Source organism: Vipera berus, assembly GCF_964194415.1.
Source record: "Vipera berus genome assembly, chromosome: Z".
NCBI classification, from domain to species: Eukaryota; Metazoa; Chordata; class Lepidosauria; order Squamata; family Viperidae; genus Vipera; species Vipera berus.
Window position 1 is genome coordinate 132,181,458 of NC_138205.1, and position 70,510 is coordinate 132,251,967.

Sequence of the window (70,510 nt, forward strand, 5' to 3'; positions counted from 1 at the left end):
ACTGCTATTTACATTCTGTTTTCTACCCTTTCTACAGAATTTGGCTATATGCCCTCTAGCCCCACAAGAATAACATTTCTTGACGTTGTAAGCAGTGGTGAATTGCTGCTTCTCTCGTGGCTGTGTTTCTCTCAGCTGGTCTCTGTCACGCCTCCTTCTGGACTCTTCCAGCAGTCTCCCAGTAATGTTAGTCAATGTCAGTTCCTCTCTGGTCAGGACTTCCAAAGAAGAAACATATCCATCATAACTCTCATCCAAAGATGACAGAATAATGTAGACCTGATGCAACTCTGAAAAAATCAGCTCCTTTTCATGAAGCTCTTGAAAAATTGCTTTCATGTAATTTAAATGGGTCAGCATATCTCCATTCTTCTGCAGACGAGCCCTAAACAGCTTACGTGTAAGGTGTATATGTGCACCCACACTGTCACGAACATAAAGCCTTCGCAAAACGCCCCAACACCTAGCAGCAGACTCCTCACCACGAATATGGACAAGCTGCTGGTCATTCAGTGTTAGTCCAATAATGCAAAGAGCTTTCTCATTGCTACGTTTAAAGTCGTCTAACTTCTTTACATCCTCTTCGTCATCTGGATCCCAAGCAGTAGTATCTGGTGGGTTATTTACAACAGCCCATAGTCCTTCCTTGCGCAAAAGCAAGCAGCATTTTGTGGACCAGGAAACATAGTTTGTCCCATCCAACCGGGTTATCCAGGAGATGCCTGACAACTGTTCTTGTGCCATTTTACACCAAATAGCTAACACAAACTCAGCTAGGAATACTGTGTGTACTAACTCTCAGTACAGGCCTGGGCCCATAACCAGTGTTAAGGAATTTAGTGTGCAGAGGTCTCCTTGTGCTACCAAAGAGTTGCACAGACAAGGAAGGGCACTGAGAGCAGTAAAAGTCACACACAGAAATACACTGAGTTCTAAAAGCAAAAAGTATTTTACTTTGAGGTGGTGTAAAAACAAAAATGCACAGTCAAAAATAAACAGTCCAGGTCATACACAATAGCAACAGTCCAAGGAGTAATCCAAACTACAAAGTCTTCTTACCAGTCCAGAGGTCAATACACAGTTCAGGTTTACAACAGTAGTAAACCAACAGCAGAGCAAAAACAGTAATAGTAGAGATCAGTGAATTCAGAGAGAGAGAGAAGCTACGTTCCTAGCTTCCTCTTATGGCCATGAGAACACTTACACACCCATTGGCCAATTAACAACTTAAAGCCATAGCATTATGGTTAATATATTTTCAACCCAACATTGTAGGCTAGCACCATATGCCTAACATTCCTTTAATTAACAGTCCTAAATCACATTCTCCAATTAGTTTGAAATGCAAGCTTTCCCTCCAGTTCTCCAGCCCACCAATTCTTATCATCTCTTATTTCAATAACCTTAGTTCTCACACTAGGTACAGTATTGTTATGTCTAGCTAAACTCTCATGCATGTTCCTCCTCCCCCCCACCAGCATCATCTAATTCTAGCTCTAATTCTAAGAGTAAAACATAAGAAGGAAAATGGCTGCATCTCCATCTGTTGTCAAAGCAAAAACATCTGACGTTAGCAGCATTTCCGGGCATTGTAACACATTTAAAGGGAGAGCTACGGGTTCACGGCGAGGTCATTTCCTCTGCAATTTTCCACCCAGAACTGGCCACACTGGGGTGGCATCCTTTTCCTCACCTATTCTGACCTTCCCCTGAAGTCTCTATCTCCCACACAGGTAGAGATCAAAGCAGCCACCACCTCTGCGCCCTCATGAAGCTGGTTAATGAAATTCCAGAGTTTCTTTGTGGACACGCGCATGCAAGTCTGGAACGATCCACGCCGGCTGGAGGCAGTGAAGGCAGAGGCCACGGTGAGTGCCTCGGCTGCGCGGCTGAGCAGATTTCGTTACGACCCAGGTCACCTAAGCCAGAGGTCCCCAATGCCCTGGGCCGTGGCCGGTTTGGAACTGGGCCACACAAGCGGTGGGTGAGCGTGCACATGCAGCTCCATTTGGGCGAGTGGCGGGCACTCAGAAGTGGGCGTGAAGCTCCGTTTGTGCAAGCGGCGGGCACAAACGGAGCTTCACGTGCGAGTGTTCGCTGCTTGTGCAGTGGAGCTTTGCACGCAAGCGCACGTACCTGCCACTCACACTGGACCATTCCCTCTCCCCACCCCCACTGATTTGCAAAGGCAGAAAGGTTGGGGAACTCTGGCCTAGGCTTTGATAAGAGTCCTTCGTTGTTCCACCATCCCACAACAAATGGACTTACAAAGGCTGGTGAAGCTGTGCCCCAAATTTTCCCGAAGGCAGACGCCCACTGTCAGTACAACCCAGGCCCACACACTAAAGGGAATAGTCCCAAAGGTGTTTTTTCAGGAGGCAACTGGACTTTCTTGCTTTTCCTTTGAAGACGTTTCGCTTCTTATACGAGAAGCTTCTTCGGCTCTGACTGGATGGTGGGGAATGGAAGGATTTATACTCCTTGCAGAGAGCTGGTCAATTGCCTTCCTTAAGAGAGTCATTGGGGCCATTTGGAGGTTTACCTGTGTCCTAAGGTCACCTGAGTAGTCCAGTTGCCTCCTGAAAAAGCACCTTTGGGACAACCATGACCTGGATGACTGAAAAACTCCCATCGACACGAAGCGAATAGTCACTAGAGCCGATTCAGAAGGCAAGGAGGAAGTCCAGAGTCCCAAAACGAGAGGCAAAGGGTCCGTAGTCCACAAAGCAAGGGTCAGGGTCCACAGGGCAGAAACACGGTCCAAAGCAGACTCACGGTCCAAAGCAGACTTTACAAAGGCTGAAGAAGTGGGTGCCAAAGCGAGACAATTGTCTCCCGATGGAGACACCCGATGAAATCAGCTCAAACCAGGTGTTTCTTAGGAGGAGGGACAAAGCGGCCTCCTCGCCAGCAACTGTGCAGATCTCCTTTGAGCTTGCCTCCGCTCCACTCTCTGTGCCTTCGGATCGGGCGGAGGAGGCAGCTGCTCTTCTGCAGCCGATCCTCTCCTGCTTTTGTGAGGGCAGGCAGCTCCCCATCCCGTCGACCACCTCCCTCAATGCTGGAGGCACCCAGGACAGCTTTTTTATATTTTATATATTTATATTTTTTATATTTTAATTCCATTTATATCCCGCCCTTCTCCGAAGACTCAGGGCGGCTTACAAGCTTAGCAGTCCTCAGGCCATCCCTGTCAGATGGCCCCTGCTTGAACTTCTTCTCCGATGGGACCGTGGCTGACTTCCTTTTAATTCTGCTTGGTTGTCCTTGGCTCCCAAATGTTGGGAGCCCCTCCCCTGCCAAACACACGCAGACCCCAATCTAGGAACCTCCTGCCTGGACTTCTCTGAATCGCGGACATGCCTTGCGGGTTGAGAGTTGCGGGAATTTGTGAGCGTCTGTCCTTTTTTTTTTCCCCAAGCGGGTCCCACCATCCAGTCGAAGAGTTTCCCACACTTTAGACGACTTGAACCCTTAGCTGACTTTGTTTCCCTGAGTGTCTCCAGCCCAGCAAAGACCCCCAGCAACAGCCTGGAGGGAAAATGGTCGGAGCCCACCGGCCAAGGCCCGTTTGCCCCCTGCGACGCTCAGGGACTGAAGGGAGCAGGTTGGTCCTTCACTGGGATGGTACAGTTAGTCCTCAAATTACGACCATTCATTTTGTGACCGTTCTAAGTCACAGCAACAGTGGGGGGGAAAAAGCGACTTACAGCCGTCGCAGCATTTCCCCGTAGTCACATGATCAAAATTGGGTTGCTTTGCAACTGACTCCTATTTATGACGGTCACAGTGTTCCAGAATCATGTAATCCCCTTTGGGAAAGGGTTAGTGTTAGTGTTAGGGTGAGGGTTACTTCACAACTTCACAACTGTGGTTACTCTCTTAACAACAGCAGTGATTCACTTAACAACTGCAGCACAAAATTCCTAAAACGGGGCAAAACTCACTCCATAACTGTCTTGCTGAATTACAGAAATTTGGGGCTCAGTTGTGGTCATAAGTCAAAGGACAACCCATGTTGGGAAGGTACTCCTCTGAAGGGAAAACAGCAACTTGTGCAATACACAGAAGCCAGGCCGGGGAATCACACAGGTCTCCTCATCCACTGGCAGGCCGTCCCTTTGTACTCTCTGGTGAGCTGCTGAGAAACCCTCTCTGCTGGATAAGGCGTTCTGTGTCAATGAGAGGCTTTGCGGTACCACTAGTCCTCGGCTTACGGCCACAATCGAGCCCAACATTTCAGTTCTTAAGCGAGACATTTGTTAACTGACTTTTGCCCCATTTGGCAACCTCTCTTGCCGTCGGGGTTAAGCGCATCGTTGCAGTTGATAAGTTAGTCACCCGATTTGGTAAGTCAATCTGGGTTCTTCACCGGCTTTGCTGGCCAGCAGGTCGCACAAGGGGATCGACAAGGATTGTAAGTGTGATAAAAGGTCCTCAAGTCTCTTTTTTTCAGTGCTGTTGTCATTGCCACCATCAGGTGTCTGAATTTGGATCCTGGGACTGTGGGGATGCTGCAACAGTTGTGTGAAAAACGGCCCTCAATCCCTCTTTTCACTGCCGTTGTTATTAAACGCTGTCATAACTATGAATCAAGGGATGCGCTGGCTCAGTGGGTTAGGACGCTGAGCTTGTTGATCAGAAGGTCGGCAGTTTGGCGGGTCGAATCCCGAGTGCCGTGTAGCAGAGTGAGCGCCTGTTACTCGTCCCAGCTTCTGCCAACCTAGCAGTTCGAAAGCACGTAAAAAATGCAAGTAGAAAAATAGGGACCGCTCCGGTGGGAAGGTAACAGCGTTCCGTGTGCCTCTGGCGTCTAGTCTTGCCGGCCACATGACCACGGAGACGTCCTGGGACAAACGCTGGCTCTTCGGCTTTGAAACGGAGATGAGCACCGGCCCCTAGAGTTGGAAACGACTAGCACGCATGTGTGTAGGGGAACCTTTACCTTTACTTCACTATGAATCAGTTGCCAAACATCTGAATTTTGATCACATAACCGTGGGGATGCTGCAAAGGTCGTAAGTGTGGAAAATGGTCCTTGGGCCCTTTTTATCAGTGCTGTCGTAACTTTGAGCAGTCAGTAAACAAGCTGTGGTAGGTCGAGGGCCACCCGCGCTAACACTTCACGTGATGTTGACTCTAGTCTTGCCTTCCTTCCTGTTGATGCAGAAGTAGCAGCCTACGCAGAGTCGTTGACCAAGCAGAACCTGACCGAAAGGCAGCTGAAATCCGAGGAAGGACTTTTGCTTTGGCGTCCTCGTCTCTCAGTGGAGCAGAAGCACAGCCCACAAATGGATCCGAGGCTGGACACTGATGGTAAGTTTAAGGAAGGGTCTTCGAGCCCCCATCTTCTTCTCCCGGCCCTCCCCACAGATTTGATATCCCTTCCCATTGCAAGAGTTGGATCCAAGCTGGTTACCGTCAGCTCAGTCTCCTCACAGAGATGCTTTTTGCAACCACAAAGGCGCCCCCAGACCTTGAAAGGCTGGAGAAATGCGGAATCGAACGCAGGATCGAAAAAACCAAAAAAAAAAAAAAAACCCAAGCCTTAGGGCAGTGTTTACTTATTGAACAGTTCACTCTAGAGGAATTCCCTCCAGACAATAATGGACAAAAAGAATGCACTCATCTTTACAGGTTGTCCTCAACTTACAACAGTACGTTTAGTGACCCTTCAAACTGAAAACATCTATTCTATTCTGTTCTATTTCACTCCATTCCATTCTGTTCCATTTTAGTCCATTCCATTCCATATTTTCTACCCTATTCTGTTCCGTTCCATTCAGTTCCATATTTTCTATTCCATTCCATATTTTCTATTCTATTCTATGTTGTTCCATTCCATATTTTCTATTCCATTCTATTCCATTCCATATTTTCTATTCTATTCTATTCTATTCTATTCTATTCTATTCTATTCTATTCTATTCTATTCTATTCTATTCTATTCTATTCTATTCTATTCTATTCTATTCCATATTTTCTATTCTATTCTATTCCATTCCATTCCATTCCATTCCATTCCATTCCATTCCATTCCATTCCATTCCATTCCATATTTTCTATTCTATTCTATTCTATTCTATTCTATTCTATTCTATTCTATTCTATTCTATTCTATTCTATTCTATTCTATTCTATTCTATTCTATTCTATTCTATTCTATTCTATTCTATTCCATTCCATTCCATATTTTCTATTCTATTCTATTCTATTCCATTCCATTCCATTCCATATTTTCTATTCTATTCTATTCTATTCTATTCTATTCTATTCTATTCCATTCCATTCCATTCCATTCCATTCCATTCCATATTTTCTATTCTATTCTATTCTATTCTATTCTATTCTATTCTATTCTATTCTATTCTATTCTATTCTATTCTATTCTATTCTATTCTATTCTATTCTATTCTATTCTATTCTATTCCATATTTTCTATTCCATTCCATTCCATTCCATTCCATTCCATTCCATTCCATTCCATTCCATTCCATTCTATTCTATTCTATTCTATTCTATTCTATTCTATTCTATTCTATTCTATTCTATTCTATTCTATTCATTGTATCCTACCATTATCCTATCCTATCCTTCACCTTCTTTATTGTAAAGACTCTTCTGCAGATTCTGGCTGTCTGGACCAGCCCTGTTCCTGGGGGGACGGAGGGGCAGAGGAACCCATATCTCTGGGAACTTTGCAAAACATCTCTCAGGCTGGCCGCCGATCTGAGGATGGAAAGACGGTGCCCGTGGCTGCAACTGGAAAGGAACTTCTGAAAAGTTCCCGCAAGGCATCTCCAAAGTCGGTGCCAGGTTGGTAATTTGGGAACTTGAGTAGGGACAAAGCAGTTAACAGAATAACTGAGCCAGAAGGGACCTCGGAGGTCTTCTAGTCCAACCCCTCTGGGATACGTCCAGGACTGACTGTATATCATACAGATGTGCTTCCCACTCTGCGATGCGTCTCTGCTCCTGGGACATTTAGGCAGGGCAGGAAAACAGGGTGAGCAAGTGGCCCCAGTTGACATGGGTAGCAACAAGGATTGTGGGAGTCCTCGAATCATGACTGTTCATTTCAGGACAGTTTAAAGTTACGACGGTCTTATCCCCTCCTCTCCTCTCCTCTCCATTCTACTCCACTCCACTCATCTCATCCCATCCCATCCTATCATCTTGTCTTGTCTTATCCCATCTCGTCCCATCCCGTCCCGACCCGTCTTGTCTTATCACCTCACCTCACTTTATCTTATACATCTGATATCTCATCTCATATCTTATATCTCACCTCACCTTATCATCTTATCTTATCCATCTTACATCTCATCTCATCTTATATCTTATCTTATATCTCACCTCACCTCACCTCACCTAATCTTATACATCTTATATCTCATCTTGTATCTTATATCTCACCTCACCTCATCTTTCTTATCCATTTTATATCTCATATCATCTTATATCTTATATCTCACCTCACCACATCTTATCTTATCATCTTATCTTATCCATCTTATATCTCATCTCATCTGATATCTTATCTTATATCTCACCTCACCTCACCTCACCTTATCTTATCCATCTTATATCTCATCTTATATCTTATATCTCACCTCACCTCACCTCACCTTATCTTATCTTTCTTATACATCTTATATCTTATCTCATCTTATCTTATATCTCACCTCACCTCACCTCACATCATCTTATCTTATCCATCTTATATCTCATCTCATCTTATATCTCATCTTATATCTCACCTCACCTCACATCATCTTATCTTATCCATCTTATTTCTTATCTTATCTCACCTGACCTCACCTGGCCTTACTTACCTTATCTTATCATCCTTTCCTATCCCATCCCATCCCATCTCATCCCATCCCATCCCATCCCATCCCATCCCATCCCATCCCATCCCATCCCATCCCATCCCATCCCATCCCATCCCATCTACTCTACTCTACTCTACTCTACTCTACTCTACTCTACTCTACTCTACTCTTATCTTACACCTTATCTTCTTCCTCTTCTGTAGAAGCAAGGCCGGAAGAGAAACCACTTCAAGGGTTGCTGAGGTGTCTGAAGGAGCTGGTTACCCTGCAGCCTGGCCGTAGCCCCCAAGCCCCCTTCAAGGCTTCAATTGGCAGGCAATCCGAGGCCCTCGGAGTCAGGCAATGGGGAGGCAGGAATGACTCCTTACCCAGGCAAGGTGAGTCTTGATCCACCTTTGTCTTCTTTCACCTGACTGTCGATTCTCCTCGGACGCTTCTGTGGTGGGAGCCAACATAGCCCCCCCGAATGAATACTGGCAGTCCTCGATTTACGACCACAATGGTGCCCAAATTTCTGTTCCACTGAGTGAAATGTTTTGCTACGCGAGTTTTGCTCCGCATTACCACCTTTCTCGCCACGGTCGTTAAGTGAATCCCTGCCAGTTTTTAAGTTAGTAATCCGGTTGTTAAGTAAATCCAACTTCCCCGTTGACTACGCTGGTCAAGAGGATCATGATCCCGGGATACTGCAACCGTCGTAAATATGAACCAATTTTGATCACTTGACCATGGGGATACTGCAACGGCTGTTAAGTGGGAATAACGGTCAGAAGTCCCTTTTTTCAGGGCCATTGTAACTTTGAATGGTCACTAAATGAATTGCTATAAGTCCAGGATTACTTGTAATTAAGGCTCACTGCAGTAATTTTCCCCCCCAGTGGGCACTGTAGGAATTACACTCCAGGAAATAGTAAGATGGAATCCTACAGACAAAAGGATGTGCTTGTATGGATACATTTCAGGAGAGAAAATGACACATACCTAGAATAATAAAATAACAGAATAGCCGAATAACAGAAGAATCACAAAATAACAGAATTACAGAATTTCAGAATAATAACAGAATTGTAGAATGACAGAAGAACGGAAGAATGCTGAACAGAATTACGGAATAACCGAATTATGGAATAGCAGAAGAGCTGGACAAAATTGTGGAATAACAGAATTACAAAATAACAGAAGAGTGGAATGGAATTACAGAATAACAGAATTGCAGAATAATAACAGAATTGTAGAATGACAGAAGAACGGAAGAACGCTGAACAGAATTACGGAATAACCGAATTATGGAATAGCAGAAGAGCTGGACAAAATTGTGGAATAACAGAATTACAAAATAACAGAAGAGTGGAATGGAATTACAGAATAACAGAATTGCAGAATAATAACAGAATTGTAGAATGACAGAAGAACGGAAGAATGCTGAACAGAATTACGGAATAACCGAATTATGGAATAGCAGAAGAGCTGGACAAAATTGTGGAATAACAGAATTACAAAATAACAGAAGAGTGGAATGGAATTACAGAATAACAGAATTGCAGAATAATAACAGGATTGGAGGATGGCAGAATAACGGAAGAACGCTGAACAGAATTACAGAATAGCCGAATTACAGAATAGCAGAAGAGCTGGACAAAATTGTGGAATAACAGAATTACAAAATAACAGAAGAGCGGAATGGAATTACAGAATAGCAGAATTGCAGAATTACAGAATAACAAAATTGCAGAGTTGGAAGGGACCTTGGAGGTCTTCTAGTCCAACTCCCTGCTCAGGCATGAGACCCTTTCCTCTTCCTCTTCCTCCTCCTCCTCCTCCTCTCTCTATATAAACAATTGTAAAAGGATCTGATGCCCACCTAAACGAACTATTTTCAACTTTTCCACATGGTCCCTGTTAGATTTACAGCATTGTGTTTCTCAGCTGGTTATTTTTAAATCTCCAAATGTCTCCATTTTGCTTCCTCCTTACCGTTCTTGTCTGCAGTTAAGAGGGAAGCTTCCGAAGAGGAACTGGGGGTCCCCAACCCCAGAGAAGGAACAGGGTCTTCGGTGGCAACCAAGGGGAACCCCTCCACCCTCAAGCCCGAGGGGGGCAAGAGACCGAATTTTCCAGGTGGTAGAGAGATGGATGGATGGATACATGGAAGGGAGGGAGGGAGGAGGAGGGGGAAGGGTCTCCTACTTTATCAGGGGGGTTGGACTAGAAGACCTCCAAGGTCCCTTCCGACTCTGTTATTCTGAGAAGGAGGAGGAGGTGGTGGAGGAGGAGGAGGAGGGAAGGGTTTTCTGCTTAATTGGGGGGGTTGGACTAGAAGACCTCCAAGGTCCCTTCCGACTCTGTCGTTTCCGGGAGGTGCGTGGCTTGCTTCTGCTCCTGTGGCTGCCGATCACATATCCCATCTTGCTGGGGGCAGTTTCCTGGCGGGGTGGGGTTTGGTAGAGAAGGGGCTCTCTTCCTGTTCTTGTCTCCGGCAAAGCCAGGACTAAGGGCAGCGTTTCTGGGTGTCTGCAGTTAAAATAAAGCAAGAGAGCAGCAGCTCCTCCTCGTGGCAGGATCCGCAGGGAGAGCCTGCATTGGTGGCTTTCCGTGCAAGTGGAAGCAGGGAGAAAACCCCAGAGCGATCCGGCACCTCAGCTGTTTGCGGTAAGCTTCTTCCCTCCAGGTCTGCTTTCTGGGGTTGAGTTTCACAGCTCCCCTCAAGCACTGGGAAAAGGGGAGATGGGAAGGGAGGGAGAGAGGGAGGAAGGAAGGAAGGAAGGAAGGAAGGAAGGAAGGAAGGAAGGAAGGAAGGGAGGGAGGGAGGGAGGGAGGGAGGGAGGAAGGAAGGAGGACCTGGAACACCAGTCCAAACTGGCAGGGAGAGAGGGAAAGAAGGAAAGAAAAGAAGAGGGAGGGAGAGAGGGGGGGAAGAAGGAAGGAAGGAAGAAAGGAAGGAAAGAAGGAAGGAAGAAGAGAGAAAAGGAAGAAGGAAAGAAAAAGAAAAGAAAGAAAGAGGAGGGCGGGAGGAGAAGGAAGGAAGGAAAGAAGGAAAGAAAGAAAAAGAAAAAGGGAGCGAGGGAAAGAGAAAAGGAGGGAGGAAAGAGAAGGATGAAGGAAGGAGAGAGGGAAGGAAAGAAAGAGAAAGAAAAGGGAAAGAGACTGGGAAGGAAAAGGAAGGAAGGAAGGAAAGAGAGATGCGGAAGGAAGGAAAGAGAAGGGAAAGGGGAAGGAGAAGGAAGGAGAGAGAGAGGGGAAGGCAGGAAGGACTAAGGGAAGGAAAAGAAAGGAAAGGGAGGAGGAAGGGAATGGCAAAAAGGAAGGAAGGGGAAGGAAGGAAGGAGAAAGAAGGAAGGAGAGATAGGAGAAGGAAAGAAAGAAGGGAAAGGGAAAGGGAGGAAGGAAGGAAGGAAGAAAATATGGTAGGAAGGAGAGAGAACGATGAAAGGAGTAATGAAGGGAAGGGAAGGGAAAGGGGAAGGGGGAGGGAAAGGAGATATGGGAGAAGGAAGGAAGGAAGAAGAAAGAAGGGAGGGAGGGAGGAGAGATAGCAGAAGCAAGTGCCTGCAGGAGAGATGCCTCCGTTTTACTCCCCCCAGTTAAATCTGAGGAAGAACTCCCTCTGCAAGGCCATGAGGACATCTTGGAAGAGAAGGGCTACCATCACTTTGGCCTTCCAAGGAGCAGCTTCTCTCTTGGTGCCAGAGAATCCGGGTCCAAGCTGGAACTTTCGATCCCATGTTCGGATGGTGAGGAAGAAACCACGTAGGGAGGGTGTGGGGAGCGCATCTTGAGGGTGGGAAGGCCGTCGTCTCTTTCCCCCCCCCTGAGTTTCGCATTCCTTAGTTCAGTGATTATGGCCAAGGTTGACCTGAGGAGATGAAGAAGTCTCTATGTTGGGGAGATGAAGTCAGAGTTGACCTGGGGAGATGAAGAAGTCAGGGCAGACCTAGGGAGGTAAAGAAGTCAAGACTTGGGAAGGTGACGTCAAGGTTGAGCTGGGGAGATGAAAAAGTCAAGGTTGAGCTGGGGAGATGAAGAAGAAGTCAAGGTTGAGCTGGGCAGATGAAGAAGAAGTCAAGGTTGACCTGGGCAGATGAAGAAAGATTATGCTGGGGAGATGAAGTCAAGGTTGAGCTGGGCAGATGAAGAAGAAGTCAAGGTTGAGCTGGGCAGATGAAGAAGTCAAGGTTGAGCTGGGCAGATGAAGAAAGATTATGCTGGGGAGATGAAGTCAAGGTTGAGCTGGGGAGATGAAAAAGTCAAGGTTGACTTGGGAAGATGAAGAAGTCAAGGTTGAGCTGGGCAGATGAAGAAGAGGTCAAGGTTGAGCTGGGCAGATGAAGAAAGATGCTGGGGAGATGAAGTCAAGGCTGACCTGGGGAGATGAAGAAGTCAAGGTTGAGCTGGGGAGATGAAGAAGAAGTCAAGATAGACCTGGGCAGATGAAGAAAGATTATGCTGGGGAGATGAAGAAGGTAAGGTTGACCTGGGGAGATGAAGAAGCTGGTTATGTTGGGGAGATGAAGTCAAGGATGACCTGGGAGATGTAGGAGTCAGGGTTGAGCTGGGGAGATGAAGTCAAGGTTGAGCTGGGGAGACGTAGAAGAAGTCAGGGTAGACCTTGGGAGGTGAAGTCAAGGTTGACTTGGGAAGATGAAGTAGTAGTCAAGGCTGACCTGGGGAGATGAAGTAGAAGTCAAGGTTGATTTGGGGGAGATGATGAAGAAGTCAAAATTATCCTCATGCCCCCCCTCCCAATACAAGAAAGCAAGGCCAGGGTGGGATGTGGGCAACTGAACTGAAACCTACATATCTGGCTTTGAGAAGATGTAGAAAGTGACGGGAATTTCAATCCTAGGAAGTCAAGAAGGGAAACCAAACCCAGGTCAGATGGTGGAGAAAGGGAGAAGGAAGGAAGGAAGGAAGGAAGGAAGGAAGGAAGGAAGGAAGGAAGGAAGGAGCCGGTTCAGCGGTCCCTGCCCAGCCTGGGAGCTGCGTCTGGGTTTACCTAGGTGCCCATAGTGAGGGGCATCCCCAATTCCCATCCTTGAAGAACAGGTTCTGATGGAAGCCACCATGATCTCAATGTCTTTGGAGATCCCTGTAGCCTTCCACCTTGAGCTTCCTCTTCTCTTCTTCTTCCTGACCCAGAGTGGAGCCCAGCCACCAGTCCTCTCCATGGCTTGCTCAACTGCCTGAAGGACATCCCCGTGGCCAGACCGCTGACCCCCAAAGTCATGACGGGCAAACGAGGAGCGACTGGGGAGAAGGAGAGACGAAGAGGGGGAAGAAGAGGACAGTTCGGTAGGTCTGGAGTTTGGAGAAGACGGTCAAACGCGTCACGAGGGACAGAGCGCCCCAACCTTGGCCGTGTCCAGTAATGTGGACTTCAGCTCCCAGAATTCCACAATAGCCATTGCTGAGAATTCTGGGAGTTGAAGCCCACTCATCTTCAATTCACCAAGGATGGCCAACTCTGAGCTAGGTAGGACATATATACAGTAGTGGCCGAAATGGTGGAAACCTTTTGGGGAAAGTGTGCAGCAGAAATGCCCCCTTTGGTTAAGTTTCCACCAATTTGTCTTCCAATTTCTTTATAACCGTAGCCTCGTTCACTGAAGAATACTATTTGACATCACTTTCTGGGCAACCAGTCAACTCTTGGCACTGTTACTTTAATTTTTATTATGTTTTAGGTAAAGGTAAAAGTTCCCCCGCACATGCGTGCTAGTTGTTTCCAACTCTAGGGGCTGGTGCTCATCTCCGTTTCAAAGCCGAAGAGCCAGCGCTTGTCTGAGGACATCTCCGTGGTCGTGGCCGGCGTGACTAGCCGGCAAAGGCGCACGGAATGCTGTTACCTTCCCACCGTAGTGGTCCCTATTTTTCTACTTGCATTTTTACGCGCTTTCAAACTGCTAGGTTGGCAGAAGCTGGGACGAGTAACAGGCGCTCACTCTGTTACGCGGCACTCGGGATTCGACCCGCCAAGCTGCCGACCATCTGATCGACAAGCTCAGTGGCCTAACCCACTGAGCCACCGCGTCCCTTTATTATGTTTTACAAGCTCACTAAATGAAAGAACACAAAAAAGCCCCAACCAACTTGATAGCGATCCCAGAACTCACTGACCAATGTCCTTCCTCTCGGTTCAAGACACCACATCAATCACTGAATCCTACTGTGATCCGATTGGCTCATTGCCAAAACAAGATGACACCCGATTGGCTCTCTAAACACTCCCGCTCATTGGCTACAATCGGATGAAGGAAAGCTACCCGATATCAACTTAAGCAAGTTGTGCTTCCTTTTTCTGGTGATTTGGCTATAACTTTTCATAGAATACAGGACAGATCATTGAACAAACTTGGTTGCATTATGTTCTCGATTAAATTATCTTTCCATCGATATGTAATTTGATGGTGCTACTCCAAAAAAAAAAACCAAACACTTTTCCCAAAGGGTTTCCACAATTTTGGCCACTACTGTATATGGAGGCCCCGTCTGTCTCACATCTCCAATTCTCAGCGCTAGCCATGCATCTCACTCTTCCCTAGATTTTGTGGCCGAACTCCCATCATCCCCAGCCAGGAGGACAGATTAGTTGTGACTGATGGGAGCTGGGGCATAAGCCATCCATAGGAAGAAGCGAGGCACAGGTGGCCTTTTACTTAAAAATCGTTCATTTAGGGCACGGGTGTTGAAACGCGCCGTGTCACATGATGTGTCACGACGTACTGTGACTTTTCTTGCGTTGCCGGAGCTGGGGTGAATGCAACCTCCGCACGAGGCAACTGGCCGGCGGCCCGGCGGTTTGACACCCCTGGTTTAAGGGTTGCTCACCATTAACAACCGCACTGGAAAAGGTGGCCTACAGCTGGTCCGCACACGTACGACCGTCACAGCATCCTCACGGTTACGTGATCAAAAGTGGGATGCTTGGCAAGCAGTGTGTATTTCTGATGATTGCAGCATTTCGGCTCACGTGATTGCCATTTGCAACCTTCCTCCTCCTCCTCCTCCTCCTCACAACCCCCCCTCCCTTCTAGCACTGATGATGTTCCCTAGTTGGGTAATGAAACGTCTGCGAGGAAACCACCAAGCTCGGAGTCAGTCAGTCCTTCCTTCCTTCCTTCCTTCCTTCCTTCCTTCCTTCCTTCCTCCTCCTTCTAGCACTGATGACTTTCCCTAGTTGGGTCACGAGACGTCTGGAAGGAAACCACCCAGCTCAGAGTCCTTCCTCCCTTCCTTCCTTCCTTCCTTCCTCCTTCTAACCCTGATGATGTACCCTAGTTGGGTCACAAGACGTCTGCAAGGAAACCACCCAGCTCAGAGTCTTTCCTTCCTTCTTCCCTCCCTTCCTTCCTTCCTTCCTTCCTTCTAGCCCTGATGATCTTCCCTAGTTGGGTCATGAAACGTCTTCAAGGAAACCACCCAGCTCAGAGTCCTTCCTTCCTTCCTTCCTTCCTTCCTTCCTTCCTTCCTTCCTTCCTTCCTTCCTTCCTTCCTTCCTGCACTGATGATGTTCCCTAGTTGGGTCATGAAATGTTTGCAAGAAAAACCACCAGTCAGAGAGCACCATGGACACCAGTCCTCCTCCTCGTTCACCTCCTCCTCCCCCTCCTCCTCCTCTTTCTCCCTACCTCTTCCTCCTCTTTTTCCTCCACCTCCTCCTCCTCCTCCCTCCTTCCCCTCCTGCTCCTTCCTCTTCTTGCTCCTCCTCCTCCTCCTCCCTTCCAGCACTGATGATGTTCCCTAGTTGGGTCATGAAACGTCTGCAAGAAAACCATCACGGTCAGAGAACACCAAGGACCCCACAGTCCACCCTTCCTCCTCCTCCTCCTCCTCCTCCCATCTAGCCCTGATGATAGTTGGGTCATGAGATGTCTAGTTGGGTCATGAGACGTCTGCAAGGAAACCACCCAGCTCAGAGTAGACCAGGGACCTCATAGTCGTCTTCTTCTTCTTCTTCTTCTTCTTCTTCTTCTTCTTCTTCTTCTTCTTCTTCTTCTTCTTCTTCTTCTTCTTCTTCTTCTTCTTCTTCTTCTTCTTCTTCTTCTTCTTCTTCTCCTCCTCCTCCTCCTCCTCCTCCTCCTCCTCCTCCTCCTCCTCCTCCCCCCTTCTAGCACTGATGATGTTCCCTAGTTGGGTCATGAAATGTCTGCAACGAAACCACCACGGTCAGCACCACGGAACCCACACTCCTCCTCCTCCTCCCCCCAATGGAGGGCAACGTCCCGAAACCATGACCCACCTGTCTCTTCTCGTCTCTTGGCAGGCCCCCCACCTGATCCCTGCCTTCTCCAAGGCTCCGAAGTCAGTCTCGGGGAAAAGCCCGTTCAGCAGCCCTTCCTGCCCCATGGATACACCAACAGGCCCCACGAGAGAAACCCAGCAGGGCGGAAAGTGGAGGCAGGGATGGTGCAAGGAGGTTAGTTCCGCAAACAAGGCAAACCTTCATCGGACTGTGTTTCTTTTGTTTGCTTATTTGCACATGTGTGTATTTATTTATTTATACCCCACGGTTATTTTTATAGATAACTCGAGGGGGCAAACAATCCTAATACCCTTTCCTCCTCCTATTTTCCCCACAACAAGCTCTGCAAAGTGCGTTGGGCCAGGAGAGAGAGGGATTGGCCCAAAGTCACCCAGCTGGCTTTCATGCCTAAGGCGGGATTAGAACTCACAGTCTCCCAGTGATTGGCCCAAAGTCACCCAGCTGGCTTTTATGCCTAAGGCGGGATTAGAACTCACAGCCTCCCAGTGATTGGCCCAAAGTCACCCAGCTGGCTTTAATACCTAAGGTGGGACTAGAACTCACAATCTCCCAGTGATTGGCCCAAAGTCACCCAGCTGGCTTTCATGGCTGAGGCGAGACTAGAACTCACAGTCTCCTGGCGATTGGTCCAAAGTCCCTCAGCCAGCACAAATGTCCCCCAGTTAAATTCTTGGGCCTACGAGGAAGCGGCATCAGGGTCGTTTTACACCTTTGAAGGGAAACCTTGTTCTGAAGAAAAGTCTACTCCGCTTAGTTGGTCGGTTGGATATCTACCCTAGCTTTTCTCCAGGTGCAGTTGTTCCTTTGGGTTTGTCCCCTACAAGAGCAACCCTGTGAGGTAGGCCGGGTTGATTATTGCCCAGAAGTCACCTCAGAAAGTTTTCCTCTTTGGAGAGTGGACTCTAAACCAAGTCTCTCTGGTGGGTCCTCTTCTGATGTCCCTCCTCCGTTCCTCACAGATCCTCGAGGAACCACGAAGGAACATCCTCTCAGCGCCCACGTCCAGCCTTCGTCCCCTGCTATTATTTCATTGGTCAGCAGCTCCCCGGACAGCCTTCCCCGGGGGACTCCAGAATCGGGCCGATGGAGAAGGAAGGAAGATGGTGAGATTCCTGCAAAAGATCCCCAAAGCAAAGGCAAACAAAACACAATTCAAACGGAGGATTGTTCCCCGTTTTGCAAGGCAATCAGAACGTAATCCCGTGAAACTTGAGTCCTTCGCAAATGGTTGCCTTCAGCAACCAGCACCGCCCACAACTTCCCCCTTTTTATTGTTCAGTCCCAAGTCCTGGCTTTTCAGTGCCTTCTCCTCCGCCCTTGGAGCCGCCCCGTTGCCTCCCTCTGTCCTGCTCGTGTTGCCTGTCGGTGTTTGCGAGCGGTCTATGATGTCTTCCAGCTTTGAGTCCTCAGAGTCTGACTCCGCTTCCCAGCACAGCTGGGTCTCTGCCTGAGCATGAGTGGAGGGGGTTAGGCTCTTCCTCAGATTGTAAGTCCTGGAGCTCATCAGAGCCTTCCTCTGACTCTGATGGCTCTCCAGGCCCTTCCTCTGATTCCCCAGACTCAACGGCTGGGTCCACTGGCTGGCACGGAATCGCAACACTAGGGAGGTAGACCCCGATCCTTCCAGAGCCGGGACATCTTGGTGTCCGACTCTCGGCAGAACAGCTCCTTGGATCTTCCGAGGGTCCCGTGGGGGATCTTGAGGAGGTGATCTGGAGGAGGCGATCTGTGATATCGTGATCTGAAGGCAGGGAGGGAGGTGGATGGCCAACTCCGCAGTCTTCAAAGTCAACCTGGATGGTGGGCTTTCACAGCTGATGGTGGCCAGGGTAGCTTGGCCAAGCTGTCCCCTACTTCTGTGTTCGGCAGAGCTCGGCCAAGCCCGGAGTCCTTTGCACAGCCTCAGGAAAGGGTTCAAGGAGACCCCGTTGGCTTCGCTCAGCCGGGTCTCTTCGCCGGCCGCCAGCAACTCCCCAGATGGTCTCCAGAGGTGGACGTCGGTGCCAACACAGTGGGCCAGGAGAGAGGAAGGTGAGAGGGTCAGGGGCTCAGATCTGGTGGGGCGTGTGTGTGTGTGTGTCAGTTGCCATGCTGACCTAAGGACCCCCCTACTCTGCAGGATTCGGTCAGAGCAGCACCCCCTTGCAAGGCCTAGAGAAGTGCTTGAAGGACATCCAGAACCAGCCATGGTCCCCGGCTGTCACTTCCTCCATCCACAGCTCGCCCGACAGACTCCGGCAGTGGACACCAGAGCCAGCGTCCTGGGCCAAGAGGGAGGAAGGTGAGAGGTAGCTTGGTGGCCCACACTCCCTCCCCAGGGGGATGCTTGGAGGGTGGGGAAAGGGGGAAGGCTCGGCTGCTGGAAATGTACCTCAGCTACATCCTATCTGTGTGTCCATCTGTCTATCTATCATCTGTCCATCTGTCCTTCATCTGTCTGTCTGTCTTTCTATCTATCTATCTATCTATCTATCTATCTATCTATCTATATCTATCCATCCATCCATCCATCTATCCATCTCGCTGAGCTTGTCGATCAGAAGGTCGGCAGCTTGGCAGGTCAAATCCTGAGTGCCGCGTAACAGAGTGAGCGCCTGTTACTCGTCCCAGCTTCTGCCAACCTAGCAGTTCGAAAGCACGTAAAAATGCAAGTAGAAAAATAGGGACCGCGACGGTGGGAAGGTAACAGCGTTCCGTGCGCCTTTGGCGTCTAGTCATGCCGGCCACATGACCACGGAGACGTCCTCGGACAAGCGCTGGCTCTTCGGCTTTGAAACGGAGATGAGCACCGGCCCCTAGAGTCGGAAACGACTAGCATGCATGTGCGGGGGAACCTTTACCTTTACCTTTTTATCCATATCTCTCTCTCTCTCTCTCTCTCTCTCTCTCTCTCTCTCTCTCTCTCTCTAGATATATATATATATATATATCTTTGTCCATCCATCCGTCTATGTTTATCTGTCTGACTATCTATCTGTCCATCCATTCATCCATCCACCCATCTATCCATATCTATCTATATCTATCTATCTATCTATCTATCTATCTATCTATCTATCTATCTATCTATCTATCTATCTATCTATCTATCTATCTATATCCATCCATATCTATCTATCTATCTATCTATCTATCTATCTATCTATCTATCTATCTATCTATCTATCTATCTATCTATCTATCTATCTATCTATCTATCAATCTATCTATCTATCTATCTATCTATATCTCTTTGTCCATCCATCCATCTATGTTTATCTGTCTATCTGTCTGTCCATCCATTCATCCACCCATCTATCCATCCATCCATCTGTCTATATCTGTCTTATCTGTCCATCCATCCATCCATCCATCCATCCGTCTATCAATCTATCTATCCATCCATCTATCTATCTATCTATCTATCTATCTATCTATCTATCTATCTATCTATCTATCTATCTATCTATCTATCTATCTCTTTGTCCGTCCATCCATCTGTCTATGTCTGTCTGTCTATCAGTCTATCTGTCTTTCTGTCCGTCCATCCATCCCTTATCTGTCTATCCGTCCATTTGTCCATCCATCTATCCATCCATCCATCCATCATCTATTTATCTATCTGTCTACCTATCCATCCATCTATATATCTATCCATCCATCCATCATCTGGATCTCTGTCTGTCTTTCTGTCCATCCATTCATCCATCTATCCATCTGTCTATGTCTATCTGTCTTATCTGTCTATCCATCTATACGTCCATCCATCCATCATGTTTATCTATCCATCCATCCATCCATCCATCTATATTTGTCTATCCATCCATCCATGCATCATCTGGATCGATCTCTGTCTGTCTGTCTGTCTACCTACTTACCCACCTAGCATCTAAGGGACCCTTTGGGGGGGGGGAGGTCTGTGAACTTGGAACAGTTCCCAAGTGACCTGCCATAAGTTGAGGATGCCCTGCAAAAGGGAACCCTCTGTGTGTGTGTGTGTGTGTGTGTGAACAGTGGGATTCCAGCAGTAGCAGCAACTCCCCTTTCACAAACAGGAGGGAGCCCCCCGAGGGTCCCACCGCTTCAAGGCCTGGAGAACTGCCTCAAAGAGTTCGCCCCGAGCAGAGACCTCCTCAACGCCAGCCTTGCAAGGCGTGGCATCTGCGCTCAGAAGCAGGCGGGAATGGAGCTGGCCTGCTCGCCGAGGCCAGGGCCTGCAGGTAAGATCTTTGTTCTGGAGGCCTTTGAGGCCTTGGCTTAAGGGCCGCCTCCAAGATTCTAGTCCTCTGGGACTTCCCCTGGCTTTCTCAAGAGAATCGAGGCTGGGTAGGTGGGCAGGACGATGGGATCCCCCTGGGGCTGCCCTCCGTCCTTGTGTTCCGTCTTCTACAGACGCACGGACTTCATCTCCCAGAATTCCTTGCAGGTACGACGGATGGATAATGGATACATTTGATACATGGATGGAGACGGATAGATGATAAATACAATGGATGGATGGATAGATGGATGGCTGATAGATAAATACAATGGACGGATGCATTGATGAATACATACGATATAGGTGGATGAATGATAAGATGGATGGATATGACAGATGGAGATTGACATCTCATTCATGTCAGAAGCACTGAGGCACTTCCAGGTTGAAAGGATTAGTCAGTGGCTTCCTCTCATGTCCCCGGCACTAGCTGGAGCGATGGACGGGAGCTCAACCCCACCCCACGGCAGCACTCGGGTCTCGAACATGGGTCTTGCTAACCATATGTGCCATTGTGCTCCTAATTGATGGAGATGGATAAATTAGATAGAGTGGCTGGATACAATAGAGGGAGGGAGGAATGGATAGATGATAGGTAACAATGGATGGATTGATGGATGGGCATAGATGATAGATAGGTAGATAGGTAGATAGGTAGATAGATAGATAGATAGATAGATAGATAGATAGATAGATAGATAGATAGATAGATAGATAGATAGATAGATAGATAGATGATAGAACATCAATGATATAGAGATGATAGATAGATGAAAGATAGATAGATAGATAGATAGATAGATAGATAGATAGATAGACAGACAGACAGACAGGATGGGTTGATGGATGGGCATAGAATGGATGGATTGGGATGGGCATAGAAGATAGATAGATAGGTAGGTAGGTAGATAGATAGATAGATAGATAGATGATAGAACATCAATGATGTAGAGATGATAGATAGATGAAAGATAGATAGATAGATAGATAGATAGATAGATAGATAGATAGATAAATAGATAGATAGATAGGATGGATTGATGGATGGGCATAGATAGAATGGATGGACTGATGAATGGGCATAGATGAGAGAGAGAGAGAGAGAGAGAGAGAGATGATGGAGAGATAGAGAAAGAGAGAGATAGGATAGAGACATACAATGGACAGGTGGATTGATGGATAGATAGATATGATGGATGAATGGATTGATGAGTATAGAAATATGATGGGTGGATGGCTGATAGGATGCCCAGGAGATGCCCAGTTGAGGGCTCCTTTCTTGTCCCTGAAAGGAGCTGGAGTGAAGGACGGGAGGCTCCACCCTGCCCCAAGGCAATACTTGGGTCTCGAACATGTGCGGCTAACTTCCAACCCAGTGTCCTAACCAGTGTCCTGACACCCAGGGATAGGGCCTTCTCGGTGGGAGCGCCTGCCCTCTGGAACCAGCTGCCGGTGGAGCTGAGAACTGCCCCCGACCTTCGATCATTCCGCCGGGGCCTGAAGACCTGGCTCTTCGAGCTCTCGGGCCCAGACTGAGGAGGAATTTTTAATTTGGGGTTCTTTTTAACTGACTACAGGGTTAATTTAATATTTTTTAATTTGGTTCTTAATTTTTGTATTTTGGATTTTTAATTCCCTGTAAACCGCCCTGAGTCCTCAGGGAATAGGGCGGTATATAAATATAACTAACTAACTAACTAAATAAATAAATAAATAAATAACCACCCAAGCCATCCTGCTCCTAATAGATGGAGATAGATTAGATATGATGGGTAGATATCATGGATGGAAGGATGATAGATAGATACAGTGGATGGATGGACAGATGGACAGCGAGAGAGAGAGAGACAGATAGACAGATAGACAGACAAAGAGAGAGACAGAGAGACAGAGAGACAGAGAGACCGACACACAGAGACAGAGAGACAGACAGAGACAGACACACACAGACAGAGACACACACAGAGAGAGACAGAGAGAGAGAGACAGACACAGACAGACAGACAGAGAGAGACAGAGAGACAGACACATACAGAGAGAGAGAGAGAGAGACATACAGAGAGAGACAGAGACACAGAGACAGACACACAGATAGAGACAGACACACAGCGAGAGAGACAGAGAGACACACACAGAGAGATAGAGACACACACAGAGACAGAGACACACAGAGACAGAGAGACAGAGAGACAGAGACAGAGAGACACACACACAGAGAGAGAGACACATACAGAGAGAGAGAGAGAGACAAGAGTGACACACACACAGAGACAGAGAGACAAAGAGAGAGACACACACACAGAGACAGAGACAGAGAGAGAGACAGATACACACACACACACACACACACACACAGACAGATACACCGAGAGAGAGAGAGAGAGAGAGAGAGAGAGAGAGAGAGAGAGAGAGAGAGAGAGAGATTAGAATTTTTTTATGACACAGTTGAGGGGCTGTGCCAGATGGATCAACATTTCGGAGGGGGACATAGCTTGGTCCAGTTCAGCGCACAATCGAGCAAGCCAGCTTCATCCTCCTTTCCAGAACCGATGTAGGTCCACCTCTCTTTCCCTGCAGGGAGCCTTCCTCAACAATGCACCTCTGCTTCGGACACAGCTGCCGACAATTCTCCCCTCCACCGGCTGATGAACTGCCTGAAGGAAATCCCCATACGGCGGCCGAGTTATCTCAACACGCCGAGCACGTTCTCTTCCTCTTCCTCCTCCTCCTCCTCCAGCTGCAGTGAAACCGAAAGGGACCAGCAGAGCCCGGGAAATTCAGCCTGGTGGGACAGTGGCCCAGGTCGGCATGAGCCGCCAGGTGGGCCTGGGGCTGGCCTTGGAGAGGCCTTGGGTGTTTAGAGGAGCGGGAGTGGGAAGCTTCTGGCCTTTATGGAGCAGTGGTGGCAGTGGAAAAAGGGATGGTTCTGCCCAAGCGCCAAGTCGCGCGCAGCTCCCTTTTGCACAAGTGACAGGCACGTACGGCTGGCACAAATGTAGCTTCGCATGCGTGCACGCTTGCCCGCCGCTCACACAGGTGGAACTCCCCATGCGCACTTGTGCGCCGCTTGTGCGGACCGGTTCCGGATGGGCTGCAACCCTGGCGCTGGGAACGCGTGGGGAGGGTTGAGGAGTTTTAGACATGGACCCTTCCTTGAGTGCATTTCCTTCTCCCTCAGCCACCTGCCTCAGCCCATTTACAGCCAGCTTTACTCCGCCACTTCCCCTCCCCCGGACATTCTCCATGGCCCTTCGGCCTGACCCATTCACCCAGACAACATTTTGCCCAGGCCATTGGCTGTACGGGACCCCCCCCCCAGTGGCCCTGGGGGCTGCTACTCCTGCTGCCACTCTCTCTCCCTCCCTCCGGTCCCAGTGACAGATCTGCAAGGTCCCCAAAGTTGTGGAGTAGCTGCAGTACTTTTTTTTTAAAAAAAAATTGCGTCGCATGGTGCCTTTCGCCCCCCTGTTCGCCTGCTTCCCCTGCAGCACCATTGCTTCTGCCTGCCACCCGATTGGCTGGGGGCTATTTGTCCCGCACAGCCAAAGGCCCAGGTAAAATGGTGTTCTGGGCGAATGGGCGGGGACGAAGGGCAAGGGGTGGAGGGCCAGAGGCCCATTGGCCATCGAGAAAGGCCGAGGGAGGAGGAAAGATGGCTGTAAATGGGCTGAGGGCAAAGGAGGCGCAGCCAAGGGTCCGTGCCTAAACATCCAATTCTGCGTTGGGGACCACTGGTCCAGATGAGTCTCGCGAGTCAAGTCCAGAGTGGGATATGAAACAGGAGACCTTCCATCTTGGACACGTCCTGACGTGGTTTTTTTTCCACTTTCTCAACACCTTCCCAGGATCTGAGAGGGCTGTCCTTGCGGGACCGAAGGTGATGATGGAGCCCAAGAGGAAACGTCCGTCCACCCAACTTCCTGCGGAAGAGGAAAAGAAGTTGGCCTCTGCGCGAGAGGCTGATGTGGACGGGGCCGAGGAAGCACTTTCTGTCTCTCTCCCTGGCAACCTGGAGAAGGACGTGAAGGACACGGGGCTCAAGCCAATGCTTTCCTCCGTCCACCCGCTACGACGCTCTGGAGTTCAGCGGGATGCGATGTCCAGAGCATCCGAAGCAAGGGAAGATGGAGCACCTTCTGCATGTATGTAACAGGGAGGTGGCTTTTATGACACTGAGTTGGAACTCTTCGGGGATTTAAGCCAGGATCTTGGATGAGGATCCAAGTTGGCTGGGAGGGAGAGAATTCTTTGGAGAACCTCAAGGGCCCTAAAGGTGAGAGCAGGAAGGAAGCCTTCTGCACAGCAGCCAAAGTGTAGATGATAGAATCCTAGGGCAGGAAGGGACCTTTCTGGGTTGGTGGCCCAGGTGGAAGGGGGCAAAGGCAGTGATGGGATTCAGCCGGTTCACACCGGTTCGATAGAACTGTTATTTAAATTTTGTTGAGTTCGGAGAACCGGCTGAACCCACGCTGCTTCCGGAAGTCCGTTCTAGGCCTCGAAGGCCTGGAGGAGGTCTCCCAGGCCTAGAACAGCCTGCCGGAAGTACGTGAATGTCACTTCCGGAAGTCTGTTCTAGGCCTGGAGGAGATCTCCCAGGCCTAGAACAGCCCGCTAGAAGTGTGTGGATGTCACTTCTGGAAGTCTGTTCTAGGCCTGGGAGGCCTGGAGGAGGCCTCCCAGGCCTAGAACAGCCCACAGGAAATGCGTTGATGTCACTTCCGGAAGTCCATTCTAGGTTTTGGAGGCCCAGGCCTGCATCAATGCAGAGAACCGGACGTTAAGGTATTTGAATCCCACCACTGGTCAAAGGGGATGGTTTTGTGAGAAGTGGAGGCCTGTGTGCATGTGCACACATGAGCACCTGTCACGCGAGTGAAGCCACAAGCACCCATGATACTTGCATGAGGGATGCCCTTAGTGCTTGTGCAAGTGGGGCCATGAGTGCCTGCGATGCTCGTGCAAGTGAGGCCCTGAGTTCTTGCAAGTGAGGCTCTGATTGCCTGCTATCCTTACGTGAGTGAGGCCCAGGGCGCCCCATGACCCTCGTGTGAGTTGGGCTGCGACCATCCATGACACTTGCACGAGTGGGGCTGTGCATGCACACACAGGCGCACACTAGCCCACTACTCACACCGCCAGATCATAAATAGATCCACGGACCGGTAGTGGGCTGCAGCCCACAGGTTGGGGACCCCTGTTCTAGTCCAACTCCTTGTCCAAGGCAGAAGTCCTTCTTCCATCCCAAATGTTTGGTTGTCCACAACCTTTTGTTGAAAATGTCCAGTGAACGGAGCAGATTATCAGGGCCTGGGAGATTTGGGTTGGCTGTTGGGGACCCCTTGTTCTGTCCTTGGACTCCCCCTAGATCACGGGTCGACAACCCGTGGCTCTGGAGCCACATGCCGCTCTTTCAGCCTTCTCCTGCGGCTCCCAGTCATCCTCCGCCATTTGCAGAGAGACAGAGACAGAGAGAGGCACTTGCGCTTCCCTTCTCTCTCTCTCTCTCTCTCTCTCTGCGTGTGTGTGTGTGTGTAAAAAAGAGAGTGGCCTCACGCTGTTCTCCGACAAGCTGACAAGCTCATTGGGCAGGGCTACTGTTTTTGCTGCATCTCTGCAGGAAGCAGGAAGCAGCAGAAAGCAGTAGTGCGCTCTCTCTCTCTCTCTCTCTCTCTCTCTCTCTCTCTCTCTCACACGCACACACACACACACATATTCTCTCTCTCTCTCTCTGAGTGGGAGAAGAGGACTGGCAGACCAAGAGCAGGAGAGCTAGCCCAATAAGAATGTGTGTCAGCTTGTCGGAGAACAGCATGAAGCCAGCTTGCCAGGTGAGCAGAATATTGGAGAGAGGGAGAGAGAGAGAGAGGGAGAGGGAGAGAGAGAACTCATCCACAGCAGCCTCTATTTCTTTTTCATTAAATTCCAATCAAGTTCCCCCTGCCTCACGCGTGTGCACACGCGAGAGAGAGTTTTGCGGCTCCCAGTGTTTTCTTTTCTCTGGGAAACGGGTCCAAGTGGCTCTTTGAGTGTTTATTTATTTATTTATTTATTTATTGATGGGATTTATATCCCGCCCTATCTCCCGAAGGACTCAGGGCGGCTAACAACAAAACATATAATAAGTACAGAAATCAAGATAAAAATAAAATTGAAATCATCTGTGCAATAAATTAAAATTAAGGAAATTAAAAATAAATTAAAAATTCTAAATATAAATTAATTAAAATGCCTGTCAGTCCAGGTCAGCCTGGTGGAACAGGAGTGTTTTGAGGCCGCGGCGAAAGGATTGGAGGTTTTGGGCCATCCGAAGCTCAGGGGGGAGCTGATTCCATAGGGCTGGCGCTCCCACAGAGAAGGCCCTCCCCCTGGGGGTCGCCAGCCGACATTGCCTAGCTGACGGTACCCTGAGGAGGCCTTCTCTGTGTGAGCGTACTGGACGATGGGAATTTGTTCCCGGCAGCAGATGGTCCTGCAAGTATCCCGGACCTAAGCCATGTAGGGCTTTAAAGGTAAGTACCAGCACCTTAAATCTCACCCGGAGGGCAACTGGTAGCCAATGCAGCTCACGCAGGAGGGGTGTAATATGGGAGTATCGGGGTGCTCCCATCACAACCCGCGCAGCTGCATTGTGCACCAGCTGAAGCCTCCGGGTGGTCTTCAAGGGCAGCCCCATGTAGAGAGCATTACAGTAATCAATACAGGAGGTGACGAGTGCGTGGGTGACTGTACGTAGGGCACGTAGTTGCCGACCCCTACCCTAGACAATAACCTGGCGAAACCCAGGTTGCTTCCACCGAAAAGCAGAGTGAGGAGAACGCTTCTTGAGGAGAACTTAGCTGAATGTCTCCCAACCAATCAAGGACTCTCACAGGCAGGGAAACCGGGAGGTCACCAAACCAAGGTCAGGAGAAGTCAGACCAAGCCAATCGTGATGATTCGTAATTGTCCACCCCTCCGAGGAGTAGGTGGAGAACCTTCCGAGATCTCGTCTACTCCTCCCATAGCCTCGATGGGTGAGACCCGTGAGGATTTCTGGAGTAAGGACGCGTCCCTGAGACTTGGGGTGTCCCACCGCGGTAGCTCTGCCTGCCCCGTGTTCTTCACTGTCCTTCCTTCTGCTTGGTGCAGCTCTTGTCAACAAGATCTTCACCCACGAGCTGAAGGAGGACCCAGGTGACACAACGCCAGCCCGGACCCCGGTGTGTTCCAGCCCCACAGGCCCTGATTCCCGGGATAGGACGCCTAAAGGAGACATGGACTGGAGTCCGGGGGAAGAGCAGATCCGGCCACAGCCTGGGGACGAAGGTGGGCAGCCTCAGCTGAGATGGAGGAAAGTCGGGTTATGAAATGACGGCCAGAAAGCCAACAGGTTCAGAGAGCCCAGGAGCCCACAGTCCTCCTCTTCCCTCTAAAACCCTCCCCTTCCTCTTCCTCCTCCTCCACCTTGGAAACTCCCTCTCTTCCAGCAGTCATGATTATATTTGGCTGGGTCACCAACGTCTGCAAGAAGGTCAGAGAGCATGAAGGAACTTAAAACTCCTCTTCTCCGCTCTCCCTCTCCCCCACTTCTTCCTCCCACTACCTCCCTCCTCCTTCTCTTCTTCTCCACAAACCCCGCTCCCTTTAAGCGCTGATGAAGTTACCTAGTTCGGTCATGAAACATCTGCGAGGAAACAACCCAGCTCAGAGAGCACCAAGGACCCCACAATCTTCCTCCTTCTCTTCCTCCTCCCCACAACCGCCTCCCAGCCTTCACGCACTGACGCTGTTACCTAGTTGGGTCATGAAACGTCTGTGAGGGAACCCCCCCCAGCTCAGAGAGCACCAAGGACCCCACAGTTCTTCCTTCCTTCCTTCCTTCCTTCCTTCCTTCCTTCCTTCCTTCCTTCCTTCCTTCTAGCCCTGATGATGTTCCCTAGTTGGGTCATGAAAAGTCTGCAAGGAAACCACCCAGCTCAGAGTCCTTCCTTCCTTCCTTCCTTGCTTCCTTCCTTCCATCTATCTATCCTTCCTTCCTTCCTTCCTTGCTTCCTTCCTTGCTTCCTTCCTTCCTTCCTTCCTTCTATCCTTCCTTCCTTCCTTCCATCTATCCTTCCTTCCTTCCTTCCTTCCTTCCTTCCTTCCTTCCTTCCTTCCTTCCTTCCTGCCCTGATGATGTTCCCTAGTTGGGTCATGAAACGTCTGCAAGGAAACCACCCACCTCAGAGAGCACCAGAGACCCCACAATCCTTTCTTTCTTTCTTTCTTTCTTTCTTTCTTTCTTTCTTTCTTTCTTTCTTTCTTTCTTTCTTTCTTTCTTTCTTTCTTTCTTTCTTTCTTTCTTTCTTTCTTTCTTTCTTTCTCTTTCTTCTTTCTTTCTTTCTTTCTTTCTTTCTTTCTCTTTCTTTCTTTCTTTCTTTCTTTCTTTCTCTCTCTCTTTCTTTCCTTCCTTCCTTCCTTCCTTCCTTCCTTCCTTCCTTCCTCCCTTCCAGCCCTGATGACGTTCCCTAGTTGGGTCATGAAACGTCTGCAAGGAAACCACCCAGCTCAGAGAGCACCAGAGACCCCACAATCCTTTCTTTCTTTCTTTCTTTCTTTCTTTCTTTCTTTCTTTCTTTCTTTCTTTCTTTCTCTTTCTTTCTTTTTCTTTCTTTCTTTCTTTCTTTCTCTTTCTTTCTTTCTTTCTCTCTCTCTTTCTTTCCTTCCTTCCTTCCTTCCTTCCTTCCTCCCTTCCAGCCCTGATGACGTTCCCTAGTTGGGTCATGAACCGTCTGCGTGGAAACCACCCAGCTCAGAGAGCACCCAGGGGACACACACACACACACACACACACACACACACACACACACACACACACAGAGTTCAACTCTCTGAACTTCTATCAGAGGATGGAGGATGATCACCTCCCAGCTCTGCCTGCCGGGGCCCTGAGTTCAAACCCTGCTCCCTTTGGGATGGGAGAGGGTGCCGGTGTGCTGCCGCCATATTGGGGTGACGATTTCCGGGAGGGACCTGGCGAGGGGAGGGGGTGAATTGCGATCCGCCGCGGCTAATCGCTGGGTGGTCTCTCTCTCTCTCTCTCTTTGCCCAGAAGTGGGGACCGGCAGCAGGCCCCTTCAGGGCCTGCTCAGCTGCCTGAAGGAGATCAGCTATCCAAGCGCCCCCAGTCCCTGCCCCTCCTCAGCCAGGAAGAGGTCCAGCCAATCGCAGCACAGCCAGGAGGAAGAGGAGGAAGAGGAAGAGGAGGAAGAGGAAGAGGAGGAAGCAGCCAATTCCCCAAAGCCTTGGCAAGGTGAGTATCGGAGGCTGCATCTCCTATGGGACAGAAGACAGAAGACTGGGGGGATTCTGAGAGCGGACGTCCTCCCCTCTTAAAGCACGCTGACTGGGGGGATTCTGGGAGTCGAAGTCCTCCCCACTTGAAGCATCCTGGCTAGGTGATTCTGGGAGTTGAAGTCCTCCCCTCTTAAAGCATGCCGACTGGGGGATTCTGGGAGTTGAAGTCCTTCCCACAAAGCATCTTGGCTGGGGGATTCTGGGAGTTGAAGTCCTCCCCTCTTAAAGCATGCCAGCTGGGGGATTCTGGGAGTTGAAGTCCTCCCCTCTTAGAGCATGGTGACTGAGGGATTCTGGGAGTCGAACTCCACCCCTCTTAAAGCACACTGACTGGGGGATTCTGGGAGTTGAAGTCCACCTCTCTTAAAGCATGCCGGCTGGGGGATTCTGGGAGTCAAACTCCACTCCTCTTAAAGTATGCTGACTGGGGGATTCCGGGAGTTGAAGTCCTTCCCACAAAGCATCTTGGCTGGGGGATTCTGGGAGTTGAAGTCCTCCCCTCTTAAAGCACGCCAGCTGGGGGATTCTGGGAGTTGAAGTCCTCCCCTCTTAAAGCATGCCGGCAGGGGGATTCTGGGAGTCGAACTCCACCCATCTTTAAGCAGCCAAGCTTGAGGAACAGTGGGAAGTTCAGGCACCAAGAGCTTAACCGTTGGATGTGATCAGCCTGGCTCTCTTGTCCTCTCTGTAGGTGCTGTCTCTTCCAGCACCCCCATTTCTGAGAAGGAAAGACCAGGCCCCCAGCAGAATGGCCGTCCCTGCCCACTTGACATCAGGTCCTCTGCGCGTAAGCAGAGTGGCCCTCCCAGGTGGGGGCCCCCGGCCTCGCTTCGGACGGTAGCCAGAAGAGCTTCTGCAATGGGTGAGGAGTGGAGAGGGTGGGAGTCTGAGTCCTCGGCCAGGCTGAGTCCCCCACCACCTGCCTGGGAAAAATGGGTTTAGGACACCCCCATCCCCGACCCCGACAAGGCTTGGGAGGGAGGGGAGATTGGGAGAGAAATAGCATTTTGCACTCCGTCAGATCTGGACTTTTGGGGGGAACAGAACAGAACAGAATATGGAATGGAATGGAATGGAATGGAATAGAATAGAATATAGGAATGAAAGAATAGAATAGAATAGAATAGAATAGAATAGAATAGAATAGAATAGAATAGAATAGAATAGAATAGAATAGAATAGAATAGAATAGAATAGAATAGAATAGAAAATATGGAATGGAATGAAATGGAATGGAATGGAATGGAATGGAATGGAATGGAATGGAATAGAATAGAATAGAATAGAATAGAATAGAATAGAATAGAATAGAATAGAATAGAATAGAATAGAATAGAATAGAATAGAATAGAATAGAATAGAATAGAAAATATGGAATGGAATGAAATGGAATGGAATGGAATGGAATGGAATGGAATGGAATAGAATAGAATAGAATAGAATAGAATAGAATAGAATAGAATAGAATAGAATAGAATAGAATAGAATAGAATAGAATAGAATAGAATATAGGAATGAAAGAATAGAATTAATAGAATAGAATAGAATAGAATAGAATAGAATAGAATAGAATAGAATAGAATAGAATAGAATAGAATAGAATAAAATATAGAATAGAATTTATTTTTTTATTTTTTATTTCAATCCCATTTATATCCCGCCCTTCTCCGAAGACTCAGGGCGACTTACAATCTAAAGCACAAATCAATGTGCTTAGCAATAGCCTTCATTCTATGTATATGCCTGCTTATTATTAGGGCTTTTGCCCCCCCCCAAGCGGCATTATTACAAAGTCAGCTTAATTGCCCCCAACAATCTGGGTCCTCATTTTACCGACCTCGGAAGGACGGAAGGCTGAGTCAACCTTGAGCCTGGTGGGACTCGAACCTGCACTAATGGCAGGCAGCTGGTGTTACTTAAGGAGGTGTTAGCCCACTGCTCCACCAAGAATATAGAATAGAATAGAATAGTAGAACAGAATATAGAATAGAATATAGATAGAATAGAATAGAATATAGAACAGACTAGAATGTATAGAATAGAATATAGAATAGCATATAGATAGGACAGAATAGAATATAGAATAGAATATAGAATAAATAGAATATAGAATAAATAGAATATAGAATAGAATGTAGATAATAGAATAAATATAGAAAAGAATATAGAATAGAACAGAATATAGAACAAAATATAGAACAGAATATAGAACAGAATAGAATAGAATAGAATAGAATAGAATAGAATAGAATAGAATATAGAATAGAATAGAATATAGATAGAATAGAATAGAATATAGATAGAATAGAATAGAATATAGAATGGAATGGAATAGAATATAGATAGAATAGAATAGAATATAGAATGGAATGGAATAGAATAATCATAATCATAATCATAATCGTAAAGTTGGAAGGGATCTTGGAGGTCATCTAGTCCAACCCCCTGCTCATGGCAGGAAACCCTATCCCATTTCAGACAAACCGCTGTCCAGGCTCTTCTTAAAAAACTTCCAGCGTTGGAGCCTTCACCCTGGAGGAGGAGGAGGAGGAGGAGGGGCTGAGCATAGGAGCCCTTCCAAAATCCACCTCGTTTTGGTCACCAGATTCCAAAAAAAAGACGTTAAGACTTTGGGGGGGAAAAGAAAAACAAAAAGAAAAAGTGTGAAGAAGAACAACTAAGACGATTAAAAGCTTGGAGGTCTAAAACGTACGAAGGAGAACGGTTGCAAGAACTGGGTTGGGCTAAACTGGAGACAAGACAAACTAGAGTGTGGGGGGGGGACACGATAGCAGCATTCCCGTATTCGGGGGGCAGTCGACCTGTTCCCCAAAAGCCCCCAAAGGCAGGAGAAGAAACAACGGATGGAAACTGAGCCGAGAGAGAAGCAACCTGGAATTCAAAGGAGAAAATTCCCGACGGTGAGGACAATTAACCAGTGGAACAGCTCACCACTAGAAGACCTGGGCGCTTCATCCCTGGACGTTTTGAAGAAGAAACTGGACAGACACACGTCGGAAATGGTATAGTGTCTCCTGCTCGAGCTGGGGGTTGGACTAGAAGACCTCCGGGGTCCCTTCCAACTGTATTCTGGTTGATGGATTGATTGATTGATTGATAATTCCCTCCAGAATGACGATCAGGGTCTCACGCTTATTTTCCCATCTTTCGCAGCCGGGGACAAGGGGAGCCTTCCGGACTTGGATGCAGGACCGGAGGCGAAGAACAGACGCTGCGAGGATTCGGGGCTCTGCAGCTGCTCCCACGGAGCCGAGTCTGGGGCCGTGCAGCCCCTCGTGTCCAAACAGCTAGGCCGCCTGGCGGCTGATGTGAGCAGCCTCTGTCGGGACCTCTCGGGTCTCCAGAGCCACGTCTGGCAGCTGGAGCAGGACGCGCGCTGCTGGGCGCTGGAGCTGGCCGCGCTGCACCTGGAGAACCACCGCCTGGGCAAGTACGCACGGCGCCTGGAGAGCCGCTGCCGCGCCTTGGAGAGCCGCTCCCGCCGCGCCAATCTCCGCCTGCTGGGCTTGCCCGAAGGGGCTGAAGGAGGTGACCCAGCCGCTTTCCTCCGACGGACCCTGCCGGAGCTGCTGGGCTGGCACCCGGGGGCCCCGGTGTTGGAGATCGACAGCGCCCGAAGGGTCCGAAGCTGGGACTCCTCCTCCGGCAAGCCACGGCCCCTGCTCTTCCGCGTCTTGCGCTTGGCTGACAAAGCCGCTGTGCTGGAAGCGGCCCGCAGCCGGCCGCTCCGTTTCGGCGAGGCCCAACTTGCCATCGTCCCCGATCTTGGCGTCCCGCGGCGCAGACCGCCACCCGCCCCGTTCCGGAGGAGCCGCTGGGTGGCCGACCTGCTTTTCGGGCGGCAGCCCCTGCGCCCCTGGGGCTTGGCCAGGGGCCCGGCCTGGCAGGAGCCCACCACCCCTCGCGCCCCTCTGGCAGCCACGGGGAATCCAGGGTTGCCCCCCTCGCTGGGGTCTCACGGGGACCGCGAGCAACACAATCCGTGAGACGTTGCCCTGGGGGACAGTCCGGGACAGCCACTTGGGAAGACGGTCCACGAAAAGCAACTTTCCCAAGTGCGGGAAAGGGGGGACCTTCCCCTCCTTGCCCTTGCCCACCAGGGGTGGGTGGGTGGGCGGGCTAAGCCACCGTCTTGCTGCTTTTGCATGGCTTCTCTGCAAAGGGGTATTTTTTAACAATTAGGGGAGAGGGGGACCGTTGTGTCCCGTCCCTACTTCCCACCTGCTCCCCTGCCACTGCTGCTGTGTAGGCATCGCATAAGAGACGGGGTGTTGGCCTGAGTCTCCAAAGGGTGCCGCCCCCCCGGTGCCCCCCCAAGTGACCAGATGTGGGGTGCAGGAGAAGGAAGGGGGGCCAAAAGTTTCCATTAAGCAGAGTTTTGCAATCTTGATGGCTTTGAGAAGGGAGGACTTCACCTCCCAGAATCCCCCCAGCCAGCCGGGAGAATGTTCTAGGGGTGAAGAGCCCGGGCGGGAGTTCTAGTTCTGCCTTAAATGTGAATGCCAGCTGGGTGATTTTTGGGCCAATCACCCAGGTTAGGGCGAGTTCTAGTCCCATCTTAGGAACATTGGCCTTTGGACCAATCGCCGGGAGACAGTGAGTTGTAGTCCCGCCTTAGGCGCAAAAGCCGGCTGGACGACTTTGGGCCAATCACCAGGAGACGGTGAGTTCAGGTCCTGCCCGAGGCATGAAATCCCAGTGACGTTTAGGCCAGTCACTAGGAGACGGCGAGTTCTAGTCCTCCCTTAAGCAGGAAAGCCAACTGGGTGACTTTGAACCAATTACCAGGAAATGGTGAAGTTCTAGTCCCAATTTAGGCAAATTGACTTCAGGCTAATCACTAGGAGACGTTGAGTTCTAGTCTTGCCTTAAGCATGAACGCTGGCTGAGTGACTTTGGGCCAATCACCAGGAGACAAGGAGTTCTAGTCCCAATTTAGGCACATTGACTTCGGGCCAATCACCAGGAGACGTTGTTCTAGTCCTGCCTTAAGCATGAACGCCGGCTGGGTGAGTCTGGGCCAATCACCAGGCGGCTAGTTCTAGTCCTATCACAGGCACGAAAGCCAGATTTGGGGAGGGGGCATTTCCTCTGTCTCTCTTTCTCCCTCCCTCCCTCCCTTCCTCCCTCCCTCCCCCCATCTCTCTGTTCAACCCACCTCACAGGGTTGTTGTTGTTTGGGAGGAAAATAGGAGGAAGAAGGAATATTATGTATGTCCGCGAAGGAATCGAGGCGGGGCAAAAACAAAACAAGAAAATATCTAATAAATAACGTCATACATAAAATTAGTGTTTGGGCACGCGCCAACACCCCCCCCGCCCTTCCCTCGGTGAAAATTAGCGAGGATGGAGCCCAATCCTGTGGCCACCGTTTGCCATGAAGAAGCCGTGGTCCCCAAGCCCTATTCCACTTCTCCATAATGTACAGCTTGGCGGCACACACACACACACACACTCCTACTCAAGTTTCTAGCCCTCAGTAGATATTATGCGTATTGGAGCTGCTGCTGAATTCTTTCCCGGGACGGATATGGATGCCTCCATATCTCCTGAAATCAGGCACTAAGAAGCTCTATCTATCTATCTATCTATCTATCTATCTATCTATCTATCTATCTATCTATCTATCTATTTAGGGGTTGCTTTTTTATATCAATTTACGTTCAAGCTCTTGCTCAAGCAGGAGAACCTTACAGAATGACAGAGCTGGAAGGGACCCTGGAGGTCATTTATTATTATTATTATTATTATTATTATTATTATTATTATTATTATTATTATTATTAATTTTACTGCTACTACTACTACTACTACTACTACTACTAGTATTATATGAGGGGCTGCCACAAAGAAGAGGGGGGGCAATATATTCTCCAAAGGACTGGACTACTACTACTACTACTACTACTACTACTATTACTATATGAGGGGCTGCCACAAAGAAGAGGGGGGCCAATATATTCTCCAAAGGACCGGAAGGTGAAACAAGGAAATAACAGAAGGGAAGCAACTTGGAAGGATGGAGAAATTTCCTAAGGGTGAGAGCAATCAACCAATGGAAGGGCTTCTTCTCCACAGGCTGGCTGAGGCATGCTGGGAGTTGAAGTCCAGCCGCTTTTCAAGTTGCCGGAGACGAGAAACGGATGGACGGATTGGAAAAAAGGGATGGATGGATAGATGAGAAAGAGGGAGGGAGGGAGGAAAAAAAAGAGATCAGAGCTTCTCCACACGCTGGCTGGGGGATTCTGGGAGTTGAGGCCCAGCTACTTTTCAAGTTGCCGAGGACAAGAAACGGATGGACTCACTAGGGGCGGGCATTTCAAGCTGAAAGCTTCTTATTAAATCTTTTTTTCAACAAAGAGGACTGGTGTCTTTTGCGGGGGGGGGACTAATGAGACTCGGCCTACACAGCTCTGGGCCGCAACGTGATCCAAAGGCAGAGGGGAAGGGAGATGCTGTCCAATCGTCCTGGAGGAAGGGGGGGACATGGAATCCGGTAGATTCTACTCGAGGACTGGGTCAGAATTCAAGGTCTCCCGCATAGCATTTCACACCGGGGTCCAGGAAGGGGGGGTCCTTTTGGGTGGAAATCAGGCTCCTTGCTGGCTCCCTTCCCGTCTCTTTAGCATCCTTCCACTTCCCCTCCGGAAGCTTATCTTCACCGACTTGCTTCGGGTCTCTGCCTGGTCAAGCGAGAGGGAAGCCACCAAATTTGCAACAGGACGTTGGGCTCTGTCTCCTGAACAAATTTGAGGGGGGGGACGATGCTCCACCAGGGTTTCCACTGGAGACGATGGGCCACGTTTTCGTTTGACCTTTCCTCTTCTACACCTCCTCCTCTCCCGAAGGAACATTCTTTTTGTCCCAGCCTTCGCGAGGGCTACTCAGCGGCTTACTCGCAAGGAAAACCCCTTTTCAGTCAACAAGGCATGAGCAAGGCAGGACTCATGAGCAAATAAGCCCTTTTTTATTATAACGGGATGTGGTGGCTCAGTGGGTAGGACACTGAGCTTGTCGATCAGAAGGTTGGCAGTCTGGCGGGTCGAATCCCGAGTGCCGTGTAACAGAGCAAGCACCGGTTACTCGTCCCAGCTTCTGCCAACCTAGCAGTTCAAAAGCACATAAAAAATGCAAGTAGAAAAATAGGGACCGCTCCGGTGGGAAGGTAACAGCGTTCCATGTGCCTTTGGCATCTAGTCATGCCGGCCACATGACCACGGAGACGTCCTCGGACAAACGCTGGCTCTTTGGCTTTGAAACGGAGATGAGCACCGGCCCCTAGAGGTGGAAACGACTAACACACATGTGCGGGGAACCTTTACCTATTACCATATAAGTGTATGTACTGACTTCCTTATCATTCAGCCCTTGCTCTGATGATGTCAACAGCTTGTTGACGAAAGCTCAGCAATAAAGAAGAATTTTCTCTTATATCCCGGAGTTCATCATTTTTATTTTTACTAACTTCAAATGTCTACACCCGGGATTCCAGTTTTTAAATTTTAGATAGATAGATAGATAGATAGATAGATAGATAGATAGATAGATAGATAGATAGATAATGAGCTGACGAAGAAACTCCACTTGCTAGGTTTTACGGGGGATGCCCTGGGAGATTATGGCCTCAAGGACGCCCAGTCTAGGGTAGTCCAACGGCTTGTGGACATAGATTTGCAATATTTAAGAGCCAGAGCTAACAAAACCTGCTCCCCTCTGATCTTCAGCCAATCTAATAATTATGGACTGAGGATCGCTTCATACTTCTACACTCTAACCATCCCCAAATATAGAAGTCTTCTCCCTAGCCCGTTTCAATGTCTTGCCCTTAGCACTACTCGACGGGCGATTTAAGAGGCTCCCGATTAGCGAGCGACTATGCCCCTGTGATAGCGTTGAGGTTGAAACTGTGGAGCATGTCTTTTTATACTGTCCTATGTATAACGCAGTAGGTGTGAGCTTAAATGGATTCCAGAAGATGGTAGAGGACAGGAAGGCCTGGAGGAACATTGTCCATAGGGTCGCGATGGGTCGGACACGACTTCGCAGCTAACAACAATGTATAACGCAGGCAGAACTAAATTACTGTCTCTCCTTGAAATAGACCCTTCTGGTCTCAATGCTAGTAATTTGGTCTTATATTGTCTAGGGCACAGGTCTGCAACCCGCGGCTCTGGAGTTGCGGTTCCCAGTCCTCTGCCATGTGCAGTCAAAAAAAAAAGTGGGACTAAAAAAGTTCAACCAATCAATTCAAATATGCAGGGTAGGTGCATATCTCGCCTTGGCTCCACTCTTCAGTCAAACCCTGCTCTGCGCATGCACGCATGTATGCGCATGTGCACACATTTTTTTGCGGCTCCCAGTTTTTCCTTTTGTGAGGGAACCGGTTCCGAGTGGCTCTTTTACTGTTTCAGGTTGCTGACCCCTGGTCTAGGGGATGGCTCCTCATACATCACTTCTCAGGTTTCTAAATTTCTTTTAAGAGCTGTAACTATTAGAGGAGAACGTTGTAATTCCCTTCAACCAAGGCTTCTGGTGTCCAATTGTCTATGATTTTACTTTCCCCATGTTTTTCTTTTGTTGCACTTGTACTTTGGTCTGTGACCGCAAATAAATAAAATATATATTATTATGTGATATAGATATAGATATATAGATAATATATATAGAGATAGAGATAGAGATAGATAGATAGATAGATAGATAGATAGATAGATAGATAGATAGATAGATAGATAGATAGATAAATAGATAGATAGATAGATAGATAGATAGATAGATAGATAGAACACAAGACAGCGAGGAACACAGGAAAATCCTGAGGTAAATTAAACAGCAGGCAAAAGACAGAGAAAAAAGGTGGGAGGGAAAGGAAAACACCCCCTTTATACTTGCGGCAACCAATCACAGCACAGAGCTCTTCCTGCAGGAGCAGACAAGACAGGGAAAACCTGAGGTAAATGAAACCGCACGCCGAACACAGAAGAAAAAAGGCGGGGAAAAAGGGAGACGCCCCCTCTTCCTCCCAGCCACGGGAAACTGGCCAGAAGAACTCTGGGACGTGGATGGATGGATGTGAAAGAGGGAGGGAGGGACGGAGGTAGGGAGGGAGAGAGCTAGGGCTTCTCAATGTGCTGGCTGGGGCATGCTGGGAGTTGAAGTCCACCCAGTTTCAAGTGGCCACGAATAAGAAATAGCTGGAGGGACGAGGGATGGATGGATTGAGGGAGGGAGGGAGAGAAAGAGATCAGAGCCTCTCAACATACTGAATGGGGCATGCTGGGAGTTGAAGCCCACCCACTTTCAAAGTTGCTCAGCTTGAGAAACTCCCTCCCGGAGGCTGTGAAATTCTGGATGGGGTGTTTGCGTCCCTAAGTCTGGAGGGGAGGGGGGAGAGGAGGAGAGGTCTTTCCACCAGGAGCCTCCCTCCCTCCCCCCCACTCCTTTCTGAAGACGGAGAAGCGGTCAGGCAGAACCTGGAGCTTCCTTCCGCCCTTCCTGTTGAGTGAAAGCGAAAGCGAAAGTTAGTGAGAGGGAAGATTCTTCCGGGAGAAGCTTTCTAGCCCAGTCTGTATTCAGCCTGTAGTAGGCAGTAGCTGCAGAGGAAGGTGAGGGGACCCAGCTGTGTGGGAGGGAGGGGCAGAGAGAGAAAGAGAGAGAGGGCCAGGGAGGGAGGGAGAAGGCCAGCTTCTCTGGAGTTGCGGGGGGGGGGGATGAGTGTTGTGCTGTCAAGCTCTCAGCCAATGCTCCTGTGGCCGTCAAGATAGCCAGCTTGCCAAGCGCCTGAATTCTCATCCTGCCACCAGGACAGAGGAGGAAACGGGGCTGCCCCTTCCCCTCCCTCCCTCCCTGTTCCAAACCGAGGGATTTAGGAGTTGCCTTCCTCTTTCTGCAGATACTGTAAACATTTTAGCTGTGAAGTCAGGACTGTACAGGGCTGTGACGCCTCTGTGGCTTGTTGCGAGGGCTTGCCGTAGACTCGACACTTCCCCGAAGCCTCCCCCAAAGGACTTTGCGAAGTTGGGGGGTTGGCAGATCTCCCCCTGTTGACTTAGAGCTGAGAGTGGAGCCTTGTGGTTGGGGCTGAGCCGAGGAAACAGCCTGCAATTTTCCGGGAGGGCTGAGAATGGGGCAGGAGGCCACCGTTCCTCAGATAGTCCTCAGATAGTCGGGTGTGAATCTCTCTTATTGAGGTTTGGTCCTAGGGCGCAGTTGGGCTTGCTTCTCGCGTACCTTTCGCCTAGTCGCGTAGCAGCAGCCCTGCCCGAGCTTCTCGATATCCTCTCAGGGCTGGTGATTGAGTTTCCTAAACTTATGGTTTTGGGAGACTTCAATCTACCATCCCTGGGAGGAGCATCTGAGTTAGCTCGGGAGTTCATGGCTTCCATGACGGCCATGGACCTGACGCAGGTAATTCATGGACCGACCCATGAGGGAGGCCACACCCCTGACTTGGTTTTCTTATCTGGTCGGTGGTTAGATGATCTTGGTGGGGGCTCCCCAATTGTTATGCCCCTGTCATGGACCGATCATCATCTCCTGCGGCTGGTCTTCCGTTTTGCCACTCCCCACCGTGGGGTTGTTGAGCCAACTAGATGGTTCCGCCCCAGGTGCTTAATGGACCCTGAGAGGTTTCAGGCAGTGCTGGGGGCCCCACCTGCCTCCCCAGCTCACAGCTCGGCGGATGCCTTAGTGGAGGCCTGGGAAAGGACGGCCACGGAGGCACTTGACCGAGTTGTACCCTTGCGGCCCCTGACCCGGCGCAGATCCCAATGGGCTCCATGGTTCTCCGCGGAGCTCCGGGAGATGAAGCGTCGGAGACGGGGCCTAGAGAGCGTTTGGAGGTCCAGCCGATCTGAATCCGACCGATTGCGACTAAGAACCCATATTAGGTCTTATCTCGCTGCAATGAGGGTAGCGAGATCTAACTACTTCGCTGCCCTCATCGCGTCCGCAGATAATCGCCCGGCCGCCCTGTTTAGGGTGACCCGCTCCCTCCTTAACCAGGAGGTTAGTGGGGATCCCTTGCAGGGGCGTGCCAAGGAATTTAGTCAACATCTGTCGGACAAAATCGCTCGGATTCGGACCGGTTTGGACTCCGACTGGGCAGTATCGGACGATCAGGACATGAGCGATCTTGTCGATGTCACCTGGGAGGAGTTCGATCCTGTGACTCCGGAGGAAGTGGACAGGATCATGGGGAGGCTGAGCTCCACCACATGTTTATTGGACCCGTGCCCTTCCTGGCTGGTTTATGCAGCCCGGGAGGGGACACGAGGCTGGTTCCAGGCGGTTATAGCTGCTTCTTTGAGTGAGGGTAGTTTTCCTGCCGCCTTGAAAGAGGCGGTGGTGAGACCTCTCCTCAAGAAGCCTGCCTTGGATCCGGCTGTTTTGAATAATTTTCGTCCGGTCTCCAACCTTCGCTTCCTTGCGAAGGTTGTTGAGAGTGTGGTGGCGCACCAGCTCCCTCTGGTCCTGGATGAAGCGGATTATCTAGACCCGTACCAATCGGGCTTCAGGCCTGGGTACAGCACGGAGACGGCATTGGTCGCGCTGGTGAATGATCTCTGGAGGGCTCGGGACAGAGGATACTCCTCTGTTCTAGTCCTATTAGACCTCTCAGCGGCTTTCGATACCATCGACCATGGTATCTTGCTGCGGCGTCTCAGGGGATTGGGAGTGGGAGGCACGGTTCTTCAGTGGTTCTCCTCCTATCTCCTGGGACGCTCGCAGTCGGTGTTGACAGGGGGGCAGAGGTCGACCGCGAGGCCTCTCGTTTGTGGAGTCCCTCAGGGGTCGGTCCTCTCGCCCCTTCTGTTCAACATCTACATGAAACCGCTGGGTGAGATCATTCGTGGTTTTGGAGTTGGGTACCATCAGTATGCTGATGATACCCAACTTTTCATTTCGACCCCAAACCACCCCAGTGATGCCCTCGACGTGATGTCCCGGTGCCTGGAGGCGCTCCGGGTCTGGATGGGGAGGAACAGGCTTCGTCTCAACCCTGACAAGACGGAGTGGCTGTGCGTACCGGCATCTCGGGATATTCAGGATATCCCACCCCTCATTATGGGGGGTGAGTCATTACCTCCTGTAGATAGGGCTCGCAACTTGGGAGTCCTCCTAGATTCACAGCTCTCTTTAGAAGACCATATTGTAGCTGTAACTAGGGGGGCGTTCGCCCAGGTTCGCCTGGTGCGCCAGTTGCGGCCCTATCTAGACCGGGATGCCTTGCGCACGGTCACTCATGCGCTCGTGACCTCTCGTCTTGATTACTGCAACACTCTCTACATGGGGCTACCTTTGAAGACCACTCGGAGGCTCCAACTGGTACAGAATGCAGCCGCGAGAGTTGTATCGGGGGTCTCCCGATACTCCCGTGTTACACCTTTGCTCCGCGAGCCGCATTGGTTGCCAGTTGTCTTCCGGGTGAGGTTCAAGGTGTTGGTAATGACCTACAAAGCCCTCCATGGCATGGGTCCAGAATACCTTGGGGAGCACCTGCAGCCGGCGTCATCTTCCCTCCGCCCAGTACGCTCCCACAGAGAGGGCCTCCTCAGGGTGCCGCCAGTCAAAGAATGCCGACTGGTGACCCCCAGGGGGAGAGCGTTCTCTGTGGGTGCACCGGATTTATGGAACCATCTTCCGGTAGAGCTCCGGATGGCGCCCGATCTCCGCTCCTTCCGGCGCGACCTTAAAACCCATCTCTTTAAGGAAGCGGGCCTGGCCTGATGGGACGGGGTGGGATTGTTACTATGACTTTAATTTTAAATTTGTATTATTATGGGCACTGTTTAATCATGTTTTAATAATTTTAATTTTTTTTGTATCTGTTTTTATGTATTGCCCTGTTAACCGCCCTGAGTCTCTTGAGAGAAGGGCGGTATATAAATTAAATTAATAAATAAATAAATAAATAAACTTGCTGCCGAAGGAAAAGAGACCCATGATCCACAGCTTGACTGACAAGCATGGAGAGCTTTGAATAATCTCCGCCAATATGGGGGACCTGGGCACTCCCTAGTTGAGCCCCCAGAACAAAATCTTCCTCTTCTGCCAGGAAATATGAATCTCTACTCCCTAGAACATAGAATAACGGGGCTGAAAGGGATCTCGGAGGTCTTCTAGTCCAACCCTGCTCAAGCAGGAGACCCTTACAGAATCATAGAATAACAGAGCTGGAAGGGACCTTGGAGGTCTTCTAGTCCAGCCCCCTGCTGAAGCAGGAGAACCTATACCATCTCAGACAAGTGACTGTCTAGTCTCCTTAAAAACCTTGAGTGACGGAGCGCCCATGATTTCTGGTGGCAAGCTGTTCCACTGGTTAATTGTCTTCACTACTAGGAAATTTCTTCTTAGTTCTAGGTTGCTTCTCTCCTTGATTAGTTTTCATCTGTTGCTTCTTGTCCTGCCTTCGGGCGCTTTGGAGGATAATTGGACCCCCCCCCTCTTCTTGGGGCAGCCCTTCAAATACTGGAATTCTGCTATCATGTCGCCCCTCTTTCTTTTTTTTGTTTACACTAGCCAAACCCAATTCCTGCCACCGGTCTTCGTATGTTGTAGTCTCCAGGCCTTTGATCATTCCATTGACATCTCTGAGGCAAGTCTGAGTTGCTTCGAAGTCCCGCCTTTTCCTGTCAATGAAAGTGAAAGTGGGAATCAGAGAGGTCACAGCCTCATCCTAGCCAGGCTGCAGGAAAAATCCTTGGGCAGCTTCCTAGCCGAATCTGGCAACGGGCTTGTGACAGCTTAGGCAGCAGCTGCAAAGGAAGGGGAAGGTAAGGGGACCCAGATATTATGGGGCAGAGAGAGGGCCAGTAGGAGCGGGAAAGGAGGGAGAAGACCAGGCATCTATGGAGTGTGTGTGTGTCTGTGTGTGTGAAGCCTGTGGGGTCAAGACCTCCCTGTCCACAGTGGTGTTGTGATTCAGCATCAGCCTGTGGTTTCAGCAGCTGGGTCGGACGACTCTGAAGAGGAGGAGGAGGGGTTTGGAGAGCCTTTGGTGTCAGAGGAAGGTTCTGATGCACCGCAAAACTCTCAGCCAGGCCCCTCCCGTCTTGTTCCTCCTCAGACCTAGCTGTGTGAGCATGAAGGATTGGAAGAAGATGATCCACAGCTGGCTCTGTTCAGGGATGCTAGGAGCAGGAGGCAATCTAGCAGAACTGAGCAAAGGAAGGCAATGAGGCAACTCGGGAGAAGGCAATGAGAAGCCACGCCTTGAGACTGCTGTTTAAAAGGGGAAGGTGTGGGAGGTGCTGGTTGCTGAAGGCAACCGTTGGAAGAGCTTCTGATAAAGTCTTGGTCTGTATTTGTTTAACTCTTGTTTAACCTTTTTGGCTCAAGTCTTGTTTGAACTTTTTCATTTAGCTTTTTAAAATAAATTTGGTTGGGTTAGTTCCAGCCTATTGATTATAAAAAGGGGTTGTCCCTGACATTCCAACAGAGCCGGTCGTAGTCTGGAACAGAACAAGTGGGGTGGGGGCATTGCGGTGCTCCTGTGGCGGTAAACATCTGTACTGTTGACCCGGAATTAGGGGACAGTATAGGAAATATCAATTGTGAATATGTGCAGATAGCCTTACTGTCTTTGCGCTCTTGGAGCCTTGGTGGAGCAGTGGGCTAATGCCTCCTTAAGTAACACCAGCTGCCTGCAATTAGTGCAGGTTCGCATCCCACCAGGCTCAAGGTTGACTCAGCCTTCCATCCTTCCGAGGTAGGTAAAATGAGGACCCAGATTGTTGGGGGCAATTAAGCTGACTTTGTAATAATGCTGCTTGGGGTGTGTGTGAAAGCCCTAATAAGCAGGCATATACATAGAATGAAGGCTACTGCTAAGCTTGTAAGCCGCCCTGAGTCTTCGGAGAAGGGCGGGATATAAATGGAATTAAAATAAAATAAATAAAATAAATCTTGCAAAGTCCTGGATGCAGGGTCATGAAAGGCCAGCATGGAAAATATCCAATGTCCTAACCCACCCAAGAACATACGATATCTTTAGGGAAACACCCAAAAGGGAACATGTTTGATACTTCTGCTCTCTTATCTACAGTATGCCACACTTACTGGGTGAAATCTTTATTGTACGCGTGTCAGCTTTGCTAGCCGTTTCCGACTCTAGGGGCCGGTGCTCATCTCCGTTTCAAAGCCGAAGAGCCAGCGTTTGTCCAAGGACGTCTCCGTGGTCATGTGGCCGGCATGACTAGATGCCAAAGGCGCATGGAACGCTGTTACCTTCCCACCATAGTGGTCCCTATTTTTCTACTTGCATTTTTCACATGCTTTCGAACTGCTAGGTTGGCAGAAGCTGGGACGAGTAACAGGCGCTCACTCTGCTACGCGGCACTCGGGATTCGACCCACCAAACTGCCAACCTTCTGATCGGCAAGCTCAGCGTCCTAACCCACTGAGCCACCGCATCCCTACAGATTCATTAGGATACCCTAATTTCTCCTTCTTTGCAGCTCAATTAGCTAGAACTGCCGCTTTTGCCAGGAACAAGCGTTTGTCTTCAGATCACACTCTCTCGGCTCGGCCTGCTTGCGCCTTGCTTTAAGAACTGCTTCCCCAGTGTGTGTCAACGACTGCTTTTGCCTTGCTGGGAGGGCTGTTCTTGGCTTGCCCTGGCACTGACGGTTCTCCCTTCAGACCTGCCTTGCCTTGGCCCCGTCTTGCTTTGAGAAGGGCTCTTTGCCTTTCGGTTTGGAACTGGGCCCTTGTTGTGCGCACTGCGTTTGCCTTTTGTTTCCCTCTGCCCCTTTTGGAAGTTGCTCCTTGTCTTGCACCTTTGCCGTGCTCCGAGGACGGCCCTTGCCGTATGCCTGGACCTCTGCCTTGGGGCCTTGCCGGGTAATCTAGGAGCTGTTGTTTGGAGGAGTGAGGGTGGAGCCTGACTAGTCAGTGGAGGGCCATTTGTTTAACCTTCCCAAGAGAAATAAACAACTCTCTGGAGACCTGTTTGGCGTTGCCCAAAGGGTCATAGCAGTGAAGGAATCCTCTTCCTCAAACACTTTACTGGTGTGGGCTGCAGTGCACCGAGTGGTGCTTCCTTGGAACAGCTTCCTTGGAGAGGGGGGCACTCCTGGTTCAGGGAGGGCTATGCACTGCCTCCTCCAGGTGGTTCTTCTCTGTTGCAGGAGCAACAGGCAGGAGCTGAGCCTGGCCATGGCTGAAGACACTGTGGAGATGCCAGCTCTGGGCCGCTCATTCCAGCTAGGGATGTTGTACGACTGCCGCAAGGATGCGCTCATCCCAGGTAGGAGACGGAGGAGAGGTCAAAGGGTCGGCAGCCCCTGCAGGATCTCTAGAGGGAGGGAGAAGAGCACCGACATCAATTCTCCGGCACAGCATAGGGTCACTTCAAGCCTCGGCTCCTGGACTTGCAGCCTGCTGTCTCCGGGGGTTGGGAGTGGGAGGCACCGTTTTACGGTGGTTCTCCTCCTACCTCTCGGGCTGTTCTGAGACGGTGTTGGCAGGAGGACAGAGGTCAACCCCGAGGCCCCTTGATTGTGAGGTGCCTCAGGGGTCGGTCCTCTCTCCCCTCCTGTTCAACATCTATATGAAGCCACTGGGCAAGATCATCTGTGGTTTCGGGGTGAGGTATCATCAATATGCGGATGATACCCAGCTTTTCATCTCCACCCTGAACCAACCCAGTGATGCCCTCAATGTGATGTCCCGGTGCCTGGAAGCAGTACGAATCTGGATGTGGAAGTACAGGCTCCAGCTCAACCTGGCCAAGACCGAGTGGCTTTACGTATCGGCATCTTGTGTAGTCCAAGATCTTCCATCTTTGGTTATGGGGGGAGAGGTGTTGCCTCCCGTTGATAGGGCGTGCAACTTAGGCATCCTCCTGGATGCACGACTGAGTTTAGAAGATCATGTTGGAGTCGTGGCCACGGGGGCATTTGCACAGGTTCGCCTGGTGCGCCAGTTGCGCCCCTATCTGGACCAAGATGCTTTACGTATGGTCACTCATGCGCTCGTCACCTCCTGGGTAGATTACTGCAATGCTCTCTACATGGGGCTGCCCTTGAAGACCACCCGGAGGCTTCAGCTGGTGCAGAATGTGGCTGTGCGGGTTGTGATGGGAGCATCCCGATACTCCCATATTACACCCCTCCTGCGTGAGCTGCATTGGCTACCGGTTGCCCTCTGGGAGAGATTCAAGATGCTGGTTCTTACCTATAAAGCCCTACATGGCTTAGGCCCGGGATATTTGCAGGACCGTCTGCTGCCAGGAACGTTTTCCCATCGCCCTGTGCGCTCACACAGAGAGGGCCTCCTCAGGGTGCCGTCGACCAGACAATGTCAGCTGGCGACCCCCAGGGGGAGGGCCTTCTCTGTCGGGGCACCTGCTTGGTGGAATCAACTCCCCTGGGAGCTCCGGATGGCCCCAGACCTTCGGTCCTTTCGCCGTGACCTTAAGACATATCTTTTCCAACAGGCCGACCTGGACTGATGATAATGGGGTTTTGAATTATGATTTTAAACGTTTTTATTGGTTTTAGTGGGACTTTGACACAATTTAATTCTTTTTTAATATTTGTATTTATTTGTATTTTATTGTTGTTAGCCGCCCTGAGTCCTTCGGGAGATAGGGTGGCATACAAGTCTCATTATAAATAAATAAATAAATAAATAAATAAATAAATAAATAAATAAATAAATAAATAAATAAATAAATAACAGCTATCTGGGTAGGATCTGCCTGGAATGCGTATCCAACCCTTTGGACAGACACGCAGTAACTTGTCTTGCCCCAAAAGAAAGTCACTGAAATGCTTTGGAAAATGATTACATACAGTTGCAAGAAAAAGTATGTGAACCCTTTGGGATTACGTGGAGTTTTGCATGAATTGGCCATAAATGTGCTCTCAACAATAGAAAAACACAGTCTGCTTAAAATAATACTATACAAACATTAGCTGTTGTCATGTTTTAATTGAACATAAGATGGAAACATTCACAGTGCAGGGTGGAAAAAGTATGTGAACCTTTGGACTTAATAACTGGTTGACCCTCCTTCGGCAGCAATAACCTCAACCAAATGTTTCCTGTAAGTTGCAGATCAGACCTGCACAATGATCTGGAGTAATTTTGGACCACTCCTCTTCACAAAACTGTTTCAGTGTAGCAATATTCTTGGGATGTCTGGTGTGAATCGCTCTCTTAAGGTCATGCCACAGCATTTCAATCGGGTTGAGGTCAGGACTCTGACTGGGCCACTCCAGAAGGCGTATTCTGTTCTGTTGAAGCCATTGTTTTGTTGAATTACTTGTATGCTTTGGGTCATTGTCCTATTGCATCACCCACCCTCTGCGGAGCTTCAGTTGGAGGACAGATGGTCGTACGTTTTCCTGCAAAATGTCCTGATAAACTCTGGAATTCATTTTCCCATCAATGACAACAATCTGTCCAGGCCCTGAGGCAGCAAAGCAGCCCCAAACCATGATGCTCCCTCCACCATGTTTTACAGTGGGGATGAGGTTTTGATGTTGGTGTGCTATGCCTTTTTTTCTCCACACATAGTGTTGTGTGTTTTTCCCAAACAACTCAATTTTGGTTTCATCTGTCCACAGTATATTTTGCCAGTAGTGCTGTGGAACATCCAGGTGCTCTTTTGCAAACTTCAAACGTGCTTCAATATTTTTTTTGGACAGCAATGGCTTCCTCTGTGGTGTCCTCCCATGTACTCCATTCTTGTTTAATGTTTTCCTTATTGTAGATGTGTCAACAAAAATGTTAGCATGTGCCAGAGATTTCTGTAGGTCTTTAGCTGACACTCTACTATTCTTCTTTACCTCATTAAGCATTATGCGCTGTGCTCTTGCAGTCATTTTGACAGGACGACCACGCCTAGGGAGAGTAGCAACAGTGCTAAACTTTCTCCTCACCCTGTCAACAAAAGTGCGTATAGTCAAGGCTGTGGTCTTCCCAGTTGCAATGAATGGCAGTGAAAGTTGGACCATAAGAAAGGCTGAGCGCCAGAGAATTGAAGCCTTTGAACTATGGTGCTGGAGAAGACTCCTGCGAGTCCCTTGGACTGCAAGGCAATCAAACCGGTCAGTCCTAGAGGAGATCAACCCTGACTGCTCTTTAGAAGGCCAGATCCTGAAGCTAAAACTCAAATACTTTGGCCACCTAATGAGAAGGAAGGACTCACTGGAGAAGAGCCTAATGCTGGGAAAGATTGAGGGCACTAGAAGAAGGGGACGACAGAGAATGAGGTGGCTGGATGGAGTCACTGAAGCAGTAGGCGTGAGCTTAAATGGACTCCAGAAGATGGTAGAGGACAGGAAGGCCTGGAGGAACGTTGTCCATAGGGTCGCGATGGGTCGGACACGACTTCGCAACTAACAACAACAAAAAAAACTTTCTCCATTTGTAGACAGTCTGTCTTACCGTGGACACATGAACATCAAGGCTTTTGGAGATACTTTTGTAACCCTTTCCAGCTTCATGCAAGTCAACAATTCTTGATCGTAGGTCTTCTGAGACCTCTTTTCTGCGAGGCATGGTTCACATCAGACAGTGCTTCTTGAGACCAGTAAACCCAAAACAGGTGTGTGTTTTTAAAGGGCAGGACAGCTGTCAGCAACACATCCAATATCATCACACTGATTGGAGTCAAGGTTGGCTCACTCCTGGCTCCAATTAGCTCTTGGAGAAGTCATTAGGCTAGGGGTTCACATACTTTTTCCACCCTGCACTGTGAATGTTTCCATCTTATGTTCAATTAAAACATGACAACAGCTAATGTTTGTGTAGTATTATTTTAAGCAGACTATGTTTTTCTATTGTTGTGACTTACATGACATTTAGAGCGCATTTTATGGCCAATTCATGCAAAACTCCACGTAATCCCAAAGGGTTCACATACTTTTTCTTGCAACTGTAAAGAGTTGGTGTCCCACGCGGGATGGTGAAGTGAGGGATATTAATTCTAAAGTTGTGGTGCTGGTGCTTTTCCAGGGAGAGGGGCAGGTCTGAACACAGAAGACCCCTCTAAACCCCTGATGAAAAACATAGAAATTCCCATTCCTCTCTACTCAGGCAAAAGCCTTTTGAGTTTGTGGTAGTTTCACCATCCAGGAAAAATGATCTCTCTATTGTCACAGCATTCTGGGGCTTCTCTATCCAGTGCAGGTGTTTTGGAGGTCTCATTTCACATTTATCCTCCTGTTGTCTCCTGTTCCATGCAGGCGTCACCCTTTGGGACTACAGCTCTCTGCAGAAGGACCTGACCATCAAGCCTCAGCCCAAGACCGAATCCGAAATCATTGCGTCCGACAGCATTGATGACAAGGCCTCCGCCCTGGACATCTCAGGATCCCTCAAGGCCAGCTTCCTGGGGGGGCTGGTTGAAGTGCAGGGTTCAGCCAAGTATCTTCAGGACACCAAGAAGTCCAAGCAACAAGCCAGAGTCACCGTTCAGTACAAAGCTACCACCAGGTATGAGCAGCTGACCATGAGCCATCTAGGAAGCCAGAATGTCTCTCACCGAGAAGTCTTTGAGCATGGCATGGCCACCCATGTGGTCACGGCCATCCTCTATGGAGCCCAGGCTTTCTTTGTCTTTGACCGAGAGGTTTCTTCAACAGAGAAGATAAAAAATGTAGAAGGAAGTCTCCAGGCTACACTCACGAAGGGAATATCTGTCGGAGGAGGAGCAGAGGTCAAATACAACAAGGAGGAGAAAGAGAATGCTCTGAAGTTCAGGTGCAAGTTCCATGGAGATTTTTCTCTGGAGAAAAATCCAGTGACTTTCGAAGATGCCATGAAAGTTTACGAAACTCTACCGAAAATGTTAGGGGAAGATGGGGAGAAGGCTGTGCCTATGAGGGTCTGGCTCTACCCGCTGACCAAACTGGACCCCAAGGCAGCTAAAATGGTCCGTGAGATCAGCCTAGAATTAGTCTTTGATGCTGAAAAGATCTTGGAGGACCTGAACAAAATCCAGATGCAAAGCAACGATCTAGCCAACGATCCCATTGCTGAGACCTTCCGTGAGATCAAGAGAAAGATCCAGCGGTTCAAAGATCTGTGCAAGCAACACAAGCAGACTTTCCAGAAACAGCTGGCCAAAGTGTTGCCTTCCATCCGGGGAGGAGGGCAGGAGGAAGGGACCCTGGTGGACATATTGATGTCCGTCAACCAGTCGCCCTTCAATAGCCGAAGACTCCGTAAATTTCTAGACACCAAAAAGAGAGAAATTAACGTTGTCAAATCTTATCTGACTATTCTAAGTGACATACAAGTTATCACTTCCCAGAACAAGATGCACGAAATATTTCTTGACCCTCAAAATTTATACGTGGTCTCCTTTGTATTCACTTCCTTACGTGAAGAGGAGCCATTTCTGTTGAGCTTACAGGACAGGCTTCAGGAGCGATTCTTGCAAGAACCAGCTAAGTCCACAAGGTCCACTCCTGGGGTGAAGAAAGGCACGGCCTGGTTTGAGGACCAGGAGAGGACCCAGAATGCTCGCCAAGCTGCCAAATCCATCAAAGACTTTTTCACTGTCAATCAATCGAATGAGAAGGTCCACTTTTTTGTGGCCTCGCTCCCAGATGAGGAGACTCCAGGAGCCTCCATTAACTTTTATGAAGACGGAAAGCAGGTCAGCAAAAACTTTGAGTTGCCCTCAAAACCTCTCCCTTTGCAGATTACTGAAGTGAGACATAACAGCATTGAACTGAAGTTTCAGCCAGCTGAATATGGAAAGGCTGCAATCTCCAGCTATCTGGTAGAGTACAAGATTGCAGGGCAAGAGGACTGGAAGACCGTGAGGACAGAGGATGCCGGGGAGTTGTTCCTGCTGAAAGATCTGCCTCCAAACACAGAGTACTTGCTCCAGTATGCTGCTTGTTGCAAGGTAGGCCTTGGTAAAAGCAGTAACCAGAGCCCACCCATAAAGACCCTTCCCACCAGCCCTCCTGAGAAATTAAGAAAGGTCACTGCAGCATCTTCGTTCATCTTTGTGGCCTGGATGAGTCCCAGCATCGTTGCCTCAGGAGTTATGGTCAAGGAGTACAAAGTGGAGTACCGAATGGTAGAGGCTGGAGTTGGGAAGGACCGGTGGACTGGAAAAAGGACTGGGAGCAAAACAGAGTTTTACCCCATCGAAGGTCTGAAGCCCCAGACGGCATATAGAATACGGGTGTCAGCCGTGTGTGACAATGGAGCTCTGGGTGTCCCCAGTGAGGAGGTGGAGGTCTCCACATCACTGGAGAAAGATGCAGGCAACATAGCCCGCCAGTTCCTTCAGGAAAGCTCTCTCGTGGAGGACAGACATCCGTTAGTGTTTGCCCTTCCTCTGGAGAAAGTCCCCTCAGATGCCTCCACCTCTTGTCTCATATACCAGCTTGGAAATGAGAACCCAGAAGTGCCCAACAAAGTGATCCTGGTGATGGGAGCAACACAGTCTGGGAAAACCACACTGATCAACGGGATGATCAATTATATCCTGGGTGTCCAGTGGGGAGATAATTTCAGATTCAAACTGATGCATGAAACCACCCAGAGAAGCAAAGCTGGAAGCAGGACGTCTGAAGTCACTGTCTATGTGGTGCACCATCAGGAGGGTTTCTGGATTCCCTATTCTCTCACAATAATTGACACTCCCGGATTTGGAGGCACAAGAGACGCAGAGCAAGACAAACTGGTTGAGGAGCAGCTCCGAGAATTTTTCTCCAGCCCAGGGGGCATTGACCACATTGATGCCATCTGCTTGGTGGCCCAGGCCTTCCTTGCCCATTCAGTTCATACCCAGAAATGCGTCTTTGATTCCATGCTCTCCTTGTTGGGAAAAGACGTGAAGGATAACGTCCAACTCCTGATCACCTTTGCAGATGGGGGAACTCCACCTATCCTGGAAGCCCTCAAGGAGGCTGACCTGCCTTGTGATCGGGACAGGTCGGGAACCCCTGTGCACTTCAGATTCAACCATTCAGCCCTTTTTACTCACGGAGAAAGTGGAGGAAGCCGTAATGCTGCTGCTGAACTATACTGGAAAATGAGTGCCGAGAGCATGAAGAATTTCTTCGACTCGCTAATGTTGCTGGAAACCAAAAGTTTAACCTTGACCACGGAGGTCCTCAAGAAACGTCACGTTGCTCTTAGAAAACCTCCCCCTCCCAAGATTGAGCAAGTGCATCCAAATAGTTTCCAGATCGGTATTGACCCAGTCGCCAATGGGAAGCCTTCAGTCTCTAGGTACCAGGTGGAATATCGGATTGCAGGGGAGAATTGGAAGAGTCTCAATACTGAAGGCCCTAGAGATCAATTCACCCTGAAAGAAGTCCACCTAGACCTTCAGTACCAATTCCGATGTGCAGCTGTGACTGAATTTGGGCTCAGTCAATGGAGCGAGGAGATGACTTGCATCTATCCTAGGGGGAGGCCTGCAGAGGTAACTTGTCACCTTGTTTGGAGGAAGAGGGGAGGAGAAAGAGGAGGTGGTGGTGGAGGAGGAGGAGTCAGCAGTAGAATAGTCATATCAGTTTTGGGTGCTTCATCACTGGAGATTTTGAAGATTTTTGGCATATGCAGCCAACAAACTCCAGGGACATTCTTTTACCATGAGTTTAATTTTACTGATAGATCCATAAGGGCACAGTAAAAGCAAAGCTAATTCTCAGGTTTTGGCATGAAAAGCAGCATAGCAATAATCCCCCCTTTCCTTCTTGGGCCATCCCTTGTCCGTTGTCCACCAATCCGGTTCAATCATTTTATTTTGGGAAACAGTCTGCGCCACTTGAAAGATTCCCATCGTCCGACCTTGAGGTTCTGGAAACTTTCTAAGGCCACAGCCGGTGCACATATATTAATTCCTCATATCCCTCCCAGCCACCCATCCATTCCAACCATACCCTTCCCCCCACCCTAGTTTTTGTTGTCTGATAGTGAGCAAGGTTTGCAAAGTGAGTCAGCCACCATGCATGAGGCCATGGCATCCGAGCGGGAGACGCTGATCTCTGACCTGATGGAGACAGTGCCAAGGACTGTTCTGGAGAATGGAGGGAGCTACTACAAGTGTGAGGTCCATCCTGTCGGATGTCATAGACAGGAACGGGGCTCACTGGGAGGACCACTCAGGGGGAACCTGCTGGAGGGGGGACAGGTCTGATCCAAGTCAGCTACGTTGGGGGTGATCCTTTCTTAATCCCCCTCCAATTCTTGCTTGACTTCTGGGGGAGGAGAGTTCCTGGCAACCTCTGAGCAAGGCAGCCTCTCCTTTGGCTGATTCTGTTTTGCTTCTCATGCAGAAATCCTGGGTTTTGTGCTGTGCGACTGGTCTGGAAATGACTGTAAGCATCCAAGGTAAAGTCTTGGGTCCTGGGGTTCAGGTGGGGTGGAAGCTACTCTTCTGGGCGTTGGGACAGGCTGTGATTGTCGTACACTGCTGACAAGTCCCTGTCTCCTCTCCTCTCCCCTTTGGGTTGTAGGGTCTGAACGGAGGATCGTCCTTGTGGGCACCTCTGGAAATGGGAAAAGTGCAACGGGAAACTCAATTCTGGGAAGGAACGTCTTTAAATTTGGGATGTCATGTGAATCAATAACAGAAGCATGCCAAAAGGAGGAGACACAGCTGAGCGGAAGGAAGGTTGTGGTTGTTGATACGCCTGGCTTTTTCCATACCAGATATCCACAGAAGGATATTGCCACAGAAGTGAGGAAGAGCGTGACGTTTTGCTCCCCGGGTCCCCATGTCATTCTCCAAGTGATACGTTATTATATCACCCAGAGTGAGGAGGAGGTGGCTCAGAGGATCAAAGAGATTTTTGGCCTTCAAGCCAGGAATTACACGATCCTTTTGTTCACCCGCAAAGAGGATCTGGAAAGTATATCTATTGAAAATTTCATATCTGGCCAAAAGAAAAGCGTGAAGGAATATGTTGCTGAATGTGGGAACCGGTGCCTGGCTTTCAACAACAAGGCCGAAGGGGCGGAACGAGAGGTTCAGGTGGCCGAACTGATGACCATGATTGATCGTCTGGTGGAAACGAACAGGGATGCTCCTTGTTACACGGAAAAGATGATGAACTTCAAAAAATGACACAACTTCTGGTTTTTTTCCCTTTTCAACAGAGGCCAGAAAGTCTCTTTAATTGAGCCTCGGCTCCCAAGTTCCATCAAGCCAGAGATTCGTGGCTGAGTTCCACTCGGCCAATTCCTTCTCTCGAGAACCTGCTTCCTCCCCTTGGATAACAGGACTTTCTCTTTTCTAATAAAGATTTTATTAATTTTATCTTGCACACATATATTAACGCTGTCTGGATTTAATAACGCTAATACATATTCAGTTCCTCATCCTTCATTCTTTCTTCTAGCCATTGATAAATCCCAAGTTTGATAATATTCTGTTTCTTCTTTATCTTTCAATCTCATGGTTAATCTGTCCATCTCTGCGCATTCCAGTATTTTTTTTATTATTAATATTTCTTCCTCTGGTGGTAATCCTTCATTTTTCCAATATTGCGCGAATATTATTCTTGCAGCTGTTGTGATGTGTAAAATCAAATATGGGCTTTGTTTGTTAATCTTTTCTGGCATTATACCTAGTAGAAAAGTTCAGGTTTTAAATCAACCAATCTCTTTTCTAACCAAGCATGTATCTTTTTCCAATAAGCCTTTGCTTTGCCACATGTCCACCAAACATGATAATACGTGCCTGAGTTACGCTTACATTTCCAGCATCTATCTGACATATTTTTAAACATTTTTGCTATTCTTGCTGTGGCAAGTGCCATCTATAAAACATTTTATATAAGTTTTCTTTATACGAAGTTGACATTATCAATTTATAATTTCTCTCCCATAGCTTTTGCCACTTTTCGACCTCTATATTATAACCAAAGTTTTTTCCCCATCTTATCATTGTTTGCCACTTTTCTAGATGGTCATTCCCATCTCTTAGTGTCCGTCAGCTCCACTCCAGATGCTTCTCTTCACCGACTTGCTTCTGGTCTCCTGGTCAAGCAAGAGGAAGAAGGACACATGTCCAGCAGCCAAATTTGCAGCAGGATGTTCAGATTTGTCAAGCTATTCGCCAAAGCCCCTGAAGGCAGGAGAAGAAGCAACGGATGGAAACTAACCAAAGAGAGAAGCAACCTGGAACTAAGGAGAAACTTCCTGGCAGCAGTGGAACAACCTGCCTCCAGAAGCTGTTAGATGGATAGATGGATGGAAGACAGGAAAGAGATATATGGTGGGAGGGAGGAAGGGAGATATATGGGGAAGGAAGGTAGGTGTGGAGGGAAGGATGGAAGAAAGGAAGGAGACATAGCGGGAGGGAGGAAGTATGGGGGATGGATAGATGGATGGATGAAGGGAAAGAGAGATATGGTGGGTGGGAGGGAGAAGGCCTGGCTTCTCTGGAGGGTAAAGGGGGAGAGGAGTCAAGCCCCTTGGCCCCAGTGGGAGAGGAGAGCAGTTGCAGACCCCCCGATTTTGAGGAGCCGTCCTCTCCCAGGGCTGGGAATTCCTTTTGTGGCTTGTCTCCTCTTTCTCCCTCGGGATTAGGCACCTGGCCTTTCCCCCAAAAGTCTCTCCTCCAAGCTTGGCTAATTTGGGTGTTTTTGAAGCTCTCCAGATGGGACTCCGTTCTGAGGTCAGGCCTTGTTGTGTTGCCCTGCGCAAAGGAAACAGCCTGCACTTTTCCCTAGAGGTGTGAGAATTGTGTAAGAAGAAACTTCCTGACAGTGAGAACAATTAACCAGTGGGACGGCTTGTCTCCAGAGGTTGTGGGTGCTCCAACCCTGGAGTTTTTTAAGAAGAGATTGGACAACCATTTGTCTCAAATTATATTGGGTTTTCTGCCAGAGCAGGGGGTTTGGACTAGATGACCTCCGAGGCCCCTTCTGGCTCTTTTCTCTGATTCTTTAAAGGCCTCCTGCTTGAGCAGGGGGTTGGACTAGAAGACCTCCAAGATCCCTTTCCACTGTGTTATTACATTCCAGCAGGAAACCCTTACAGAATCATAGAATGACAGATTTGGAAGGGACCCTGGAGGTCTAGTCTAACCCTGCTCAAGCAGGAGACCCTGACAGAGTTGGAAGGGACCCTGGGGGTCTACACAATAGGAAGAGCTGAAGGAATGTATCGCTGAATGTGGGAACCGGTGCCTGGCTCTCAACACCAATGGATACGTCACCATCTATGTCCTGTCTACAACACAAGTCTTTTCAGCAGTTACAAGAAGGCTCCACACCCATTTACACTACTCAAGCGACCCTGACAACACTACACAAACCTGCCAGTGGCTTCAACGATTCTCCAAAAGAAGGCAAATGACCAGCTGTCTGCAAGGAATATAAATCCTGCCATTCCCCACCATCCAGTCAGAGCCGAAGAAGCTTCTTGGATGAGAAGGGAAACGTCTTCAAAGAAAAACAAGAAATTCACTGAGAGCCCTGATGCCCAAATTTCGATTTCAACTAAAAAATTTACAATTCAACAAACAACAGAAGCTGAAGAAAGCAACACTAAGATGGAGGATGCCAAAGGCCTTCAAACACAGTACATTGAGAATCTAGCTAACCAAATAATCATTACAACACCGGACATGACCTCTTACCTAAGCCAGATGGAATTGGAAGAAGAAGAAGACCAGACTGAACTAATGACAACCATACTACGTCAAACATGGAGATTTGATCTATTAGAGCAACAATTTAATGACTATAAAGGGGTCACTCTCTTTGAAAAATTGACAACTGGATGGTCTCCCAGGATTCAAACAACGTGTGTAGGAAGAAAGGGAGACACACTTGAGAATTTAAAGGCACTGATATGGAAGCCTGTTTGGCACAAAAAGAAAGCTAGAGTTAGATTTAAAAAATAGATTTCTTCTTATTGTGCAGATTTGTAATGATAAGAGTTTAAAATTTCTTTTAATGGGCCAAGGGGAATCTTTAAAAGACATAAACTGTTTTTATATCTAGGATCTAGGATTTCTAAGGGAAATGAAAATTAGCTACTAGAACATAACTTTGAATTATATTACAGAACTTGGAATGATATAACAAAAGATACCTTTTTGATAATTGATGAATTAAGGTAAAGGTAAAGGTTCCCCCGCACAGGCGTGCTAGTCGTTTCCGACTCTAGGGGCCGGTGCTCATCTCCGTTTCAAAGCCGGAGAGCCAGCGCTTGTCCGAGGACGTCTCCGTGGTCATGTGGCCGGCATGACTAGACGCCAAAGGCGTATGGAACGCTGTTACCTTCCCACCGTAGTGGTCCCTATTTTTCTACTTGCATTTTTACGTGCTTTCGAACTGCTAGGTTGGCAGAAGCTGGGACGAGTAACAGGCGTTCACTCTGTTATGCAGCACTTGGGATTCGACCCACCAAACTGCCGACCTTCTGATCGACAAGCTCAGCGTCCTAACCCACTGAGCCACCAGGTCCCTATTGATGAATTACTAAGATGATAAACAGAATACGTTTGTGAAATAAAACAAGAATGCACCTAAATGAATAATGTATGTATTTTAGATATAATAACTACCATATAATGAAATGGGGGAAATGTGGGCTACCCGAAAACGAAGACTTTTAGATACTATAGGCCAATCAGGAGCACTGTATTGAAATTAGGTAAAACTCAAAACAGGATGTGGATAGGTATATGTGAAAATATATTGATAATTGCCCTAACTGACTATGTCACAATTAGATATGTAGTGATTTCATTTTGATATTGTAACTAACCATATTTTTGGGAACTGGAGAGGGAATTTTTGTTGATGTACTCTGAGATATGTACAAAAAGATTTTGCTATTGGACTTTTGACTACCCAATCGCCACATTGCTTCATAAATATTTGGATGTAAAATTAGAAAATTAATAAAACTTGTTTAAAAAAAAACAACAAGAAAGTCCAGTTGCCTCATGAAAAAAGCACCTTTGGGGAAAGCAATATTTTGTGCTCAAATCGTAAACCTGATCTCTGCATAAACAACACGCCACTCTTCTGCGTCCATTTTTTAAACCGGATCTCCTTCCGACAGTGCCCAAGGAGAGACTAGAACTCACAGCCACCCAGTTTCTAGCCTGAGGCCCCTACCTAGTACACCAAATTGGCATCTCTCCTGGGGAATGCTGGGAGTTGGTATTTACTAGGCCTATACTTCCCAAAGCCGAAAAATACGACCCCTGAATTAGTTAGCTGGCTTAGAGCTTTTTAACTCTCTTAGTTTGGCTCACAAGAAGCGGGTGACCCCAAGCCACAATCAGAAACCATGGTTCAGACAAACCGTCAAGGAATTGCGCAGCAGCTGTCCAGAAAAAGTGGGAGATAGTGACAGGAACTAGTACTTAAAACCTCAATTGAGCCCAAAATTTATGCTGCTCAGTGAGAAATTGGTTAAGTGACTTTTGCCCCATTTGATGAATTTATTTTGCCACTTTTGTTCAGGGAATCACTTACAGTTGTTAAGTTAGTTAGTTAATTACACAGTCGTTAAGTGAATCCAGCTTCCCCACTGACTTTGCTTGTCAGGGCGCAAAAGGGGATCACGTGACCCCCAGGACTCTGCAACCGTCATAAATATGAACCAGTTGCCAAGCATCCGAATTTTGATCATGTGATCACGGGGTTGCTACAAAGCTCGCAAGTGTGAAAAATGGTCCTCAGTCACTTTTTCAGTGTGGTTATAACTTCGGTTACTAAACGAACTGTTGCAAGTGGAGGACTCCCTGTAGTCTTTTATATATGTATATAAATATATTTAACATATATGGCTGGAGAATTCTGGAAGTTGAAGTTGACCCACTTGCAAGTTACCAAGAATGAGAAACAGCTGGATGGGTGGGTGGGTGGATGGATTGGAGAGATGGATGGAAGAATGGATGAATGGAATGGAGGGAGGGAGCTAGGGAGGGAGGGAAAAAGATCAGAGATTTCAACATGCTGGCTGGGGCATGCTGGGAGTTGAAGTCCAACCACTTACAAGTTGCCAAGAATGACAAACGGGTGGATGGATTGGAGAGATGGATGGAAGAATAGGTGGATGGATGGATTGGAGATAAGATGGAAGGATGGGTGGGTGGATGGATGAATGGAGGGAGAGAAAGAGATCAGAGGTTTTCAACATGCTGGCTGGCGCATGCTGGGAGCTGAAGTCCAAGAATGACAAACAGGTGGGCGGATGGATGGGTGGAGGGTGGGAGAAATGAAGGGAGCGAGGGAGAGAAATCAGAGCTTCTCAACATGCTGGCTGGGGCATGCTGGGAGCTGAAGTCCACCTATTTTCAAGTTTCCAAGGATGAGAAACAGCTAGTCTTTAATATAGGTACATAAATATTGTTGTTAGCTGCGAAGCCGTGTCTGACCCATCGCGACCCTATGACAATGTTCCTCCAGGCCTTCCTGTCCTCTACCATCTTCTGGAGTCCATTTAAGCTCACGCCTACTGCTTCAGTCATAAGAAAGGCTGAGCGCAAAAGAATTGAGGCCTTTGAACTCTGGTGCTGGAGAAGACTCCTGCGAGTCCCTTGGACTGCAAGGCGATCAAACCGGTCAGTCCTAGAGGAGATCAACCCTGACTGCTCTTTAGAAGGCCAGATCCTGAAGCTAAAACTCAAATACTTTGGCCACCTAATGAGGAGGAAGGACTCACTGGAGAAGAGCCTAATGCTGGGAAAGATTGAGGGCAATAGAAGAAGGGGACGACAGAGAATGAGGTGGCTGGATGGAGTCACTGAAGCAGTAGGCGTGAGCTTAAATGGACTCCAGAAGACGGTAGAGGACAGGAAAGCCTGGAGGAACATTGTCCATAGGGTCGCGATGGGTCGGACACGACTTCGCAACTAACAACAACAACAACAACACTGCTTCAGTGACTCCATCCAGCCACCTCCTTCTCTGTCGTCCCCTTCTTCTCTTGCCCTCAATCTTTCCCAGCATTAGGCTCTTCTCCAGTGAGGCAGGGAGGCAAAGAGAGCAGGGCTTCTCAACATGCTGGCTAGGGAATTCTGGGAACTGAAGTCCATCCACCTTCAAGTTGCCAAGAATGAGAAGCAGCTGGATGGATGGATTGCAAAGATAAATGGAGGGATGGAGGAAGGGAGAGAGAAAGAGATCAGAGCTTCTTCCAGGAAGCCCTTCTTCCAGGAGTGGGCCTAGGCCAGGCTCTGGAGGAGCAAAACCCGGATTGGGCAGGTGTGGGTTCTGGGAGGGAGGGAGAGATAAAGATCAGTTTCTCAACGTGCTGATTGGGGAATTCTGGGAATTCAAGTTGCCAAGAATGAGAAGCAGCTGGATGGATGGATGGATGGAGGGATGGAGGAAGGGAGAGAGAGAAAGAAATCAGAGCTTCTCAACATGCTGGCTGGGGCATGCTGGGAGTTGAAGTCCACCCACTTTCAAGTTCCCAAGGTTGAGACACAGCTAGTCTTTACTATATCTATATAAATATATTTTAATATTCAAACTTACTTTTGCCATCATCCAGAAAGAAAAAAAACACAAGATAGTCAGGAACATCCTGAGGTAAAATTAAACAAATTGCACAGCAGCTGGCCAGGTGAAGTCAGAGAGACGAACACAGACTTATAGTCTTTTATATATGTACGTAACATAAATATATTTAACATTCAAACAAACAATTTGTCATAATCCAGAAAGAAAAAAAAACACGAGTCATGAACCCAGGAAAATCCTGAGGTAAATTAAACAGCAGGCAGAACACAGAAAAGGAAAAAAGGTGACCGAGGGGAGGGGGGGAAAGAGGAAGGGAAACGCCCCCTTTCTACTTGCGGCAACCAATCACAGCGCAGAGCTCTTCCTGCAGCAGCAGACCAGAGTGTCAGGATGATCCTGAGGTAAATGAAACCTCAGGCCGAACCCAGCGAAGAAAAAAAAAGGCGGGAAAAAAGGGTAACGCCCCCTTTGTACTGGCCCCGACGTCTTCCTCCCAACGATGGGAGCTTGGCCAGAAGAAGAAGAGCTGTTTAACTCTGGGACATGGATGGATGAGCAAGAGGGAGGTAGAGAGCAGGGCTTCTGAACGTGATGGCTGGGGAATTCTGGGAGCTGGAGTCCAGCCCCTTTCAAATCGCCAAAGATGAGAAACGGATGGATTGGGGAAAAATGGTGGGACAGATGGATGGACGCGTGGTGGGTGGGTGGATAGAGGGATTGGAAAGAGGGAGGGAGAGAAAGAGAGCAGGGCATCTCAACGTGATGGCTGGGGAATTCTGGGAGCTGAGGTCCGCCCATTTTCAAGTGGCAAAGGATGAGGAACACCTGGATAGGTGGATGCATGGATCCTGAGGGGGAGAGAATGACGGATAGGTGGATGCATGGATTGGAGGGGGAGAGAATGTGTGGGTGCACGGAGTGAGACAGATCAGAGCTTCTCAGCATACTGGCTGGGGCATGCTGGGACTTGAAGTCCACCCATTTTCAAGTGGCCAAGAATGAGAAACAGCTGGAGGGAGGGACAGAGAGAAAGAGACTAGAGCAGGGGTAGGCAACCTCGGCTCTTTTATGATTCATGGACTTCAACTCCCAGAATTCCTGAGCCAGCTGACTCAGGAATTCTGGGAGTTGGTCCATGAATCATAAAAGAGCCGAGGTTGCCTACCCCTGGACTAGAGCTTCTCAATATACTGGCGGGGGCATGCTGGGAGTTGAAGTCCACCCATTTTTAAGTGGCCAAGAATGAGCAACAGCTGGAGGGACAGAGGGATGGATGGATGAAGGGAGGGGGGAGAGAGAGAGAGAGACTAGAGCAGGGGTCTTCAAACTTGGCCCTATTATGACTTGTGGACTTCAACTCCCAGAATTCCTCAGCCAGCATGCCTGGCTAAGGAATTCTGGGAGTTGAAGTCCACAAGTCATAAAAGGGCCAAGTTTGAAGACCCCTGGACTAGAGCTTCTCAACATACTGAATGGGGCATGCGGGGAGTTGAAGCACACCCACTTTCAAAGTTGCTCAGCTTGAGAAACTCCCTCCCGGAGGCTGTGAAAGTCTGGATGGGGTGTTTGCGTCCCTAGGTCTGGAGGGGGGGGGGAGAGGAGGAGAGGTCTTTCCACCAGGAGCCTCCATCCCTCCCCCCCCTTTCTGAAGACGGAGAAGTGGTCAGGCAGAATCTGGAGCTCCCTTCCCCCCCTCCCCGTTTCCTGTTGAGTGAAAGCGAAAGTGGAAGTTAGTGAGAAGGAAGATTCTTCCGGGAGAAGCTTTCTAGCCCAGTGTGTATTCAGCCTGTAGGCAGCAGAGGAAGAGGAAGATAAGGGGACCCAGGTATGTGAGAGGGAGAGGCAGAGAGAGAGAGGGCCAGGGGGAGGGAGGGAGAAGGCCAACTTCTCTGGAGTCGGGGGGGGGGGGAAAGAGTTTTGTGCTGTCAAGCTCTCAACCAATGCTTGCAAGCTCCTGTGGCCCTAAAGATCACCAGCTTGGCAAGCACCTGAATTCTGATCCTGCCACCAGGAGAGAGGAGGCAACCGGGCTGCCCATTCCCCCCTCTCCCAGTTCTAAACCGAGCGATTAGGAGTTCCCTTCCTCTTTCTGCAGATAAACGTTTTAGCTGTGAAGCCTCTGTGGCTTGTTGCGAGGGCTTGCCGTAGTCTTGACACTTCCCCAAAGCCTCCCTCAAGGGACTTTGCAAAGTTGGGGGTTGGCAGATCTCCCCCTGTTGACTTAGAGCTGAGAGCAGAGCCTTGTGGTGGGACTGCGCAGAGGAAACAGCCTGCAATTTTCCGAGAGGGCTGAGAATTGGCTACTTGGTATAGGAGTGGTATAGGCCAGGGGTAGGCAACCTTGGCTCTTTTATGACTCATGGACTTCAGCTCCCAGAATTCCTGAGTCAGCATAGCTGACTTGAGTTGAAGTCCATGAGTCATAAAGGAGCCGAGGTTGCCTACCCCTGGTATAGGCTAAAGCAGGGGGATGGACTAGAAGACCTCCAGGGTCCTTTCCAACTCTGTTCTTCAGAAGAAGAGCACTGTGGGGTCCTTGGTTCTTATTTCTTGCAGACGTTTCATTATCCAAACTAGGTTACTTCATCGGTGCTAGTGGGGAGGGGCGTTTGCTGTCAGTTTATATTCTGGGGGCTTGCCCTGTCAGTATTGGTGGTGGGGTGTGTGTGAAACTCTGGAAAATTGAAATACGTACAATAAGAACCCAAATCCAAAAATAATCAGTGCTGAGTTGCTGGTGAGCATAACAATGAACAAATACAGATAAACCTATATTTCACCAGCGGTGCTGTGTGTATAGGATGTGGATTTTGTCCTCCGATGAATGCGTGCCGCGGATTAGCTGGATTCTCCCTGGTGCGTCTGCTTCCTTCCCAATGGTAAAGGAAATGGAGTCTGGCTTCCCAGGATGCCCTTGTTTTTTGGAATGAGGGATGCTGGGAAGATTTTAAAAAGAGAGAAACAACCTGGAGTTGCGGAGAAACTTCTTACCAGTGAGGACAATTAGCCTGTGGAACAGCTTGCCACCAGAAATTGTGGGCGCTCCGTCAGCGGAGGTTTTTAAGAAGAGACTGAACAGTCTGTAAGGACCCACTTCAACCAACCACCCAAGAAAGCAGAACTCATGAAACAGGCATTGTCTCAAAATGAAACTTTTGTTAGGGGTTAGTGACAGTAGGAAAGTCAAAGCGAGATCTGGGGAAAATCCCACTCAAGGAGTATAACTAAAGTGTCATCCTTCCTCCTCCCCCCAGAGTCTTACTGGCCATTTGAATTCTAGCCAATCCACAGGTGTCTTGATGCTTTGGGAACTGGCCTGGTTGGTACGTTGGGCATCTCAAGCTCTTCCTCGCTTTCCTTAAGCTCCATCCTCATTCCTTCTCCGGGATGAAGAGGGAAGGGCCAGAACTAGAGTATAGTGAAAAGCAAACAGAATGGCAGGCCCCCCCAAAGAAAGGTGAAATGAAATAAATGCAAAGTGGTGTAGGTTCTGGGGACCTGACATAGTCACTTGTCTGAAACGGGACAGGTTCTCCTGCCCACCACTCACGCAAGTCAAACTGCACATGCACACGTGCTGGCCCACCACTTGTGTAGTCCGGTTCTGAATGGGCCACAGTCTGGTAGTGGGCCGCAGCCCAGGGGTTGGGCACCCCTGTTACAGATGATTGCTGTTTTTATTTCTAGAGAAACAGATAAAGGTACAGGATAAAGGGATCCCCTTCCCCAGACTGTTCACAGGATTTGGCAGTATGATCTAGGAAGCCCACCCCCGATTTTTGGAATGGGTTTCTGATATTGGAGGGGGTGGGGACGGACATGTAGAAAAGGGGGGTTCAGGAAGGGGTGTGTCCGGAGTCAGCAGTCAGTCTCTGCCTTTTCCGGATGGTTCTTCTCTCTTGCAGGGCACCAGAAGTGCCAGCGACACGCAGGAGCCCAGCATGGCCCTGGCCGACGACATCATTGACATTCCAGCCCTCGGCCGCCCCTTCCAGCTAGGGATGCTGTACGACTGCCGCAAGGATGCCGTGATCCCAGGTAGGAGCCAGAGGAGAGGCGGAGGGGTGGGCATCCCCTGCGGGACCTCTCGACGGAGGGCTTTGGGCACTGCCAGTTAATGCACAGGCTCAGCCTGTGGTCACTTCGGGACTCAGCTTCTTGACCTACAGCTTGTTGGAAGCATCTAGTGGGAAGGGAATGCGTATCCAATTCTTGGCCAGGCACACAAAAGGTTTCCTTGCACCAAACATAGTTACTGAAATGAATTGTAAAATGATTTAAAAAGGACTTAAGATCCCAGCCAAGGTGGCAATGTATTCATCCTAACTTTCTGGTGCTGGTGCTTTCCCGGAGGGCAGGTCCGAACACAAAAGATACCTCTGAACCCCTGATGAAAACCATGGTTTCTCCAGGGAGTTGGAGATCTGTCTTGAAAGCAGTAGGTACACAGACATTCCCATTCCTCTCTACTCAGTTTGGAATTTTGCAATATTTTGCAAAACGGGGTGGTGGTGGTTTCTTTGGTGATGGCTGGACAGAGCAAGTGAGGTCACTCTCCAGGAAAAATGATGTCTCTATTGTCCCTATTGTCTCTATTGTCTGGGACGCGGTGGCTCAGTGGGTTAGTACACTGAGCTTGTCGATCGGAAGGTTGGCAGTTTGGCGGGTTGAATCCTGAGTGCCGTGTAACAGAGTGAGCGCCTGTTACTCGTCCCAGCTTCTGCCAACCTAGCAGTTCGAAAGCATGTAAAAATGCAAGTAGAAAAATAGGGACCGCTACGGTGGGAAGGTAACAGCGCTCCGTGCGCCTTTGGCGCCTAGTCATGCCGGTCACATGACCACGGAGACGTCCTTGAACAAGCGCTGGCTCTTCGGCTTTGAAACGGAGATGAGCACCGGCCCCTAGAGTCAGAAACGACTAGCACGCATGTGCAGGGGAACCTTTACCTTTTACCTTTATTGTCCCAACACTCTGGAGCTTCTCTATCCAGTTCCAAGTGTTTCAGAGGTCTTGTTTCAGATTTACCTACTTGTCTTCTCCCGGTCCATGCAGGCGTCACCCTTTGGGACTACAGCTCTCTGCAGAAGGACCTGACCATCAAGCCTCAGCCCAAGACGGAATCAGAAATCATTGTGTCTGACACCATTGATGACAAGGCCTCCGCCCTGGACATCTCAGCAAACCTCAAGGCCAGCTTCCTTGTGGGGCTGGTTGAAGTGGGAGGGTCAGCCAAGTATCTTCATGACACCAAGAAGTCCAAGCAACAAGCCAGAGTCACCGTTCAGTACAAAACCACCACCAGGTATGAGCAGCTGACCATGAGCCATCTAGGAAGCCAGAATGTCTCTCACCGAGAAGTCTTTGAGCATGGCATGGCCACCCATGTGGTCACGGCCATCCTCTATGGAGCCCAGGCTTTCTTCGTCTTTGACCGAGAGGTTTCTTCAACAGAGAAGATAAAAAATGTAGAAGGAAGTCTCCAGGCTACACTCACGAAGGGAATATCTGTCGGAGGAGGAGCAGAGGTCAAATACAACAAGGAGGAGAAAGAGAATGCTCTGAAGTTCAGGTGCAAGTTCCATGGAGATTTTTCTCTGGAGAAAAATCCAGTGACTTTCGAAGATGCAATTAAAGTTTACGAAGCTTTACCGAAAATGTTAGGGGAAGATGGGGAGAAGGCTGTTCCTGTGCGGGTCTGGCTGTACCCGCTGACCAAACTGGACACCAGAGCAGCTAAAATGGTCCGTGAGATCAGATTAGCATTGATTTTTGATGCTGAGAAGATCTTAGAGGAACTCAACGAAATCCAGATGCAAAGCAACGATCTAGCCAACAATCCCATTGTTGAGACCTTCCCTGAGATCAAGAAGAAGATCCAACGGTTCAAGGATCTTTGCAAGCAACACAAGCAGACTTTCCAGAAACAGCTTGCCAGAGTGTTGCCTTCCATCCGGGGAGGAGGACAGGAGGAAGGGACACTGGTGGACATCTTAACATCTGTGAACCAGTCGCCCTTCAACACCCAAAGACTCAGTGAATATGTAGACACCAAAAAGAGAGAAATTAACATTGTCAAATCTTATCTGACTATTCTAAGTGAAATACAAGTTATCACTTCCCAGAACAAGATGGAAGAAATATTTCTTGACCCTCAAACTTTATATATGGTCTCTTTTATATTCACTTCTTTACATGAAGAGGAGCCATTTCTCTTGAGCTTACAGGACAGGCTTCAGGAGCAATTCTTGCAAGAACCAGCTAAGTCCACAAGGTCCACTCCTGGGGTGAAGAAAGGTATGGCCTGGTTTGAGGACCAGGAGAGGACCCAGAATGCTCGCCAAGTTGCCAAATCCATGCAAGACTTTTTCAGTATCAACCAATCAAATGAGAAGGTCCGCTTTGTTGTGGCCTCACTCCCAGATGTGGACACCCCGGTAGCCTCCATTTACCTTTATGAAGATGGAAAGCTGGTCAGCAAGAACTTTGAGTTGCTCTCAAAACCTCTCCCTTTGCAGATTACTGAACTGAGACACGACAGCATTCAACTGAAGTTTCAGCCCACTGAATATGGAAAGGCTGCCATCTCCAGCTATTTGGTAGAGTACAAGATTGCAGGGCAAGAGGACTGGAAGAGCGTGAGGACAGAGGATGCCGGGGAGTTGTTCCTGCTGAAAGATCTGTGTCCAAACACAGAGTACCTACTCCAGTATGCTGCTTGTTGCAAGGTAGGCCGTGGTAAAAGCAGTGACCTGAGCCCACCCATAAAGACTCTTCCCATTAGCCCTCCTGAGAAATTATTCAAGGTCACCTCGGCATCTTCTGTCATCTCTGTGGCTTGGATGTGTCCCAGCATCGTTGCCTTAGGAGTTGTGATCAAAGAGTACAAGGTGGAGTACAGAATGGTGGAGGCTGGAGTTGGGAAGGACCAGTGGACTGGAAAAAGGAGCAGGAGAAAAGGAGTGTTTTGTTCCATTGAAGGTCTCAAGCCCCAGACGGCGTATAGAATACGGGTGTCAGCTGTGTGTGATAATGGATCTCTGAGTGTCCCCAGCGAGGAGGTGGAGATCTCCACCACACTGGAGGAAGAAGATGCAGGCAACACAGCCCACCAGTTCATTCAGATAAGCTCCCCTGTGGGGGGCAGCCATCCGTTAATGTTTTCCCTTCCTCTGACGATAGACCTCTCAGATGCCTCCTGTCTCATGTTTCACTTTGGGAAGAAGAACCCAGATGTGCTGAACAAAGTGATCCTGGTGGTGGGAGGAGCACAGTATGAGAAAAACACTCTGATCAAAGGGATGATCAATTATATCCTGGGTGTCCAATGGGAAGATAATTTCAGATTCAAATTCCTTCAGGAAAGTCCTCCTAGAAGCAAAGCTGGAAGCAGCAGGTCTGAAATCATAGTCTACAAGGTGCACCATCAAAAGGGTTTTCAAATTCCCTATTCTCTCACAATAATTAACACTCGAGATTTTGGAAACGTACGAATGAAAGAGAAGCAGGTGAAGCAGCTTCTCCAACAGTTTTGCTCCTTCGCAGAGAACACAGGGCAGTTGGATGCCATCTGCTTTGTGACTCAGGTTTCCTGTGGGTATTCATGGGTAATCCAGAAATGCATCTTTAATTCCATCCTTTCCATGTTAGGAAAAGACATAGCGGGTAACGTCCAACTCCTGGTCACCTTTCAAGATGATTTGAAGCCACCTGTCTTGGAGGCTGTCAAGGAGGCTGACCTGCAGCGTCCTCGAAGCGAGATGGGAATCCCTATGCACTTCCTAGCAAACCATTTAGCTCTCCTTTATTGCAAAGAAAATGAAGGAAACTATAAGGCTGCTGAGGAATTGTTCTGGAGAAAAAGCGCCGAGAGCATGAAGGATTTCTTTGATTCGTTAATGATTCTGGAAGAGAAAAGTTTAACCTCGACCGAGGAGGTCCTCACCGAGCCTCAGGAGCTGGAAGCTGCTCTTAGAAGTCCTCCCTGTCCTAAGATTGAGCAAGTTCAACCAAACCTTGTCCAGATCACGACTGATCCATTGGCCGATGGATCGGCTTCGGTCTCCCGGTACCTGGTGGAATTTCAGATTACAGGCAAGGAGGAGTGGCAAAAACTCCCCACAGAAAATTCTAAGGAGGTCCGAGAAGATGTGCAGCTAAGTATCCGATGTGCTGCTGGGACGGAAGAAGAGTTCAGTCAGTGGAGCGAGGAGATCACTTGCATCTGTCCTATGAAGACACCAGACACGGTAAATTGAGGTCTTCTTTGGTCTATTCTCGAGGAGGAGGAGGAGAGATCTAGGGGGTCCCCTGAAGCTCTCTGAGCTTTGTGGATTTCTTGCAGATGTTTTATGACCCAACTAGATAACATCATCAGTGTTAACAGAGGAGGAGGAGGAGAAAGAGGGCGGCCTTTGGCTAATCAGGAGACAACCGAAGCCAACTCGAGAGTCCCCAGCCTTCTTTTTGTGACCCTGTTTTTCTTCTTCAGGAGGCTTATTTTCAAGGACTGGCACAGACCGAAGGTGGACAATGTAATAATTGGGGTAAGATTGATTATTTCAATCACTTATAAAACATTTACCGGCCACTTTGGGGTCCACAGGGCTCGATTTTCGATTCATACCTTCTTTTCGGAAAAGCCGAGATTCAGACACTCATGTGGAAACAGAAATTGCTTGGTGTCAGGGAATGGCGCAGCCAGTGACTCCAAATGGAGTCAGAGACGCTGACGCAAACTTGTAGTTTTATATAAATAAATATGTTTCACATCTTTGTTTACAGCAGACAAGATAGTCAGGCCAACCAGCGCATCATGAGACAAGTCTTTAGGTAAATCACGCACAGGGCAGACAGAAGAAAAAAGGCGGGGGAAAAGGGGAACTCCACCCCCCACCGCAACCAATCACAGCACAGATTGCCTCATGCAGGAGCCAGCCCTCTCCGACTCTCCAACTGTGTGTTTCGGGCCTCCTTCCCGGCTGGCTAAGAGTCATCAGAGAACGTGGAGGTCTTCTGCACATGCTCAGAAGAGCCATGTTTTTTAATCAGATGTAAAGCAATGACTAAGTCAACAATTCTATTTTGTTGTGCAGTTGGAAACTGCACAACAAACTCACCATGGCCATCTTTCCACGGCCACCTCTGGCAGGTCAACTTGCTGTGGTACAGCTCGCCATGGGACAATTCAATAATTCAATTTAATTCCTTAAAATAATTAAAAGATTAAGTTTTACTTTTGTCATTCTGTCCCTCCTTTGGCATCCTTTCTTTAAGGATTCTATTACACCATTTCTCCCCCCAATATTATGTAACTCTTGTCCCGTGTTGAGATGGCCGCAGGCAGCAAGAATTTTGTAAAGAGGATCTATGATGAGGCAATCAAGATGATCAAATAGAAAAGAAACTATATCGATG

The 70,510-nt window shown here is 48.9% G+C and overlaps 3 protein-coding genes and 1 long non-coding RNA gene across 5 annotated transcripts in view; all 4 read left to right on the forward strand.

Annotated features, from left to right (window-relative positions):
• Window positions 1-11,392: 11,392 nt before the first annotated feature.
• Window positions 11,393-33,657, forward strand: KRBA1 (KRAB-A domain containing 1; the record flags this gene model as incomplete). The annotated part of the gene is made up of 13 exons (XM_081346290.1): window positions 11,393-11,582; window positions 12,972-13,124; window positions 16,096-16,248; window positions 17,055-17,198; window positions 17,965-18,126; window positions 18,215-18,376; window positions 20,130-20,294; window positions 22,913-23,155; window positions 24,181-24,477; window positions 27,464-27,640; window positions 29,406-29,606; window positions 30,342-30,512; window positions 32,825-33,657. The coding sequence occupies 13 exons, from the start codon at window positions 11,393-11,395 to the stop codon at window positions 33,655-33,657; spliced, it is 3,051 nt and encodes a 1,016-aa protein (XP_081202416.1).
• On the forward strand, window positions 11,705-12,292 carry LOC308678095. Its single transcript, XR_014028596.1, has 3 exons — window positions 11,705-11,868; window positions 11,949-12,112; window positions 12,190-12,292. It is a non-coding gene; the product is annotated as an uncharacterized lncRNA (long non-coding RNA).
• Window positions 33,658-45,811: 12,154 nt separating the features above from the next.
• Window positions 45,812-54,924, forward strand: LOC308678058 (uncharacterized protein). 2 transcript variants are annotated; one of them, XM_081344883.1, is made up of 4 exons: window positions 45,812-45,920; window positions 49,870-53,078; window positions 53,935-53,989; window positions 54,115-54,924. In XM_081344883.1, the coding sequence occupies exons 1-4, from the start codon at window positions 45,830-45,832 to the stop codon at window positions 54,723-54,725; spliced, it is 3,966 nt and encodes a 1,321-aa protein (XP_081201009.1). In that variant the 5' UTR covers window positions 45,812-45,829; the 3' UTR covers window positions 54,726-54,924. The 2 variants fall into 2 exon arrangements, with proteins under 2 accessions (XP_081201009.1, XP_081201010.1); XM_081344884.1 differs by having other exon boundaries at window positions 54,311-54,474.
• A 7,930-nt stretch (window positions 54,925-62,854) lies between these two features.
• LOC308678061 (uncharacterized protein) overlaps window positions 62,855-70,510 on the forward strand; it is a 36,755-nt gene continuing 29,099 nt past the window's right edge. The window contains exons 1-4 of the mRNA XM_081344888.1: window positions 62,855-62,920; window positions 65,001-65,133; window positions 66,149-69,342; window positions 69,585-69,639. Of these exons, the coding sequence (XP_081201014.1) occupies window positions 65,037-65,133; window positions 66,149-69,342; window positions 69,585-69,639 (3,346 nt within the window). The 5' untranslated portion in view covers window positions 62,855-62,920; window positions 65,001-65,036. The remainder of the gene's footprint in view (window positions 62,921-65,000; window positions 65,134-66,148; window positions 69,343-69,584; window positions 69,640-70,510) is intronic.

Coding starts and splice junctions, on each gene's coding strand:
- LOC308678058 (XM_081344883.1), top strand. CDS start 45,830: ATGGCTGAAGACACTGTGGAGATGCCAGCTCTGGGCCGCTCATTCCAG. Junction 45,921..49,869: donor CAAGGATGCGCTCATCCCAG/GTAGGAGACGGA, acceptor TGTTCCATGCAG/GCGTCACCCTTTGGGACTAC. Junction 53,990..54,114: donor AATGACTGTAAGCATCCAAG/GTAAAGTCTTGG, acceptor TTTGGGTTGTAG/GGTCTGAACGGAGGATCGTC.